At 38.0% G+C, this 68,944-nt stretch overlaps 2 protein-coding genes across 2 annotated transcripts in view; both read right to left on the bottom strand.

The window, feature by feature from the left end:
* The window catches only part of LOC108576220 (protein gooseberry-neuro-like), a 27,043-nt gene extending 23,394 nt beyond the window's left edge, over positions 1–3,649 (bottom strand). The window contains exon 1 of the mRNA XM_017939174.1: positions 3,598–3,649. Within this exon, the coding sequence (XP_017794663.1) occupies positions 3,598–3,649 (52 nt within the window). The remainder of the gene's footprint in view (positions 1–3,597) is intronic.
* Positions 3,650–27,238: 23,589 nt separating this feature from the next.
* On the bottom strand, positions 27,239–50,032 carry LOC108576221 (protein gooseberry-like). Its single transcript, XM_017939175.1, has 6 exons — positions 49,978–50,032; positions 38,261–38,574; positions 37,702–37,831; positions 32,615–32,786; positions 32,174–32,458; positions 27,239–27,500 (listed from the first exon to the last, which is right to left on the bottom strand). Exons 1-6 carry the CDS (start codon positions 50,030–50,032, stop codon positions 27,239–27,241), a joined length of 1,218 nt encoding a protein of 405 aa, XP_017794664.1.
* Between the last annotated feature and the right edge of the window lie 18,912 nt (positions 50,033–68,944).

Genomic DNA, 68,944 nt, shown 5'->3' with positions numbered 1-68,944 from the left:
CAGGAAGGAAGAAGTTCATAACCAGCCGGCTATTAAACTATCAAACACAAACGTTACCGTCTAACAGACGCTTGAAAATTCTATTACCTTGAGAAGATTAATAGATATAAAGAGCTAATCTATTTTGGTTCTTTGGCACACTTAACAGTGATCGTTTCGAGTTTCTCCGGGGTCAAAGAACAATTCAATCGGTAAAAAACACACGGATAAGATAATGACAAAAAAGAGAATCGGTGCATAGGGTTTTGCTAAAAAAAAAATAGCACATTTTCGAGGAGAATTGCGGTAAGCGAGAATTGGAATTAGGGGCGAAATTTGCTTTCAAAGGGCAAACGTGTACTGGGATAAAGAGAACACCGAAAATGAACCCAATCACCGTAAAATTGAAGAAATTACGTATGCGAGAGGCCGTTTTCGAAGTTAACGAAGCTCGAACTCCGATATCGTTAGCCGAATTAGCCACTCTCCCGAATGTGACGTTATTTTCATTATCACGCTCCATTATGTTGATTATAATTAGCACTGTTGCACCGGAACGGTGGGCCAAACGACGAAAGAGATACAGGGTGGAGTGAAAGACGTGATATAAGCCCGCAAGGCTGCTTCTTTATTCAAAAAAATTGTTCAAAAGCTTGTACAAATTCTTCCTTTGAACTGCAGAAGATTTACACTATATACTTCTTTGCGAAATATGACATTATCGCTATTTATCAACATAAGAAAGTGAGCAGAAGCAACAATTCGCAGGGAATCTTTAAATTCAATTTTCTCGAGAACTAAGCTTCTTATCAAAAATTGTTATTCTTTATTTTCCATTTATTTTTACAATTGTGCCAACTATCCTGCTTCACCCTATATATTAACCTTCTGCACTCGAAGTAGCAAATTAGAGCTTCGCTAAATTGATGAAATTTTGTAAAATTAATATAGAAATAAACAATTCAACATTTGATATATTTTTATGTCATACAAGACTTTGTAATACACTTCATTAGAGATTGGTCCTTTCGAACTATTTCACTGCTCAGATTTCTAACATATCGTGAACAAATTTATGAAGCCCCACAGACCTGCTGTTCTGGGAAATATCAATTTTAAGAGCACCTCCGTTAATTATTTACCAAATGGTAAATAGCGATGTCGCTTCTCAGTCGCCTCTCTCGAGTGCAAAGGGTTAACACCGTGATAATTCTGATTTAAGAAAAGTGTCATCTTCTGCGCCCGATCGTGTTCGTTTTCTGTGTCTCTTATGTCACGGAATGAAAGTTGAGAGCTTGTGCAAGGTATTGCGCAGAAGATGAGGTTTCAGAAGCCGACGCTGACGAGTTTACTCTATTCGCATTCACGTACATATGTACCCGCGAGTAGTGAAAAAAACTTGCTGGTAAAATGTTGTTACGTTGTTGTTGTGAAACCGGGTAGTTGTCAGAGCAAGAGGTATGCATTATAATTACGAGAGTGTCGGTGATGTGATTCATTGAAAGAATAAATAATGTTTCGGTGTGTAGCAGTTTTATTTTTCGTTTGAATTGTGGAAGATTTGAGATAGTGTTATCGATAATTTTTAATCAACTCTGAAAAACTGCGTTAACCTTTTTCGAAGAATTTCGAAGAGAATGTGGAATTTCTGAAGGTACAATTAATTGAAAATTAACGTCACGAGGAGTTCGTTCGATGATATAATACAAATGCTAATTAACGGCCAGAGAAATCGAATATTGAATATTTATCAAGTCGTAAGGGTAAAGCAATCATTGTAGACTTATCATCTTGTCGTGTAATGCAACAGTCGGAATGAATTTATCAAAATTACCATCTGCATAATGACATGAAAGTATCTTTATGTTCTCTGATTGAATACAGAAGTTACGCATGATTGGAACAAGTATTTGCATTGTTGCATATAAATTTCAATTAAATTCCTTTCACTGTCTTTGTTATTGAAGCTGGTTTTCACATTATTTGCGTTAAAGAACAAATGTTTTTTTTTTTGAAATATAGTTATGTACGGAGTGATGAAAAGCCGTACTTTTCGGTAAAATTATTTTACTTTACAAGATTGAATAATTAAATATTTACGTTTTTTAAAAAATTGTCAAGTTCGAAAGGATTTTACGAAATGTTCGGGAAAGATACTATTCAATTCGTTTATTTAACGTCCAGTTTATTCAAAATAGTAATATCATTGAGATTACACCGAAAAATTTAAGCCTTCTGTTTTACGTAAATTTACGTATTTTATGAAAAGTATTCGTCCTTTTGGCTAATCAGTAGCGTATGTAAATACACAGAGAAACGATGTAAGGAAGACAGTTGAAAATGATCTTCGTTGCTACGCATGCAGGAATTAGCATTCATCATATCTCACACAAGAAGTGATTTGTGATTTCGATGACGCGTAATTGAATATGGGTAAATAATTGTTTTTTCATTAATCATTATTTATTTTATCATTAATCATTGTTTATTTGTGAATAATTATCCAGCTAGCACTGGTTTGACACCAGTGTGATCTTTTATTACATTAACTATATCTCGTCTAATTTAATAATTAGTTAATTATGAATATGCTAATTAATAATCGTTACTTTACGCTGAATACTTTCTTTCACATTTGTTATCGATAGAATATGATTTAACGCGAGATATCGATTACTGTTAGTATACTTCGTTCGATTCTTTACTTATCCATATTTTTATCGTCATTTCCATTCGCAAATTTCGTGCTTTCAGAGGAGATGCGATTTTGGAAATCAATTGGTACGATTTAGGAGAGCGATTGCTTATTCCTATGTCTAACGAAGGCTTAGAACAGATTAATCTGTTCCTAGAGAAAGGTTAACTATGTAATAGTAGGTGTTTCAAGCATCAAGCTACGATATCTAATATTAACTTGTGGACAGATTAATTTCGGCAACACTCTCCCACGTTATGCATACATCTTGAAGATGATTATGATGTAGATGAGCGTGAAATTAAAAGAATTTACCACCAACGTTTTATTAATACACTTTTGCTACAGCACATTTCTAACGTATGACAAATCATCACGCTTACTAATCTATTCACTGGTTTAAGATGTTAGAATAAAATTACGATTCTAGCGTGATTTATGACGCGGAGAACCAAATGTTAGTCTTATTTCAAGAGGTTTCCTAAGAACATCACGTTGTGATCTTGCCACGCAATTTGTTTAAACTCCTACTATCCTTTCGCGATTTAAATATTTTAATTTAACGAGAGCACAGTTTTTGTCATTTCTTTCGAAATTTCCTTTTGGAAAACACATCAAGTTCTGAACGCGTGTCGCGTGTTAAGCGACTTTTCGATCATTTCTTCTCGATTTTTCCCAAAATTCAAACCTCGACGTTTTCTTTCCGAATTTTTACAATAATTTTTTTTTTCAACTTCAATTCAAAATCTCGTAAATTAAATTACGATTCGTACACAACTGACGGTAGAACCGATTTAGACACCAATATTTCAAACGAAATCGAAAAGTCACAAAGTCTGCTCCTTTCTAACCCACACACCACTAACAATTACTTCTGACATCCTGTCAATGACACTCACTTGGTCTAAAAAACGAGTACCAACCTTGAAACGGGTATCCTCCGAAGATGGGTCTCATTCCACTGGTGACGTCCATCCTTCGAGTTCGGCAACCCTGGCAGGGCAGAACGCGGCACGAGGTATCTTTCGTCACTTACTGGTTCCCTGTCTCGACGAAGACACCGCAACTATACGTTTTCACTAAGCGCGAATCTGTGCCGCTACCAGTTAAGCAGAAGCACGAGGCCGGCTCCGTTGGCCCGAGGCAAAACGACTGCTTGAACGAAGCGACGGTGTTGGAGAACGAGAAGGACACACCGGGGCGCATCGGCCTCTCGCGATGAGGGCACGTGTGCCAAGATGAAAGGAAACGACGAGCAACAAGCCAGACACGTCGACGAGAGGAGAAGTCAAGAAAGAGACAAAAAGAAGAAGAAGAAAGAAAAAAAGAAAGGAACGAACGAAAAGGGAAGAAAATGGCCGGAAAAACTGGCTCGGAAGGGAGAAGAAATGGTCGATGAGTAGAACGCCGGGAAAGAAAAGGAACAAGCAGCCAGCACGCGTGGTTTTCGTTGCAAGGGGTACCGGCGCAATAACGTGTTAGTTGAGCCACCGGTCCCCTCGTGTCCCTCCAACTATGCCTCGCCAAGCAATGGGTGGCTCTCTCTTTCTCTCTCCGATCCGGCTGCCCGGAAAAGGGGGACTAGTGGATTTGTTGGGACTAGCGGCCTTCCAAGCGGGGTCCGAACGGCTAGCCACGCCCTTGCCATTCGGTTGGCAAGCCGCTACTTTCTAGTGGGCGTTCTCTAACGTAGAAACGCCTACGAACGATCGTTTCGCTCTTCACTGGATGCTCAACCGCGGGTTTTTCCTTTTTGCACAGTCGAACGGGGACCCGAGCGCGTTTCCGCGACGCTGCAACGCTCGGGCTGGCCTCCAGGCAACGGAATGGAAATCAAGTTTAATTGAAGTAGGCATAAATAAGCGGTAGTTGGCGCCATGAAATATGCCGGTGATTTCGGGGTATATATGGTATAGGAAGGAAATGGATAAACGGTTCTCTTCAGTTTTCCCTTGTTCGTCGTTTAAGGTTTAAGCTTAATCGAGTGGGTGACTGTATTGTTTGCAATATTTTTGGAGGAAAATTTGTACGGGAAGAAAGGGAATGGATTAATGAAAAATATACTTTTAGAATGTTCTAATGACAAAACAAACTTCTGTCCAGGTCCCATTTCTTTACATAATTACAAGTGTCAGAACCAAAAATACGAAGTATCCTATAACTTATTGATAAATCTGTTAAATTAAACTTTTCACTTCTCCAACAAAATTGTTTTTCTAAAATATTGAAAATGATTCTATCCTTGAATTTTTCTATCGAGAAAATTTCTTCTTTCATTGTTCATAACAGCTACAAAAAATGAAATTCCTCGGTGAATAAAGTTTCAAATAGAAGTGCTTCAGCCAGTGAATTTCAATTTGAATCCTGTTGCGTTCGACGCTGTCCTGTGATTCCAGCAGGAGAGTCATTCCGGTTGCACAAAAACGAGGAATATTTACGGGCGCCACTGTCTGAGAGTAAAATCATAATGAACGTATGATGGACCGGTATAAATTTTTACGAAAGCCTTCCCTGCGAGAACAGACACTTTGCCTGTAAATCTTTCTGCACGGTAGCGAAACGGACTAGCAGCGGGAGGTCCTGAGGACTAGCAGCGGAATGAGCGAGTATATACAAGTAATGTCCTCGCCTTTAAGGACGAAGAATATTGTTGCACGTGGATGTTTTTAACTATTGTACCTTTCGTTCGATAGCAAACTCATGATAATCGCCTCATAGAAATGAACAAAACACGTTTCTTTCGAAATGGTGCATGCAAATGCAGCTAATTTTTGAAGAACGCTACATTCCGAAGTTGATTTCAAATTACAATTCGAGCTTACATTTTCACATCGCCGACAAACTTATCGAATTTTCATCTCGTCGATTAACATTCTCCTGGTCATCTTCGAAAACCTCGGTCTTTCCTTGGCGAAAAGATCGGAAAAGGTCGAGAAAGGAAGAAACATACCGAAACGGTAGTAAAAATGACTAAGGTAGATTTCGTTTGTTGGGTAAAAGGAGCGTTTAAAACGTGAATAAGTCACGGGGTTAGAGAAGCTTGTCAGCTGTGACAATAGAGAGCACAGAGGAACCCAACTATCGATCCAGCGAAATCGGCTAATCAATTTCTTCCGCGTTAGAGCGTGCCGGCTGGTCCACTCTTTGGTCTCGGGCCTCACGTGACCTTGCTAACTCCGATCTCCGGAGCCAGGACTTTCTCCTCCTGACGTCGAATAAGAGGTAGAGATCCTTCCTGCTCGGACTACTGGCACTCGACCACAATTCACGCCGAATTTACTGCTTCCTAGACAATGCAAAAGCACCTCCGCCACGGAAACATCGACCCCAGTTTTGTCTACGCAGTGTGGAAACTACACGGAACTAACAAGGCTTCACAACACCTATTTCTCCACACCGACAGCTTTTTTCTCCACGTTAAACAGGACAGGTGTCCAATGGCCGGGCCAGTTTCTATCTCCTCGCACAAGACAGTCCTGATTTTATCTACATCACGAATTGTTTCTTTCTCGGTTCTGGTGGACTGGTATTCGCTTGTTAATTTGTCACGACCTGGGGGTGAAAGGATTTTGTTTTTGTTGATGGTACGTTGTATTGGATGGTTTGTTGTTGGTCATGGGATTGTGTTAACCTATTGAGCGAGTGCATACGTAACGTTGTTTCTTGAAATGAAAGTTTAGATAAATAGATAAATAATTTCTACACGATTCTGCACATTTTTCCAGAAATTCTTCAGAATGTCGTTATTTTGGAATAATTTATTCGTTGAAAAAATTGTTCAGGTGCTTCAGGAAATGGTAATTTATTGGGAAAATCTAGCGAATAGGGGAGAATGGGGCAAAATTTCTGATTTTTTATCGTGGATTGTTCTCAATAATTTTTTTTTCAATTTATCATCCTAGTTCCTATCTGACCTTCCTCTTGGCTTCATTTATAATCTATCACACTGACTTGAATCACTTTCAAACACTGATTTGAATTCAGTTTTAGTCGAACCTACTTTCTCTCAACTTTTCCGACATTTGATGGATAACGTATAACTTACCACAGGTAATGAAAAATATTGTTTAACGTAACGTTAAATTGTTCTAACAAGTGTCGTAACTTTGCTATATAACACGTTACGTTATACAGTTTCGACTCAGCTTAAGGTCCTTCGCCGCCGCGGCAATCGCCAGTTCGAGGGCAGCGGTTAGTAGACAGGCGCGTTAAAAAATGTAGCGGCGGCATGCACACGCATCACACCTTTCTCAGCTGGTTTAACATAACAACGTGGAGGCCTGATCTGGCTGGTGGTACGTGCGAGACGACTAAGAAATCCCTCCGTACGCCCATTTTCGTCCGACGAGCGCGGTTCTGGAAACAATGTGTGTTGAAAATCGGTGTGGCCCTCGCCACAGGCGTCTTTGACAAGCAAACTGATGTCCGTGTATCACTCATCAAGATTTATCGAGACTTAGACTAATTGCCGCTTTTAATAGAAATTCGTGCGGCCATACAGAGGGCCTACTTAGCGGGTTCGATCCTTCCACGGTGCTTCTTTTTTCTGCTCCGCTCCGTTCCAAGTTAAACCGACCGATGGTGAGAAGAAAGCTGATTCAACGAACGATTATCACGGATAACGTGAGGGGAATTACGTGAAAAATTGGCCGGTGCGTCATTTAGGGAACGATGGTTCTTGTTTCGCAGGGTTTATTTGGTGATTAATATGAGGATCGGCTACGATAAGATGCTGTTGAGTAGTTTTCTCGGTATGGAAATTATCCAGTTAATCGGACATTATTTGGACTAATTTAAAGAGGAATTGGTGACAAGGAGTCGCTTTTGGAAAATTATTCCGAACGGAGGGATGCTTGAATTTTTGTTCAAGTAGATTTGTGTCTTTTTCGGTAATTTTGTTTGGAGAATAGCTTTTGAAATATTTCAAGAACTAGTTAAATTGTGAAAAATTAGGAAATAGGTTAGGTGTTTTTTATAAATGATATTCTTAACAAAGAATACTTAACGTATTCTTGCTACAACTTTTTATTTTTTTCTTATTTCCACCCACAGATCATATTGACAAACTTTGATCGTAAAGAACCGAGACACCCTGTATATAACGAAAGTTAAACCGCACTTTTGACAATATTTTATACTCATTCTTCACATTTATGTAAAAATAACTTTATATAATTTTCGTCCCTTTCCAAACCATTTCTCCTTTTGTGACGCATCTTACAGGAAGGATCTACAGAAAGAATACATTTCTTTTCTAATTGAAAACCGGACAAAGGGGTTGCCGGTCTGAATAGCGTTAGAAACAGCGTACCGTGTTCCATCTTTAGTCTTCGACCGCAGCTTTCTTAACCGCGGTCACCTCGTTAGACTTCCAAATAGCCTGAATATCTTCCTGATTGCTTTATTGACCGAATGAATGTGTCCTTTGCATAACTTTAGAACTGGGACACCGTCAGAAGTGGACCACCCTGTATTTTCTCAAATGCTGGAGAAAGAGCTGTTTCTCAATATTTCTCGACCGCGAGAATACCGTCAGAAAATTATACAAAATCCCCCTGTTTGCTGTGCTTCCACTCATTGTCCGCGTGCTCTCGTAAATTATCGGAGACCTATCTTTTCGAGAAATGCGTAACCACAAGTGGGTATTCATAGGCCGCGCCACTCAGAATAGGAAGATTCATGGGGAGCCGTTTTAAAGGTATTTGGAGTAAACAGAACTGTCGGATCAGGTGCGAGGATGGATTGAAGTCAGTTCTTGTCTGTACGATTCTTCGAAACAGTTTCTTAACGAGAGAATTTTCTTTTCACATTCAGACAAGATTAAGATTATTTGGGACAGTTTGAAAATAACTGATATCGTAACAGTACGATGATTAGAAATGATTCGACGTTTAATGGTATTATGGAAGAATGGAATTGGATTTAGATAAATATTTTACATGTAACAAAGTACCTACGTTGTTAAAAATTTTCAAAAATGAATTAAAATAATTAAAATATTTCAAAATAAATCCTCATCATTTTCAGTGTCCCTGAAATAAAGTAGACTATTTTATTTTCATAGTTACACGAACAATTTAAAATAAAATGGACTATTTACTATTTGCTCTTTGAAATTAATAGCTATGAATTAATATTCATCTTCATTCATAACACATCTACTCGCAACAATGAAATCTCCAACTACCTTCCCAAACTAAAAACGACGTCTTTAACAATTTGACAGACATTTCCTTTAAAATTATTCACACCGGGTGCGTGCGCCGAACAATTTCTACGACATTCCCAATCTGCGTACGGTTCTCGTACACAGATGCCAGCTCGATTCCATTTCCGAAAGGGCGTTTTTAGAGGAGAAACGGTCGTAAGCTATAATCCGTGGCGTCACATAATTTACATAAAATTAGCCGATAAGTTCTTGCTAGCAAGGTGGCCATATCCCAGACGCGCCGGCACCTTTGAAGGAATTAGTCTTATTGGGCACAAAATTGGAACAGAGGACCCCCTGACCTCGTGCGCGGGGCGCGCAGCCCGTAAGGCTCCATTAAGCTCCACCACTGGGCCCATAAGGTTCGCCTGGACCTCACTTTGTGTATATCGAGTTGAAATATGTTTGTAGCACCGCTTACTTCTGCAACATTTTCGCACCGCATAGTTCGCAATAAGCCCCCACACATGGAATACCAGCTCTCTCCTCTCATTTTGTCCTCTTTCTTCGCTTTTCTCACGTGTCTCTTCTCGTTCTTTTCCTTTGTTTCCTTTCTCTCTCCTCTTCTTTCTTTTTCCTTGAAAATGAAAAACTTATCGCGACTTCGACACCTTCTTTGGATTATCTGAATTAAACGTATTATTTTTTGAAGAGACACGATGCACCTGAAGTTTCGTTTGCAAAAATGATGTTCGCGTATGTATCAACGCATAAGATGGAAGTTGGTATTAAAAATTCTTCAGGCGCCATTGTTCAACGCGACTTTTCAACGTAGATTTTTCTGGATCGAAGAAGACGTAAGAACAAAGGTGCTTTATGCGAGATACCTTTTACAATAAAACGCGCGGCTATAGTGGCGAAGGTCGAAACGATGTTCAAAGTGACTCGTTCCTTTCGCGGTAGCCGTGCAGTGACCATAAATTCACGATACTCAATACGTATTCGGCCTGCAAGGAGTAAGATATGTGACGACCCTTGGCATCATATGCATTCTCTATTTACAAGATGGATTCTTCACACGTTTCGACCAAACCACCCGCGAATACGCGCTCTTTCGAGATTAATATCTAGTTGCCTTTCCTTTTCGTGACAGATATATGGGGTATATGTCACACGAAAGTACCAGAGACGTTGTGCTCATGAATTCCAGGTGCAAAAATAGATTGGTTTCTTTATATTTGTGTAAAATCTTACAGTGTACGTGCATCCGTAGAGTCTAGCGTATATTCAGGGGCACAAGTTGATTATTTTCGTAATTTTATTTCAGCAAATATTAAGAATTTTTGGTAACATTAGAACAAGGGGACTTTCTCTTAAAAAATGACGAATTTTTTCAATTTTTTGGGTACCTTGAATTTTTGAAAATGTATTCCTGAAAGGATTTTTTTAGATTCGAGAAACTGACGTCGTTTTGTTTATTCCATTCATGGACGTAACAAATGAAAAAGGAAGAAATTGCAATTCATTTTATCAGTTAACAATTTCTCTAGTTGAATTATCGTTCTAGTGTTAGGTACTTAGAGTGAAGTTCGTTCAATTGTCGAACGACGTATATGCGCGATTTCGCACGCGTTGAGCGGGCAAAGGGAGAGGCGCAAAAGATTGTAAAAAGAGTTAGAGAAGGAAACAGTAATCCGGCATATCGGCGTACACGCATGGCTATAAAAGTACTTCGGTAATGGATTCCAGCCGGCCGACAAAGGCTTTTATTTAAATAACTCGCGGCAGGCGAAACGACCCATTTGAAAATCCAGGGTCTCTTATTATTACTCTTGTCGTCAACAACGTATCGTTAATCGTTTGACGAAGTTACATCAATTTAAATATTGACAGCCGCTTTTATTAACCGACGCCTTTAACGTGTTAAGGTGCGATCATTTCTTCGCGAATGTTATTATCAGACAAACCTGTGATCGAGTGGATATACTCTTTTACCAACGTATCTAAAAAATATGCATAATGTTACTGTGCTCACTTAGAAAAGTTAAGAGAAGCTACAGTGATTTTTCACCACGATGATGCCAGACCACATAAGTATGACATAAACCGTGCAAAAAATATTCAGCGAATTAGGTTGAGAAATTTTGTCACACCCACCATATTCTCCAGACATTGCTCCATTAAATTGCAAAAAATTTGACAATATCGTCTCCATAAGAGATAACATTCAAAAATATTTTAATGAAAAACCGAAGAAGTTTCATAATGGTTTCGCCAAAAAGATGAAAAATTGAAAGGTATCTTCGAAATATCGGTCACGAACTTATTAGACGGCCTAACACATTTTTAATAACAATCTTCCACCCTAAGCGATACCACGAAAAAGTGGTAACAAAGGCTGGTGAGATGCAGAAAGATCGATTGATCGTAGGTCCGAGGAGCGGCAGCGTGTAAAGAAGCTCGGCGTCGGAAATCGAGCCGGTCGAAGGCAATTGAAAGGGTGTCGTATGCACCGAAACGAAGTAATCCGCTAAACGATCGTTGTCGGAGAGGAGGGTGCGTCGAATGGCCGGAGGAAGTTTAATGAAAGGCACGCGCACTCTGACGGTCTGGCGTGAGAATAAAATAATTAGCTTGGCTGCCCTCCGCGTCGCTAACCCTTCCTCTTCCTCTCTCTCTTTCCGTCGGCTAGTCGAGAAGGCGAAACAAGAGTTGTCGAGGAAGATGGAGCACGATGGAAGTGGCAAGGTGGATGGGGACGACCGCTCGGGCCAGGTGGGTCGTAAAGCCTTAGAATGATGCTCTAATAAATCCCACTGAAAAATTGCGAGGCCCCGGGCTCGCCGAGAACTTTCCTCTACCATCTTCCTTCCTTCCCTCTTCGTCTTGTCGTCTTCTTCTTCATCATCATCCTTGTCTTCGTCATCGTCTCCGTTCTTCTCCTGAACCTCTTCTCGCTCTTTTCCACCATCGAGATCCGCTGTTCTTCGACGAGGGTTGAAGCAACGCAGCCGAGAGCACGGTCTCCTTAGCCGTTCCGTTCCGTGTTCGTTCGTGACTTTAATGCCTTGGGAAGAAACGCGTTAGAGATGAGTTGTGCGAACTAAGACACGAACGGAGGTCGTCTAGCCCTTCGACGCATTAGTTTGAACACGAGCAGCCAGCTTGGCTGCCTTCGCCGAATTTTTACTGGTGACTTCGATGCCTCTCAGAATCTTCCAACTTTCCCGCTTTGTGTTTTTCCTTTTTGTGTTATGCGAGGGATGCTTCGTGCGGTATTCCGAATGACTCAGAATCTTTTTGCATTGTATACTTGTGATTGGCGTAAATTTTAAAACACAGTAGTTGTGTGAGACAGCTGTTAATAGAATATTGCGCGTATCACATACTTCAGGTAAAAAAGCAACGAGAAAAATTTCAAATGAGGTGATAATCACCGATTTTGATGAAACTTTGGTATATATTAGTTCTCGAAAAAATATTCGACACGTATTTTTTTATATCGACAATCGTCCACAGTGAAGTTGCAAAATTAGCTCAGTGATACTTTTTACCATAAATCAAACTTTCCTTTAAATCAACATTCTACCGTTCTAATCGACGGAAGCAAGCGTCAAATCGTTATTCGTAACGTATACCTACTCGCACCGGATTAAATAGATAAATAAATGTGAAAGAAAATCCTTCAACCAGGATTCGTGCCTTCCACATTTTTTTTTTTTCACGTAGGAAGTTGAAGTTCGAGGCTCGATCCTTTATGTACACGAGCCAAGTCGCGCTCTTTGATTGCGGACCGTGGAAAAAGTTAAAAAGGATCCTTCGATGCCGAGGCGAGTCCGGTGTTTCGTCACAGTCCGCTTGCTTCGTGAGCGCGGATTGGATTCGGCCCGGTGTCGCTTACTCGCGACTTCCTCCCATTTACCGATTATTCCCCGTGTCCTCCTGTCCTTGTGTATTTTCGTGCCTCTGTAGCCGGAGTTCACGTTCACGACTCTTCGTGATTTCTCTTGGCGACCCACCAGCTGCTTGAGACGGCCGTTGCGAATCCATAGAACCGAGAAAATCGGGGAACGCTCCTGAACGCTATCCTCCTCCGTCTACTCTACTCTTCCCTTCTGGGAGTTCCTCCACTCGTTGCAACGCAAAAGGATGATCGAGGACGGTTTCATCGAGCGGCCAGCCGGGAGGAAGTTCCAGCGATGACACAGAAATCTCGCGTGGACGGTTCACGAGGACTCCGGGGAGTTCGATGCCTCTGGGCGCGATGTTAGGATCGGGTTTGGAAACTTCTTTGCGGATGGAATTGACTGATTCGAGCTTACGGCTCTTTCAAACGCCACGACGTGCGATTCGAGTCTTCGTGGTTCATCGATGATCGATGTGTAATCCTTGCGATTGTTTGGAACGCAGTTCTTCTTTCGGTTTGATGCTGGTGATATTGGTAAAAGTGCTAGTTAGATGATTTTGTTATTTTTTGGTATTGGATTTACTGTATCGAAGATAATTATCGAAAGGTTTAAAAAGATACGTAAACACTTTGAAATAATACAAAAAATTAATTTTTGGAAAGGAGAATGCAAAAGATTATTTTGAATTGTTAGCATTTACTTGAGAAAGTAGGAGAAATTGTTTTCCTCACAATGTTGTTGAGATCTTCACAACACCTCTAGTAAAAATATACGTTGTTCCCTTTATAGGGGTTGTTTTCTGTTTCCTCTATAAGCACTCTAAATGCACTCGGAGCAAAAATTCATCCTAAAATAACACTTAACGAATTGTGGCAATACTCAAGTTTAAGTGCTACTCCAAACATATCTGACACTGAATAGCATAATTTGGAACGAAAATATCTTCGACACGTATAGAAACAAGGTGAAAAGTTCCAATTTATCATACTTATGATTCGTGTGATTTTTATAATTAGTTACCAATACATATTTTACGTCTATGTACATTAGTCCACTGATAAACCAGGCGTTTGAACATTTCGCAATTCTCCGAAAAGTCAAATTTCGAATGGAAATACATTTTGTGCAAACAACTGCATTTTACCTAAAAAAGAAATTTACTACTATAAAAAAATGTCATTATCTTCCCATGTCTACGATAAATCATACCTAATTATTATTCAATCACAAACAAGAAAAACCACGAGTTACTCTTCACCTCTTCCAGATATAGAAACAGCTATCCACAACACCTTTAACTCTATACCTTTCGTATTGCTTCTTGACTCGTAAATTCCACCTAAGCAAAGCTATCATTGAAGCCTCCGTAATGCTTCACGCTCGCATAATCCCCCGCAAAATTCTAAAATCGCTTTTCCGGATAAGAGCGGACCTGGAGGGAAATATTTTGTTCGAGGCTGGAAGGGGGTTATTCGTTTAAACGGAAAATCAAGGTGACATCCAGGCGAGAGACAGGCGGGAAAAGACGTTTGCGGAATAACGGAAGATTATACCAGCGATCCGTGGCTACGGCTTAACCACGAAGAAGAGATCACCGAGGCTGTGTTCACCAACCAGAGGACCCCCCAGTAAGATAATGCGTCCTCTCGCCCCGAGACTTAGCCTGGTCTTAGCCATTGGATAAGCCGCGAAGCTGACACTAACCCCGTTAACCGTTAGCTCCGTGGCTGCTGACTTTTTAAACCGTTGTTTATTTACGATCTAAGCGGCTCTCGCTGGAAATCCTCGATCTTGGTCCTTCGATGAACCGAGGTCACCGGTTAACCCTTCGCGTCCCAAGTCACATCTTCCATTTTTCTGCTGCAATCTCTGCGTATTCTTCGAGCATTCTACAATTCAACATTTTTATATTTTTTGCAACTATTAGGTTAGTGCATAGGAAAGTAATTTCCACACGATTTTATTATTGCAAATTTATAAAAATCGTTAGTCTTTAAATTCAAGTATTCTTTGACTACTGCTTTTACAGTGTCTTCATTTCGGAATAATTTATTTCTTAAAAGAATTTGTTTTACAACACTGTTTTCTTATATAGTGTACACGCAGCTTAACGTTTCCAAGAAATGTATCAATTAATATCAATCAATTTCAGTAAATAAACAAGATAGTAATCTAATGCTAATGAGATGCAAACGAAACTTTTCCATTACTCACGTTAAAGAATCTAGGACATCTAATCAGTCTTTCCTCGACAATCTCATTCTCTGTTCCCTGAAACAACGGTAATTATCTCCAGTAGTCACAGTCGTCTCTAATCGAAACGCGTAACCGCTACAATAATTACACAACAATAGACGTATCCGTGTACCGTAGAAGGAGTCAATAAAAGGCGACAAACGGCACGTTGAAGTGAATCAAACCGATTGATTTGCCTGACCAACTTAACGAACTACCCGTCGAATCTCCGTGTCCATGTCTATATCATCGTGGTAACCAAACGAGACTAATCCCGGCGGACCGTCTTAACTAGCTTAACTAAAGCAACAAACGCTCGATGTTACCGTGTCCACGTTTATCCACGGACCCTTCCACGCATTTTTTCCTCGCATATTCAACCATACAGCCTCCTTTTCTGTTCCGGTGCACACGCACACACTTCTCTATTTTCTCGCGGGTGCTGAATTGATCGACTCGAGCTTTCGACGAGCTTCGTTAGGGGCTGAAAAGTGTCCCGTGACTCGACCGAATTGCTTGTTCAACCCTCCTCGGCGGTACTGCACGCTTAAATCATGTCTTCTACCAGCCGTGTTCTCCACACAACCACGGATCTACGTTCAACCGAGGTAACAGCGACGAAAGAACGATCCTTTGACACGCTTTTTTACCAAACGTCGCTGGAACTTCCATGATTTCGTCACAGGTTGTTGCGTTTTCTGCCGTGTTTCTCGTTAGTTTCGAGTATCTTGGACTGAGAAGATTTGGTAGAATTTGGAACATAGTTAGTGAGAATGGAGGTTTATTAGTCTTAAGGAACAAAAAATTTCTGTTAAGATTGCCAACTTGTAGCGATTTTCTTTGCGGCGGATTTATCTCGCTCTTCGAGGCTTTTTCTTTGTTACCGTTCTATTTGCGGTGTATAAATGACAAGCTTAGAAAACGAAGACACCGAGTTCCACGGATCAATGTGATTTTTTATTTAAAAGCCTACGTATAGTCTCTAGAACGCTTACAAAGAAGCTTCAGGATAACATCCATAATTTTTAAGAATAGCTCTATTTTTCAGTTAACCTTCATCCTTTGCTTCGTCAACGTGCTTCGTAAACAGTTAAAAAATGAAAAAATTCCATCGAACAGTAAACAAATTTTTTTTTAAATTGTCACATTTAGAAGAGATTGAACCCTTTAATTGATACATCAGTGTTCCAACTCACCCCTCGAGTTGAACATCTCGAAATCTATCTGTTTACCTTGAAAATGAGAAAGCAGCCAGGACTGAAAATTATACCTCCGTATGATACCGACCTTTGTGTATGTATAATTTTGACAGGAATCGCGGATAATCTTTGCGAGTTTTCAGCGGAAAGAGCGTGAACGAGCGGGAATCCTTTTTCGAAAGGTTTGTAATCCCGAAGGCGCTGGTCCAGTATCCTTAAGCTCGACCCGCCCACTTGATGTTTTCACATGCTTCCACAGGGTGCCTTTTTCGGGCTGGATTCCGGTCCTTCCGACCTAGGAACGTCGAAATCCTCACCGCCAGAGGCAAATCTGCGGCGCGACAATATTTTCCAGGGGATTTCGCATGGCGCGATACTCCGAGGCGATCGCGTCTTTCGAAATCTGGCTTTGGTGTATTTGCCCGTTCACCGGAACAAGTTTGCAAAACTCAGGTTGACTTTTAAAGACCCGAGGACAAAACTGTCAGACGCGCCGCTGCGAAAGCTTCTTCACAATATTTTTCGAGTGTACAATGTGAATTCGGTGAAGTGTTTGGAGTTTCGATTGAAAACAGTCAATTTGTCATTAAGTTTTAAAATTATTTTTATAACATTTCAAAGGAAAGAATGAAACGACTTTCGTTACTGTTTTCCCGCGTTTTTCTACCAGCAAGTGATAAGAATTTTTTAATTCAGAATATATTTATAAGGTGAACTTGAAATATTTTCGTCCTATTTACAGTTTATTTTAAGGAAAATATCCTGTTTAATTGAAGTAAACATAAATCACGTTCGTGTTCAAACTAATTACCGTTTAAACGAGATGATTCAATCTGAAACAGGTACACACGTTTGTGTTTAAATAAAATTTATTAGGCAAACGTATTTAACTTAAGATTAGCTAACAGCAAACACGTGAATTAATCGACGGTTCCGCAACGGGAGTTCAAATTTGTCTTTCGAACAATAAGGAAAGCAGGGGAGAGACGTGTTTTCTTCGATTGAAAAAATTTCCTCGTGAGATGATCGCGGTAAGGATGATGCATCGTAGATGTGCGAAAAGCACGACGTTTCAGAATATAAAGATGCCCATAAAGTTCACAATTTAACGCTGAATTTCAAGGAAACCGTTAAACCCTCGGCTGGATTGGTCGGTTTATTTGACTGGGATTTCAAGGTTTAATAAAGTGACTGATAATTTCTCGCGATTACGCTCGGTAGTCCATCTTGCGAATTCGTCCGTGTACGTAATAAAGTCGGTAAGTGTTAACGGATATTGCTCGATAATGGGAATCGTAGGATCAAAAGAATTCCTTCAGCGAACGTAACCGCACCGTTTAATTAAGTTTCGTGAGCCAGCCAGCCACAGATAAAGCTTTTCATGGCTCACTAAATACCATTCAGGATATTACGATTTTGTGCAGCACCGCGCCTAAACGCACCGACCGCTTGCCGTGAATTCGAGAACTCCTTTGGGAATGCTTTCCTTTTTCACTTTACGCCTCTTTTTAGCGGTGGGACTGATTTAAAAGTCAGCTTTACGGTGACGAAGAAGCGCGTGTTGTGAAAAATATGGAATAAATGGTGAATTTGAGGAATTTAGGCATGAATTCTGATATTGCTCTTCGATGTGACTAATGCAGTAAGGAAGTGCGTACGCAATTTTCAAGTTTATATCGTCTCTTCCTTTTTTTTAAAGGAAGATTTGTGTATTTTATGTAGGAGTCGAGGAAAAAATGAGGGAACTAAGTGGATATAGAGGCCACGATTATGTTAATAAAATATATGAGAAAATGGAAGAGGATATTAAAAGTATAGGTTAGGAATACCAGAATAAAAGCAGATTGTGAGAAATGAGCTAAAATGAGAGCAAAATTTGCATATCCTCTCGTTTGCACTCTTATTAATATTTCACTTTTAAAACCTATTTATTTTTCTGTTGTGTAATACATTAATGCTCTACTTACGTAAAGTTCACACTCGTGTATTTAATTTTCAAAATATCTATCATTTGGTGAAATTGAGGGCGGAAGATGTAACGTACGAGACGATCATTATAATATCAAACGAATGACAGATTGAATCGTCGAAAGCGTCATGGAAGAGCTTCGGAGGGTTTAGTTTCGTTCCGACAAGCGAGCAAAATGGCCGGCGTGTGATGATTGCAGAGAAAGACGAGGGAACCGGAAAGTGTTTTGGGTAGAACTAAGTTCATAATGCGTGATGATATGCTTACTTAGAGCGGTGCTAGCTCTTCGTCCTCTACCACCGGTGGAGAATTTGATTAGGTCAATTATGTGGTGCCGATCGAATCTTCACGCGAAATTAGATTGGCCACGACGGATATTAGGACGTTGAGAAAACTTTTTATCTCGTACGAACTCTTCTAAACGTATTGTCACGTTATGGTACATTTACCTCCTTTATCTTGTTTACTAATGAATACTTGATTCTCTATAAAAACGATAAAAATCATATTATCGTTGGATTTTAGTGAATTATTGTAAGCAATGTATTTGCTATTCACAGTAAAGGTACAAGCATTAGATAAAATAATAAGGAGGAATTTGAATTAATTATATTAAAATAATGAACTCTCTGTAGTTAACAAATTGTTTAACAGAAGTGGCCGAAAGCGATTAGAAAAAATTGAAAATAATATTTCATATAATATCAGTATGATACTAAAATCATATTGCACAAGTTTAACGAATCATTACAATATTAACCCTTTGAGTGCTCCCTAAAATGTGGTAAAAAAGTGGAAGCTTCTTCTATGACTTAAATTACTTGTGAATAATATGGAAATGTTTTTATCCTTCCTTATATAATTTTCAATAATTTCAACGAACTATGAATACTCTCATTTCCTGATCTTCACAATGCTATATCCTATCTGAACCTCTTCCAAAGTAAATTTCAAGTATTCTCAGACGTACGGACTAAACACTCGAAGGGTTAAGCGGTAACAATTAAACGAACCGAGTGTCATTTCTTTTTACACACATGACATTAGTTCAATTTCACCCAAATCTACTTATTCCTGTAACTCTACAAAATCACACTCTTCAACATGTCCAAAGAATGTGCCAATCATTTCCAAGCTTCTCCTTATCGAAGCTCCAACAAATATGCACCAAGGTGCAGCATTTTGTTGGTACGTTTCAACGGACGCAGGAACGAGGGAGAGAGGTAGTAACGCGGCGAACGGCAAGAAAAGGGATTTTTCGGGTAGCGTTGTACGTTGTAACCAGGGTCTTGATGAATGAACCGAGCTTCATGCCACTCGGCCCGCACAGCAGCTGGCTGCGCCGCGCTGATTAGACGCGCATCACGCCGCGTTTGTGGATCTTTTGCCAGTGGATCCGCGCATATAGGTACCCGCTGCCCTAACCAGGACCCCCGTAGACCGACGTCGTTGTTCTGCCTGTCTCTGGATACCGATCCCGATGATCGGCGCCCGATTTTCCCCAATCAATTCTTCTTCCGCTGTTCACCGACAGCCGTATTTCAATTGTCCAGTTTCTCTCCACGTCTGTTCCCTGTTTAAACGATTCTTCAGCGTCCGATATTTTTGCTCCTCTGGATTCCGTGTCGAGTCACGTTGTTTCAGGATCTATGAAATGTTCTCTGAGATAAAAATTGGGGAAGGTGAAACTTCGGGTATGGAGTGCAAGCGAAATCCACCTTGCGTCGCAAAAATACATTTCAAAACGTTAATTTTAATATTTTAGATCTCTTCAGGGACACTGACACGTATGTGTATTACTTTTTATAAATTTCAATATTTGTGACGGAAGAAATATGAAAATGTAGCGATCGCTGCAAGAAAAACAGTTTCATTGCTATCGATTTAAAACGAATAAAATATATAACTACATAAAACAATCGTCCCTGAAGAGGTTCATATTATTTTACATTCTTTATAAGTATCTTACTGAAACCCAAAAATTTTATGCGATTACATTTTGCATTCACCGAAGAAATAATTATCGAAAATCTATCTCTTAACAGAAAGTCGAATGCAAATTATCCAAATCATCTGAATTACATTGCACAACGCGCAAACCTACACAATCTACTAATAAATCGTTTTGGAAAATTCGCGACGATACGAGCGAAGCATCCGAGGTATCCAGTGATCGAACGTCCAATGTGATATCGTTAAGCGTCGTTAAATTCGCAACACCACGCATTCTCATAGCCTCTCCCCATGGTCCCGGTGCAATGCTCGAAAGGTTCGTTCTCCCGGCTTGTCCTAGGCACGTTGCAATAGGCGAGAGCGTACGACAGCGAACTATGCATCCCCCACGCGAGATTTGCACGGCTTTCATTGGCTCAGTTAAGTTTGATTAATCTATTCGAGCGTGCCATTGTTCGAAGTATCGCGGCCCACCCCATTGGTCGGCCGGAGGATCAAATACGGGTTGCACGGGGAGCCACATTGCCATTAAGGGGAGCAGCAGCCATGGTATCTGCGTGAACTGGTTTTGTGTGTTTTTCGCTCTGCCCGTTTTATGCCCGCTTCCACGTTCGCTTAAGCCGACGATGATTTGTGCCCTGCCCCCTTTTCCTCTTCGTCGGGGACACCATTCCGGCCGATGTGCGATGCTTGTGTACGCTCCACAAGCGACAGTCCATCGACGGTGAATAATGGATCGATGGTTGTTGCTTGGGACCGAGTTTTCGCAGAGTCCACGCGTTCTGTGTGCGTTAATAACGATGCCGATGGTAGTCATCGAATGGCGTGCTTTTAGGGAGTTTCATTTCGTAGGAGAGAAGTTTATTTAGTTTTGGTTATTGGTAGAGTATAGTCGGTGGAACCGAAATGAAATTTTTTATCCCTAAATTTTTATTTTAACACCTTATCGAAGGGACCATTGCGCTGATTACATACACCCAATATGGGAAGTGAAAATGCATAGACATGTGCTGTAAAATCGTCCTTTTAATAAAAAAAACTGGTAATTTACTAAACTCGTGAGTATTATTTACATTTGTCAAAAATATGTAGTAGAAAGAATAAAGAAATAACACATTAATTAAATTTGCTAACATAATATCTAGTCTTCCATCGATAAGGTGTTAATAACATACGTAATTACAGTGCATTAAAAGAATTAATTTATTTCATAATTAACGTTACCATCGTTAATCTTTTAATTTTCTTTTCTGAAGCTTGTGAAAAATTAAACAAGTTTAAGAGTAAATATAAATAAATTCATTATTAACTCTTTTGTTATTTTAATTTAGTTCCATTAGTATAATTGTTACAAGATAAATATTACAGAAAATAGTGAATACCTTATTTTATTAATTTTTCAGAACAGTGTAATTTCAGGGCTTAATTTTCAAAAGTAAGTCGAAGTTGTTAAAATAGAACCTAAAAGGCTTTTACCGTTTGCGGTATTTTTACACCATTCGGCAAGAACATCCCTCGCAGGAAATTTCCGTAACTCCGCTCTGATGAACTATTATATGGATGATATGCGGTAAAACAATTGCACGAAAGGAACTGCGGCTGATAAACTTCATAGGCCACATAGTTTTATCGTACGCGTTTATCACCGTATAATATTTTATGGCCTGTGAGAAAAGTATAATTCTGGTTATTCCGCTACGTAGCCGAGAATGGAAAAATCATGTTAACGATAAGTATTCGACAATAATTAATAATCATTCGATAATGGGCAAACATTAATGCCGGTACCGGTGGAACTTTATTGATAATGAATTATTCATGGGAATTAACTAGTGTGCAAATTTACGAAGAAATTGCAATTAAATTGTATTCAATTTTTTAACCATAGAGTAAATTAATTTTTTACAATGAAACTTTTACTGTTTGGAAAATTTCGACGATATCGTAGAATAAAAAGTATCGCGACGAAATGGAAGCAAATCGTAGAACTCGTACAATTGTATATGTAGAGAATCGGCAATGGCGCCGCCCCTAGTTTTCTGTCGCGAGGGTGCTGTTTAAGCTTGGGAGGTCGTCACACCTATCAGCTTCGCCGTTACCGATGCATCTGTCCTGGTTACCACGATGGAAAATTCTCTGGAAGAAAATAAATAACGTTTCGTATGAAAATTATGGCCATTTTGAGAAGTTGCGATTGGAAAACGTGTTTCGTGCCTCATTGCAAAAAACCAAACGAAAAATGCCACTTTTAATTCATCCTATTTGTGATTTTAATCATTCTAATTTACTCTAAGTTAAAATTATGACTGCAAAAGTAGAACGAATTTAATATTTTTAATGAATAATTTCGTATAATGCAATGTTTTTAAAAGTTATGAAAATAGGTAAATAACCGAACGTTCAAATTACCAACTAATAATTACCGTAATTAAAGGATTAAGTAATTGTTATTCGGCGTTCGGCAGAATGGTCTGATTTTATCAAAAAACGTAAAAACTTGCGAACTATGGACACGTGTATGGACGCTCACGGATTCGAATTCAGGCTTCCTCAGACCCCACATATCGTTTTCATTCGAATTCTGATTCGCTATTCAATGATCCCCGCCCCACACTTCATCCCTTCTGGGCGCGGTGTGAGGTTACTTAGCCGGCGGCCCCTTTGTACCTCCACTGCTCTCGCTCCCTTTGGCAATCGTGCTTGACATTCTGTTGGCCAATCTGTTCTTTCCAAACTTTTTTACCTTGCCGTGTAATGTGGTAGGTCGGGAGCGGAGGAAAATCCTTGTTAGGGAGGATTTGTTTCAAATTGACCGTGATAGTTCGAAAATTGAAATCTGTGACCGTTCGTTTGTATTAGGACACACGTTACGTTGTAGAAAGTATTATATGATTTAAGTTAGATTTTTTCGCCAAAGTTAGTGTCACATATTAGAAAAAATTAAATAAGTTAATAACTTTATCACTTTTGTGTGTCAAATAAGTTTATATTAAACGTGTAATGGCAATTCAGTAAGTAGATTTTAGTAGATTTCCATCGGTTTCGAAAGATTTCAACAGATATTAGTAGAATAATAGCAAATTTTAATAAAACTCAGCAGGTTTCAATAGATTTCCACTCGGTTGCATAAAATTACAAAAATATTTTCAACTTTCGTCTTTGAGTTTCTTATACCTCACCATTAGTTGATTGCATTAATTCCGCATAAAAGTCTTCATAAAGTGAAGATAATCCTAACTTTCAAGCAAGTCAAACTACCGAAGTAAGGAGCCCGAAGTACATATAACCAAAACAAATTATTTAAGAAAAGGAAAGTAATACGAGAAAAGGGTCATAAACATTATAAAGCTGTTTACTTAAAAATTTTCCACATTATCTCCGTAAAATATTCACGAAACGTCGCGACTCGAGTTTAAAAACCGTTCTATTCATCGCGAAACAAAGGGAGCGGGACGTAAAGGAAAATTGTCGCACAGAGGGAAAGCATTGATAGGATTAACTTACAGTGTACAGGCGTATCGTTCCAGGTCAAAAGTCAAAAGAACCGAACGATAGTTGCGATACGTAATGGTTTGTGTCAAGGAGGCAGAAAGCGAGAGGCCGACCACCTACTTTGACGACACAATGGGCCACAAATGCGTGGCGACAGCAACAACAGATATACGGCAGGCTGATTGCTCGTTGTCACTAAGCGTCCGATTGTCGGCTCTCCTTCTCCTAAGAGAAGTCTCTCCGTTGCCGAAAGCCAGTGTCTCTACCGTTGGGGAGTTGATCAGAGTTTGTTTAAAGTAAGTCAACGGGAATCGGGACCAATTGAAAGCAAGTCGTTTTACTGGAATTTAATGGCCACGCCTTTTACCGTCGAATTACGGAGAAGAGAGAGTTTACCGAGTTTTAATATCTGTATTGGGTCAGATCGTAGATGAACAGCTTGATATGTCGGTGGAGTAATTAATGCCTTGTGTTCTAAATGTCTTAAAATTTTTTGTGTGACATCGGAACATTTTAATTGTTATTCGAGGCTTCCGGGTTAGAGGAGTGTCTAATGGCAATTAAATTTCGATGTTTTGTCAACATTGCAGGTACCTTTATCGGGATATTAAGGACACACTGATAATGTTTAATTGACCAATTAAAACTTCCGATTGGTAGCTAATGATCTGTAACATTAGCACAGTGTATTTATAAATCCAAATCTAAAATGTCTCTCCAGTTTATAATTAAAAATGATTAAAAATAGTAACCTCTTACTTCGTCTTAATTTTTGCAAATGTGAATATAATGTATTTTATATTTAACACAGACATAACAGTGCGATTAAAAATGAAGAGACCCTCAATAAATGAAATTTTCTGATCTAAATTTTGGCTATAACTCGTCTTCCCCAGTTGATAATTTTGTATGCATTTTCCAGAGCGACTAATAAGCGACGATGAGGTAAGTTCTATTTTTGGGATAATTTTTATCTTCTCACTGTGACGATTAACTTTTTTCTCTGCAACATGAAACGAAGAATCCTTAACACCATCTAAATATAAAATTGCGTTACGGTATTATTCATACTTACGCTCTGGAAATAATGAAATATTTCACAGTTTTATTAATACAGTGAAAAAGGGTAACGGAAGAAAATGGTGATATGCCTTTTAAACGTTCTTTTATTCCGCAACAATGAATTATACATCGGCAATTATTATAATCAATGAATTACAAGAATATTATGTGCATCGAATGAAATCGTAGGTATTTGTACGCAACAACCTCTAATTAACTGGCCATTTTATAAATCATCCAATCGACGAGGTAGCAAACGACAACTTTTTCCTCGGTAACCGAACAACCATGCTTCGTAATAATTTTTCAACGCCGCCAGTTTTTATAATCAGGCTCTTATCAAATAAGTTTGCATGTATATGTACAAACTTGCTTATCATGTAAATTCGATCAACTTCCTTTGACGAACAACGCTTTGATCATGTAGTTCCAACTAGCCCGCTGGGAAAAAAAAGAAGGCAATTCTAAGGCATTACATCAACACCGAGGCACTTTGTTTACAATAAACTCGTCTAATTACTAATTGTCATAACGTACGAATCTATCCCCCCCCGATTTCGGAGACTTCCAGTGAGCTGCTTGCTTAAACATCTACGTGAACTGGCTAGAGTATATTTAACGTAAACTACTCGGTTAGTGTTTCTGGTTAGACAAGGATTTATTAGTCGTAAAAATCGAGATGCTAGTGGATCATGCATGCGTGGATTAATTATATACATTTGTGTCGATTTTAGTAGGCACTTTCGTATTGTGTGATACATGTACGGTACGATAAGGTAAAGAAAAGTAGGTAAGAAGCTAATCTTGATAGATAACTAACCCTTTAACAGGAGATGACGAGTTAACTTGTCGTCGCGGAATGCTTCTCTAGCGTGCAAGACGAGTTATCTCGTCGTGGAACTTCGAAAATGACACACGTTAATTTGAACCTGATACATAATTTGTTCTTTTAAGATATAAAAGAACAAAGTCGTAATTCATTTGGCTTTTGGCAAGTTAGCTCCCCAGTTAAAAGTTTAAGTTTCTTTAATCTTCCGTTTTTCTTAAGATTTAATCTCCTTTTGTTGGATTTCGTACAAATTCAACGATGCTTGAACTGTTCGAAATGTCTATAAGTTATTCGTAGTGTTTATTCTTGTGTCGATGTGCATTCGAAGGTGTGATAAATCTGCAGGCACGTTTTATTATAAATTGCTGTATTAAAGTAGAACGTAGTAAATCACGTGAAATTGAATTTGCAAAAATTCACTTTGTTCGGTTGAAGAAACGGTTGTGATTTATAATTCAACATTAGCAATCGAGATAATCCAATTTTGTGTCTAATGTACGAGACCGAAGGCAAGATAAAGCTAGAAAATATGGAACTTTTGATGGAATGTCTAATTTGAAATGAATTCCTTCGAAAATATACCGACAATAAATGCATGTAATTTGATTTAATAGGATATTTTAGGTGTAATTAGAAACCGTATCTTACTTTATCGTTCTCCTTTTTCGTTCATTAAAGTGATATAAATCGTGGCGAATTAAGAGTGTTGCAATATACCGTTTATGATACGATCTTTACTTTTCAAGAATGTATTACACTTAGGAATTCAATTTATTACCGTAACAGGTTTCGTGTAGCAGTAGAAAGCTTTTTAAATTACGATTACAAAGTCTGTTTTCTATTACATAATGAACGTGTACCTTTTTTTTTTCTTTCACTAATAAACCTTGAGACTTTTTTGCAATTTTTTTTTTTTATCAAACATCTGTGTTTCAACATTTCGTAAAAATGGTTATTTTGAGTATTCTTTATTCTACTTTACCTCAGAATCTTTGAACATTTAACTTTAAGGCAGAGTTTCGTCTCTTGTCAAGCTTCTTTTATAGCGAATGTAATAAATTCGTTAACATCGATTATTCATGTACTAATGAATAAATACGTTACTTCTACATACATTTGACATTTTAGAGGCGTTCCTTACGAGGAACGAATAAAATTTCAAAGTCTTAAACGCAATTATGATAATTCAACGCTAATAGATAATATACATACATTTCATTTCTATAGAAAAGAAAAAAAGCAATGTATGCTCTCGTAATATATACAATCAAATAGTTACTTTTACGTTATATACATATTTGCAATGTGACAGCGCTGAAATTATAATTTAGAATGTTAAAAGAGACAGAGAGAGAAAGAAAGGGAGCACTTGAACTTCCCTTATCTTTTCTTAAATTAATCCAATAGAAATTAGGCCATCCTGAAAATTCCCGCGCTTTTAAGCGTTCTTTTAACAAAACTAAACTTCTCTGAAATTAAACATTTTTATTTAAGATAGTGTATTAAACTTTACGAAAAATGTTTAATTTCAATAAAGTTACGTTTATCTTCAAAATGAACGACCAAAGACCGCAAGAAATTTCACGATGATCCAATAAAATATTGCAATAACATTTAATATCCTTTGCATTAAATGTATTTTCTCATAGCATACTTTCTCACAAAGAAGGTATTTCTCCTGTGTTAGTTTCTCTTACTTTAACGTAAAAAATTTTCAGTTACTCCATTACTGTTTCCTTCTTTTCGCCATCTTAAACGTACTGTACGGTTCAGTGAACTCTGCCACAGACCTGGGACTCTATTCCGCCCAAATAGGGGTAGCCGCTCTTCGCCTCGCTAGGGCTGTGCGGTGTCACATGATGATTTATCCCTGTTGAGGCTGGTACTGCCGACGATGCGCCCTGAACCATGCAGGCGCTCATATTCGACGCTGTAGGGCTGACGCTACCGCTTAAACTGCCCAGGTTCAGGTTGCTGGAAGTTAAGTTAGAGGCGAGGTTGCTGCTGCCGTAGTGAGAGGCATTGAATAACCTGCAACAAAAAAATAACAGAGCTCTGCAACGAACGTTTCTTTCAGTCTGTTCGAGGGTAAAGAGAGGCGAAGTTAATCATCGTAATTACAGTCGTAGGACGACTTCTCGTACTTTCCGAAAGGAATATTCCCCGTGTTACTGTGAAGCTGTGTTTTTCGTAATATTGTTTGTTTAAAAATTGCATTACGAATGATTATTTACATTTCAGTGGATATTCTGGAAGGAGAGTTACGAGTGATTCTTTGATAAAAATAGTAGAAATCGTTATCGGTTGAATATAGAGCAGGATTTTGCACAAGCTCGAAACGAAAGTTCTTTACAGTAATATTGTTTGATTAAAAATTGCATTACCCAATGATTACTTAAATTTGAGTGGACATTCTGAAAGAAGAGTAACGAGAGCGTATTTGCTAAAAATGGTAGAAATGGAAAGTTGTTCGCAACAAATCTGGATTGCCCTCCGTTTTCTTATTAAGCAAAATATTCGTCCATCTCGTGTGGATTCATTGATCGCGTATTTAAAAACCGTCTCGATAAAGCCCGGACTAAGGCGAGATGGTCGCAAGGATCACCGGCGTAGAAAGCAACGAATTTATGCTCGTTTTACACCGAATGTAAAGCAGGTCGACGACGCGGCGGTTTCAGGCGAACGGGGGGCGACCGTATCAAACTATTAACGCGGAGCAGTTTCGCCAAGCGCGCATAACCTCTGGATGAAATTCTCTTTCCGTTTCGCGAATCTCAAAGTAACCGCCGCGCCGGCCAGTTCTCCCTCGTTTTGCCGTGCAATCAAAGCTTGCTGCTCGTTTGCAAGCCGATACCGGCCGCGCACAAGCTTCACACTCGCACACGTACGAGTACGAATCGTTTAGGGCGTGTCGAGGCTGCCAACAACCGATTTCAAAACGGAGTAGCGGCCCTTTTGACCGTTTCGGCACAGCAGCACGGTTAAGGACCCTAAAGCGTGCCGATGCTGGAACCATTTAATTCCTCTCTCTCTCTCTCTCTCTCTTTCTCTCAACTTCCTCCGTCTCTTATATCCTCTCGTGTTCACCTTTTCTCCATTTCTTTTTCGTTTCTTCGCCCCTTCGTCCTTTCTCGTCTTCTCTTAATTCCTCCTTCGAGACGACGCACCGAGGATTTATCGACTGTCCCCGTAGCCGGTTTACGAATCTATTTTCCCCTAGCCGACCACGGCCACAAATCACATTTATTTCTATGGAAGTGTTAATGAATTCCGGTGAACCCCCCGATAGAATGAATAATTTATAATTGACGCTTGCTAAAATTAAGGATGTTCGTTGCCGGCGGAGCAAGAAGCGAACGACTAGACAATCCTGTAGATTCGATTGGTTTGTATATAGAAGGTGTTTGCGAGTGAACGAATAACTGGATTTCTTGCTGATTGAACCGTAATGCGGTTTAGACGATTTCATTTGTTAACTGGGGAAGACGAGTTGACTCGTCGTTGGTTCGTCGATACTTAGAACACGATCATTTATTTATTCTGGGATTGGTAGAGTTTTAGGTGTGTCTTGGCGGTAACGATCAAAGGACGAAGATAACTAAAGAAAATTAAACTATTTATATTCTATATTTTATATACAAGGTTTGACATAAATCGGTCGCCATAATATTTTAGCTAATTCTGATACTTTAACAAAAGATATTTTTCAAACGAAAGTTTATGGGCGCAAAAGAAATCTTCGAAAGTATCTTTTCTCCACAAAAAATTCACGCCAACTTGTGACTTTTAAGTAGCACTGTATATTTTTCTTTCCACATTCGTTTATTCGTATTAAAAATTTATCGATGCAGAAGAAATTCTTGAAAATATTTTTTCTCCATAAAAAATTGAGATACATTTCCATATGCACAAACTCCTGAAAAAACCAATTCAGTAAACAAAAATTGATTTCGCATACCAAGAAAAGGAAGGAGCACGAAGATTGTTGCATACTAAACGCAAATGAAAGCCACAAAACTCGTGCATCACGAAAGCAACGACTGATAATATTAGTTGGAGGAATCGCATAGTGCATAATCTCGCTTGATAATATTTCTGCACGCGTGTAGTATGTACACGAGCTTCAGCGGACGATAAAATGAATGAAAAATGTTGGTGGTAATGTCCCGGGCCGAAGGAATTCGTAGAGGCAGCCGAACCGAGGTCGAATAGCTTCCGGGGTGAAGGAAAGGCCGCGAAGTCCTCCGGTTAAAGCTGGATCATCGGCGAAGATCAAGACCCGCGTTGGATTATTAGCCAGTAGCGTTTCATTACGGGGGCCGAAGAAGCAACATAATTGAGGACCACACAGAAAACGTGTCGGTGGGGTCTCGACCGCTTCACCTCTCTGAGCCAACAACTCTCTTTTCCTCCCTCCTCCTTTTTTCCCCCTCCCCGCTCACTCTCTACGGCAAAACCTTCATCTCACCTGTTCCTCCCATTACTTCGCTCCCTCTTTATTTCCACCGCTTTTCCGCACTCTTTCATCCGCTTCGCTTTTCGATCAATGTCTTATTTTTTTTTTTTTTTTTTTGCTTTATAGATACGAAGGATTTTAGTATGCTCTTTATTTCCACCGCTTTTCCGCACTCTTTTCAATTTTGTTATTTTCTTACTTTATAGATATAAGAGAATCTCGTGTTTTTAATTTTTATTTACCTTCTGTTCGTCACAGCAAGTTGATGAAATCTTTATAATTTCAGGATGCAGTGAAAAAGTTACTCATGAGACTTTTAAGGATTGTTCGATCATTCGAGGCTTCCGGGTTAGTCCAATGTTTATTAAATTTCGATGTTTTGTCAATATTGCAATTAGTCTCATCAGGGTAACAGCTGACCAATTAAGACACCCGATATGGCAGCTATTAATCAGAAATTATTAGCGTGTCTCTATTAGAGTATAGGCTCTGACGAAGCTAACTGCAACTTTGGCGAATTGCTGGAATTTATAATAATAACCATCGGACACAGTTATAACCCGGAAGCCTCGAATAACAATTCAAGGAGTTACTCGTTTAATATCTTTATGCATTTTGTTGGCCTCTTCTGTGGGCAGGGTTTCGCATAAATTGGAACGAAGGTGAAATTGGGTGATATTAAAAGAGACGTTAATGAAAGTGAAAAGAGCGAGGGCTGTGGAAGGTATCAGTTATTTTCTAATTAAATTCTATTCTGTAAAACACTAATACATTTCATTCCTTGCTATCGTTTTTTCTTATTTCATTCTCCTCTTTGCGTATTACTTTTCTGCATAATTATCGTAAAAACTAATTTCGTATAATATCTTCTAAATATGATAGCGAGATTGCAAAAGTGTATCGAACATTATGGAAATTATTATTTTTTCAAAATGAACGGCTTGAAACCGCGGGAATCTTCAGGATGACATAATATGTAAATAAGGGAATAAGTGATGAGATAAATATGATTGTAAATATTAAATTTGCCAAAACAGATGCAATACCTTCCGCTAGTTTGATTTTCCTCCCTCATTATCCTTTCTAGTTTTCAGAGTCCACTTATGGTTTGCCGCTACTCTTTCTTTTTCCATTTGTCCGTCTTTCTCCTAAGACTTTCATCGTTTGCGGTCAGCGTTGCAGCGAATTGGCCTCTGCACTCGGCGTGTAACAGCACGCTGCAGCAAGCGAACATTTCGCCAACCTATTATTACGCCACAATGGCTGAATTAATTGTTCGAAACACCCTGCGAGCACAGACTGCTCGCTCTTTCTTCTCACCGAGTATCTCCCAGATTTCTTTCCTTTTTTCTACTATGCTTTCCCCTCTGAGTGGTTCGCCCGCTTTAAACGTCCGGGATAATGTATCTCTACCCGGACAACGTGCACTTTGCTTCGACACTGGACCCTGCCTCGTGGGGGGTCCTTCTTCTTGTGCTTTCGACTTTGAACAAGTCGACATTTCCTTCGGTCACTCTTGTTTTTATAGCACGTAATATTGACTGGTTCATAGAATAATGTAATTTTATCATTTTTACGGAAGATCGTTTTCGTTTGCCTATCGGAAATACACTTTTTCTCTTTCTCTCTACGTATGTAAGTACATATTTTAATTTTGATACTTGGCGGTAATTATTTCAACACTTAAAATATGAAATTAGTCGTTTTTAACCATTCAGGTTTGTTACTTTAAAAAAGTGAATCGATATTGTTATGCTTCTTACAGCAGTGGCAGGTTGATGTGTATTGTTTAAAAAGACTATTCCAAATGTATCTGTTTTTCTTATGGTCTGAAAAATGTTTCAGAAAATTCCCTCTGTTTAGCAAGAATATAATTAAGGGTGATAGAGATTTGAGCCATTCATAAATATTAAACTTATTAAAATTTCTAATTTAAATAAAAAAGATCTTCAAATGTTTCGATATTTATCTGTCCAGTATGTCAGAATATGATTAACTTTGCAATTACTTAGAGAAATGTATTATGAAATGAATGCAAAAATTTACTTGAATTATTTGATAGACAGAGAATAGCTTTGGTCAACTTAAAGCAATAAGTATAAAATGAATGATATTTAAAAAAAAATATCTGTTATCAATTAGTGTCCTTTCTTCTAGTATTTTACTTATGAGGCATAATAGACCGATTATAATCTTCAGCGTTATTCCAACTATTCTAAAAAAACTTCTTTAGTAAATTATAACTTACCCATAGTTGTCAGCGGTCGGCCTTGGCCACTGTTGCTGAGCAGCATAGTAATTCTCGCTATAGTTGTAGTGTTGTGGATAACCAGCCGTGGTTGCTGCGGCCGCAGCTACCGATGCTTGGCCGTAGCTCTGATAACTTTCAGCACTGCTACCGTAGTGCTGTGTTTGAAAGGATTGCAAGCTCATTGTGTTGAAAGCGTTCAACTGTTGACTGTTCAGTTGCTTGCGAAGCCTGGCTCGTCTGTTGCTGAACCACACTTGCACGCGAGCTTCCGTCAGATTCGTTCTATAGCAACAATACGAAGGAAACCTCGCTTTTATTTCCGAAAATTCATATATTTTGGTTGCTCATGTTTTATGATAAAGTTATTTTTGTTGGTACAGATAATTATGCATATTTATGTTAAATGTACGTGTGCAAATAAGACGTATAATTAGTTACTTTTGAGCTAATTCTTCTCTGGTGTAAACATCTGGATACTGGGTTCGGTGAAAAGCTGCTTCAAGTTGTTCAAGTTGTTCGCCGGTAAATGTAGTCCTGCTTCGACGTTGCTTCCTCTTCAGGGCAATTCCTGGTTCGCTTTCTGTGTCTGAATCGTCGCCACTGCTACCGCCTGAAAGACGAACGTAACGAAATGCAAATAAGTGTGAGATAAATTGAAAAAAATTATTTCATCTCGAGTATTCATAAAAATTTTCTCGTACCACCCTAGCTAGAGAAGGTAATTAAGCGACGAGAATACAAACTAAATCATTTCTTTTTATTTCAATAATTTTGCACATAGAGGTTGGCACATACGAACACACTTTATCCCATTTTTAGGGAAATTTTCTATTCTAGCGAAAAGCCTGATTTGCATATATCACTGCCTATCGCTCGGCGATTCTCTCCCGCCGCCTAACGTGCGCATGGTAAAATTAATTACGGAAACCGGCCTTTTCTTCGGTGTGCCACGTGAAGAGAAGGAATTGGAAATTCCTCGGTACGCGCGAGCAAGGCGTCTTATCAGTGAAAGGAATCGACGGTAAGGTCCAAGAGATCCGAGAGATGTTACGGAGCACGCTTCTTAATAGCGGCAAGAAGGTCTTCCAGTCCAGCACGTGCTGCACGTCAGATACCGAAGATAGGAAGCGAGTCGTTCACGCCCACAGTTCACACGCCGGACTGGGCAACCTACCATTAAGACCCTCCTGATTACAGCCGTGCCAGCCGAACCTATACTAAACTAAAACACCGGAGAAATTAGGGTCCGCCGCGAAGAAATTAAGTTCTTTGACATGTCCCGTCCCACCCGAGCTAAACGAAAGCCACGAGATACACTTCCTTTCTGACCCAGCCTCTGGTCCATACCGGAAACTCTTTCGTCTCTCCAATCGACGTCGAGTTTTATGACAACGTAATTACGCGCCTATTTTAACGTGACCGTTTTTCGTTTCTTCGTGTTCTTTTCCTTAACGCGACTCGCAGATCGTTCCTCCTTCATCGTTTTCCGATACCTCTTGATTCTGTTAGATCACCTGACAGGCGTTGATTTTGGTCAAAAAAGCTTGAATTGCAAAAACGGTACCACATTTGAAATTTTCTAAATTAACCTCGAGTTGTGTATTAGGTAAAGAATTTTGTAGTTTAGGGTTTTCTTACGTAGATAAGAGGGATCTATGTTAATTTCAGTTTCGTCTTTGCTTTCGCCTTGATTCAATGTTTCACGCGTCGATTTCCTGAATTAAGTGGATCGATCGACGTGCAGGTACATCTAAATCAATAGCACCCGTGCGAACGTCAGCTAGAATTCATGAAGTTCAAGGCTGCGAAGTGCACAGCGGTTTCGTCGAGATTAAAGACCTCGCCGCAGCCGTAAATCCTTCTGACGGCTTGAACGGAACACCTTGGCCACTTCTCAAAGCCTTCACGCTTTCGACGGCTAGTCAACGCTCGCCAATATCGCGGTTTGTTTCAGCAAATAGTGAAAAATGTGTTTGATCGATCACCGTGTATCCCTGATTCACTTGTGAGTGAATTAACGTGTTCGATGGAATAAGAGTTTTCAATGTAATCGATTATTTCAGAAAACATATAACGGTATCAAAATGTGAAGAAGTTGTTCTTTTCTTTTTTGCAATTTTTATGTATTAGTGAAGCTTTGGAAAGGTGATTTATTAGTTGCAATAATTGAAAAATGTCATCTGTTGAAAGTGGAGAAAATAGAGTCACAAGTTCAAACAAAACTTATGCTTCTTATAACATTGCCTGTTTTATGCTTCTTGAAAAAGATTATCAACATTTTCAGGTGCTTTGCAATGGGGTTTTCAAGTATTCGCGTCCACACCTGTATTTTACATTTTATTCTTATGAAAGGAGATATACTGATTTGCAAGCTTTATAAACTTAAGTCACATTAACTGAATCTTCATATCTTATTTATCTAATTAATTCTTTTCAAACAATTCTTATCTGTTTCTTTTCGTTTCATTAAGTATCGACATGAATCTAATTTTCAATCACGCTTTGGTTACATAAAAACACATTTTTAAGAACTTGCTAATGGATCATTTTGACTCACGTGGTCCTTCAAATAGCCAAAATTGATTAAAGAAATTTAATACGTCTAACTAATTTACATATTGTGTGTAAGTAGAATTGTTTTTCTATAATTTTTCGTGGTCGTCAATGCAACATTAAATAACTAACTTAATAATAAATACACATGTTACTAGTTCCACAGATATGAAAGTACAATTGAATTGTAACATGTTTCTAAACGCAGCCGAAAGAAAGTCAAGAAAAAAAAAAGTCTTGTTAATATCACGAACTGTTCGCATCGGCAAAACAATGTTGTTACACAATGGACCCCGTGATGAATCACAAGAGTACACAGCAAGAGAGAGAACCGCAAAGAGTTAATCGTCCAAAACCATGTAAACAATTACTGTCGAGAAAGGTAGACAGTTATTATCATTATCCCTGACAGTTTCGCTTGACTACCACTTTAGATCAGCGAAACATCTAAATCAATAGAGCGGCCTGTTGTTCCTCGAAGAAAACGGCAGGCTGGCACTGGATGTTGGCGGTTTGTAAGATTAGAGGCAGCCGGATACGGTACACGGGAGACCACACGCCGCGTGTGTATATGCGCTCCACCTTTTCGTCTCTGCATCTTCCCTTTTTGCTCTACCTTTACCCTCTTAACCCTTTCATTGCTACGTATTGGCGCCTATAGGCGTTTCGAAAATTTTCTATCACTGTACTGCTGCTGCAGCCCTTTTGGCGCACTTTCATCTTAATTTAATACTAATTTTATCCTTTGCACAGTTCCATTTTAATTTAATACTTAATTTTATCCTTTACACGCGTCCATCTTAATTTGATAAATTAAATTTTAAAAGGATACAAATTTGACAGTCGCGGTTAAAAATTTGCAATTTTTCACATACTTTACGTATTTAAATTTGCCGCAGCGAAAGGGTTAAACTGGAGTTTTTGCGTTTATTTCTGTTTCTACTTTTTTTTTGTTGGACTAACACGTTCAATTTTAAGGAGAAATATTTTTTTAACCAGAAAAAGGAAAGGATAATTAAACAAAGAAATATTATTCTAATATTAAAAATGTTAAAATACTGGGCGCTAAAATTTCTCAGATTTATTCACTAGTTGATACAAGAAGAGTATGCAGCTAATATATTAAAACATTTGATTCGGTAATTAATGTACGATTACCATTCACTTAGTACTACTAGATAATAGTGTTCACAGCTACCGTTTCAAATCTTTTCTGATTATTAAAGTGATTATAGTTGGTTACGACCGTTAAATATAGAATGCTAAGTATGAAACGCGCAAATGATGCTATAAAACAGAGATATTAATTTTCGCACTAAACATTTTCCTTCCTTTTTCGATATTATTCCCTCGTTTCTTATTTATACGAATTCCTCTATCGACGAGAACCTGTGAAAACCAACGGCTGCGATTGAGGAGCTTTTCGCTTAGAAAATGACGAATTTTGCCATTTTTGGCGTTTTGCATTTTCGGGTAGCTTGAACCTTTCGAAATATATCTCTGAAGGGATTTTTTAAATTCGAGAAATTGAGTTTCAGTCTACCCACAAAACCTCGCGCAGGATAAACGAAGTTTCGAACACGAAACACGAAATACTTCTCGTTTAAAATTCCTTATACCTGCAGAACAGTAAGAAGAATCGATTTATGCGTACAGTAAACTAAATACCTAACTACACAGGATATTGTATATTAAAAAGAAAGTACCTATACCTACGTACAATTCTATCCTTCAGTTATATCGCTGTTATTTTCCTTCGAAGGAAATATGATCGTGGGAATATAAACTTCGCCGAATCATGCAACATTTCACTTAGAATATACTTATAACGCATTCTAGATTTCAAGAGCCAGCCTGTGCAACGCAACTTGACCGGACGACAAAATGAAGATTTGTGTGCGGCGCGGTGGAAACTGATCAACAGGTAGGCCATCCCAGGCGTTCTTACATCGGGCCGCAATTCCAGACGTACATCTAATCAAAACTAAATCTTCCCGCCAAGGTAATAAACTCAACACATCTACGCACCACGGGACGCCTAATATTTCTTCGCGAGCTTCACCGCCACCAATAAATAAAAAACAGAGGAACCCCCCTTTACGTCCGTCGCCGGTCGAACCTATGTTTCTGTTAATATCTTCCTGCCCTCGGAACTATTCAGTCTTCAAATAGCTAAAATTTCGTTCATTTTCTTCTTTTATGAGAGATTTTATTTTATTCTTTTTGCGTTAACGTACGTGTAGAAAAATATGACTTATCGTATGGCAAAATTATGTTGAAGCATTCTTGCGTTACTTTTCTTCCATTTGTATTGTGTTAAAATATTTTTTGTGTTATTTTATTTCCGAATGGAATTTAGAGAAATTTATTAGTTTTTTAGGAAAACTTCATTTTTCTTCTTGAAATCATGCATTTTTTAATTACACAGTATATAGTTGGTAATAAAAGAGAAAAAATGGCCGATGAATTATATTTCCACGAATGATCCATATATTAACAATAAATCTAAATCTAAATTGGTTTTTTCGAAATCTGAGATCGAATTCAAATCTACAAAAGACATTGAACATTGTCGACAAGAGGGAAGAAACATTCCTGTGCACAGTAGTATTGTCATAAGCAAGCAGCCGCAAATCACGATCTTTCCTCTTACAGTAAAAAATCCTGCTAATATGTATGCGGCACTTATCATTACGGTCACCTTAACTCAATTAACGTAGCTGCATGCTGTAATTACGCTTATCGCTCGATTACCTCAAGCATTTCATTACGCTAGCGGAATAGTGTATATGGTGCTAAAACGAGGACGCTGTTTGCGAATTTTGCACGTATCACTTTCGAAAATTTGTGAGAAATCTCTTTGCTTCAATTACAAAATTGCGATAAGAGATCTTGGAATTAAAACGTTATTTGGAGTAAAGAAAACATTCTAGGTATTCTAGAATTAAAATTTTATAAGGTGGTAAACTTACCGAGTATTCCATCGATGGAATGATTTCTTCGAGGATCATCTCCAGGACGAGTTTGATTCGTAGGGCCGCGAAGAAGCCTCGAAATGCTGGAAACTGAGGGCGCGGAAGCTTTGTCGCAAATACCATCCTGCTGGCAGAACCACATTGGACTAGTTAGCATACTAATGCAACAATCACATTTTACTTTCTTACTATTACTACTTTCACTGTGCAATTTTATTATTTAACCGAAAATTTAAAATTCATATAAAGGTATCTCGAAAATTTGTTGAACAATAATACGTTTTAAACTGTTGCATAAATCATGCATCTTGATATACAAATTTATCATTGACAAGGGAAGTTTGGTAACCCGAAAATTCAGGAAAATTTGAGACTTTGCAGGAGTGTAGTTCAAGTGACGCTAATTACGAAACTATTTTCTGTTTCCAGGGGTGAAAACACCCCTTCTAAAAAATTACGAGTTTTCATATTATCGTGAATATTTGAGAAACCGTGCAAGATATGAAAAAGAAGTTAAATTCAGATTAATAATGCCATACAGACGTTATCAACAGACCTTTATCAGTTTCTCGCGAATTTCCCAGCTGAATATTCCGGGATTTTGTCTCTTCATATCCTCGATTCTTGCTTCGACTTCGGGTGTGGCGACTCGTGGTTTGCTGCCACCGATTACACCTGGCCTAATCGATCCTGTTTCTTGATATCGATTCAAGATTTTTGATACACAACCATGCGAAACCCTTAGCTGTCTCGAGATTACGCATGGTCTAACGCCAGCTGCCGCCATTTCTACAATTTTTAAGCGAATGTGATTTGGTAGTGGACGTCCATTAATAAAAACACCTCCGAGTTGATTCACGCGGCCTTGTCCTGAAAGGAAAAATAAATATATTCTTTATGTGAGATGAACGTGATATAAAAAAAATTTGGTCGATTCATTTTAAATTAGTTACAGAAGAACGATCGCGAGATAGATTGTTAATTTCTTCGAAACGATAATGACGTTTTTCTACTGTAATAATTAAAACATTTGATCTCTGAAATCACGATTTGAGAACGAAATTTACTTGAAAATAATTTTACGCAAACACAGAAGGCTCAGAACGGCTTCAAACTTAATAGTAACAAAAACAATCAAATAAGCCTGGACAGATCAGAAAATCCAGTGGCACGCGAGGTACAGTTCAACTGCTGCTAATTACCTGTAATCAGCGTTCCCTTTAATTATCGTAATTATAATCACGAAGTCAAGCAAACATCTTTGCACGAACGGATAACTAAATGTTGGTGAAAAAGAGGCCGAGAAGAAGCGGTGGCCCTTTGACGAGGCTTGGAAGAGAAGGGAGGAGCTCCAGAAGAAGGAAAGAAGTGAAATAAGATGCTGTTGCCAATTTCGTGGCCTTTTACGAGGTCCACTATGAGACTTTGCGCGAAGTAGAGAACTGCAAAAAGGACGTGTCGTGTGTCATGGTTCTGGTTTTGCATGTAGTGGTTAAACTCGAGTCAGGATTTAGTTGGATGAAGTTCCTTCGTTCAAGTCTCTTCTCTTGAAAATACACGCAGAGATGGAGTTCGTTTTTCAGAATCTTCTCGTTTAAAAATTTACCTAAAGTGCAAAGTGGTCGCAATAATTACGGTGATATTGTATTTTCGCGCATTTATATAAGATGTTATATATTCTATTTTATTTCATTTCGACACTGACAACTTCGAGGGTTGTTGGCCCATAAAAATATGTGTCAAATATTTTTTCGAGAACTACATCACACGTAAATTTCATCAAAATCACCGAGTGACACTTGAAGGTGCTCCCTTGTGAATGGCGAGAGTTACATGTCTCTAATTTGCATATTTTGCACAACCTATCCTTCTCTTCTCTCCAATGATTGGTTCTCCCTTCTAGATTTCTACATCTTGCACTTTTCATAACGTGTTATATTTTACGTTTGCAAAAGATGGAAAGACATTCGTGCACACGCAGATTCGCGATCTTCTACGTTACATCGGATGTTTGTATTGGCTAGGTAAGGAGATTTGAATGCCTGGTAATGTGTATGGTGCAAGCAGCATGGCGGTGGCGTGGAGGGAAAAGCGATTTATCCAGTATGTGTAATGTAAAAATGATTTGATTGAAGTGAGACTTCAGTGTTAGAAATGATTACTATGACAGTTGTAGGTATGTTTAATTTCATCGAGATTATCCAGACTTAATTAGATAAATAAGAAGTACTAATAGAGTTTAATAAAATAATAGGAACAAAGTTGAAAATTTTATTCGATACGAAAAATAATAACGAAATCACGATAAAAATGATAATAATAAAGTTTCTAATGTTGTAAATTCATCAAGTGCTATCCAGTGATATATTACTAAGATGGATACGGTGATCAATTATGGTATTGCGTTACTGCTCTGATTGCACCTACATCATCATGTGTAACACAGACTCTATTTTAGCATTATTACGCGAAGGATTACGCTACTGTACAATATTAACCACGACAATTCTTTCACCAATACGTCAAAATTTTGAAACAAGTAATACCTGTCGGATACTACAAAAATTATTTAAAATGTCATATGAGATACGTATTAAAAGAGGAACAAATTTTAATAATATAAAAACCCAATTCATCCTGCGATAAAAGAGATAACAAACGAAGATTATTATAACGGGTGGATGTAGCGGCATGCGTAAATCACTTACACTTCTGTCGCACTCAATTAATTTCTCTTACGGTCCAAAGATTTTCTACCTATAATCACCGCGAATTTGCATTAAAACGAGAAAAAGAGTGTCGTTGAACAGCAAAAGGTTCATGGCAAACTACCGCGATATACCTAAGGTTTACGACGCACAAGAGTAATTGGATGCGATAAAGAACCATTGTTTCCAATGCATTGCTCTCGTAGTTATTCTCGTAAGTCTTCCCGAATACGAGGTCTCGTTTCTTTTAGAATAGTGTTGGACGAAATATCAAACTCTACCTTGTTCAAATCCACGAATACGTCAGCACCGTTTATCTTTTCGATTCGATGGCAAAAAATTTAAAAAGTACGTTTCAACATTTTCTCGATATTCTACTCTTCGATTCGAAAATGGCTACTTATGTTCATTGTCGTTACAACTTTAATATAATCTTATCTCACACGCGAAAGTTATTATAACATCGTCAAGATTCTAAAAAAAATGATTCATTCCAGAATCTCTAAGTTGAACATATGTGTATTTTTCCCAATACATGACGTTAACTTTGAAATCATGCAATACTTTGTACACCAACGTAACGGGTGTCCCGGTATTTCACGAAAATATTAAAATTCGACGATTTAATTAAACGATAACTTCGACGTCCCCGATACAAGAAAGTCCGTAATACGTTCTAATGGCAGAGCACAAATAAGGAACGGGGCTAACAACTCGCTAAAAATTGATAATTATCGCGACGAAGTAATGAACCTGTCGTTACAAGAACCCCCGGTAACACCTGCTACGAAAACTTCTGCTAATTACCACGGCATAATTCAAAAAGGAGCACCCCACCAGCGGTCCTCCGGCTGTTTCTGGTGCCGCCAAAGTAGTCCCGTTTCGTCATTCATCAAGTCCGCGAGATTTACATCCCCCCACCCCGTGGGATCCGGATGGCCCATAAGGACATATCCACAAGCACGTGTAACGCACACACCGCACACTTAGGCGGGATCGTCGCGTACGTACGGCCGTCGGACACCACTCATGACGTCAGTGAGGCCGCGGGGCCCGACGGGATTACAGGCAAGATCAAAAGGCGCCGACCGCCGCCGCTGACTCCATCTCTTTCCCACTTTCTCCCTCTCACTCTACCCTTAGCTCCTTGTTGCTTTCCGTTTCTCTCAGCGGGCGCAAAGAGAGTCGCGAGATATCCAGAACAGGATGGCCCATTTCCCGTCGTGGCCGTCCCTGTGGGGCCCCGACTCACGCGACAATACGTGAAATTCCGCATAACTGACCCCCGTGCGCGCTCCGTTACGAAACAACCATTCGACGAAAGCTGCGAACCGATGTGGATTAACTTGTGACCGGTGAAACGTTAGGGATACCGTGAAACTGATAGTGGAGTCTAAGCGTTGCGGGTGTAGTGACCAGATGTGTACTAATTTATACAATATAGGATTGATTTAAATTTGATATCGAGCGTTGGACCGATTTTCTTTCATCTCTATCGACACTTGATGGACAGTAACTTGCTGCGTAACGAGAAAAATCTTATTTACAGAATATTCTTTTTCTTTTTGTAACAAGTTTTGTGACTTTCATGACTACGCTTTCAATTTCTGTTTAACCCTTATCTCAATAGCCACAATTGTCGTCTACTTTATCGTCCAATTTTCTGATAAGAAAATTCTAAACTTGAAGCAAACAGATAAAAAATGTACCTTTTACCGGGAGACCAAATATTTTAAGTGAGAAAATGTGCAAAAGTACCCGGGTACCCAAATAAGGGTTAATTATATTAATTTCAGAGTTATGCCATTTTATTTTTAAGGTCTCCCCTATTTATTTAATACCGTATAAACATATAAGACTACATCGATCTACTGAATCGTGGTATGCAATTCGTGAAAAACTTTTCTGCTCGGTGCTAATTAGCGAAAATCGTGTACAGTGGCGATGGGAACAAGCGGGAAGTAAAATTCTCATTTGTTGCGTCGAGCCTAAGAATTCGTAGGTGTGCGTTGCATATGCATCTTTAATAACTCGCGAGGTTTTCGTACACCATTCATTACTTGCGCTCAAGCAACTTTTATGGACTTGAACAATCGTACAACTTGAATCACGGATCTGAATGTTCAACACTCGACCGTGCGAACAGAGCTTTTAGCTCTGCTCCTATTCTCTTCCGCGTCGTACGCGTTTTATTCGAGCGATCAGCTTCATCTCCATAATACTTCCGCGGAATTTGATACTTGTCGATACTTAAGATCGACGAAAGAATGTAGCAATCGGGAAAACAGTTGTTACGAGGACTGTTGGAAAATGATTCTCATAATTCTTGCAGATTAAAATGGTACAATGATACAAATATGCATACGAAAAGAGGAATCTTTATTGCAGAGGTGATTACGATACCTTTTTATTCAATCGCTTATTAACCATTTGGAAGAAACTTATTCTACAATGTGAATGAACTTTTTAGAATTAGGATTTGTATTCAGTATACCTAAATTAATATGAAAGGAGGTCAGTTTATGGAAATGAATATCAATGGAAATTTTTAGGAAAATTAAATTAGTTTATTGCGAAATAATTAGGAAAACTGTCGTTCAGAATATTTTTTTTTCTAAATTTCAAGGTACAAACGATAAAATTACTCGAGAGAATTTCTCCAAAAATGTTCGATGTTCGTTAACATGCTTGAAAAACTTTGTATCTCGTATCAAGAGTAAGACCACCCTGTAGCAAAGATAAAAGAGAGCCGATCTGCTCGAAATGATCGAGAAAATAGTTTTCAGCATGAATTATTGATAACAGATAATTGATTGTGGGCGATCACGCTAATATCCATGATCGTGCCGATATGACGCGATGGGGGCTTCCCCGATTTGAATACACTCGACGCAACTCGCATGATTAAAATTTACCCTCAGGCTAACGGCTTCCAAGAGTGCTGGCATGTGTTAAATACCATTTGACTAGGAAATTCTCTAATAAGTGTTTGACTTGCCAAATTTATATGTACAAAAGTGATTTATCAGATCTCTTTTTTCTTGGTTATTAAATATCATTTTCTTATAAAGCTGAAGTTTGCAAATTTTAATTTTCTCTTCTTAACCTATTATCACCGATATATTTATTACATTTTTCACGCATTCCATGATCACGTAAAGATTTATCTCTTTCCAATCTGTCGTTAATATTTTTTATAATATTGGGTCTCTGGAAAATTCGTGGCCAAAGGATTTAGGAACATCGGTAGATGTTTAAGACAGTGTTTTCCAGCATTTAGCTTATTATGTTTTATCATTGTATTTTCACATTTTTCAGTGAAATCACGCAATGTCTGGGGTCGTTGAACTTGTCCCATTACAGTCTGTAATTCTACAGAAAAAGATATACCCTGTGCCACTTATCATAATCCAACTGACCTTCAAATAGCCTAAACTAGGTGAATTTACACCTACACGTTTTAGTGCCTTCTTCATCTCCTTCAATCTTCCAAAGGCAAGTATTCCAATTTGGTGCACTTTTCAAAATATAATCATTTGCGGATTAAAAAATTTAAGATAAAATTGTTCAAAACAATACACACTTACTGACAAAAATTAAAAAATTTTTAAATTAACTGGTTTGTTACCGAGTGGTCTAAAATTCAAGTAAGTTCAACTTATTCAGAAATGACCACACTCCCATTGGTCAACGATTTAATATTAGATACCTCAAACGAACAGTAAAAGTTAGTGGTGGAAGTGTGTTTGTATGGGACTGTTTCTCGCGTAACGGTCCTGGTCCGTTAATGCAAGTAAAAGAAACTATGGATAGATTTGTGTATTGCAATATCTTGCAAAATCATATGCTGCCATTTGCTGAAGGAAAAATCTGTACAGAGTGGTTATTTCAACATGACAATGACCCTAAACGTTCTTCTAAATTAGTTAAGATATTTCTCACGGAACAGAACGTTGATGTAATCGAATGGCCGAGTCAGTTCCTAGATTTAAACCTAATAGAACATTTGTAAAATTACGTTCAATTGGAACCACTTGTGCTGCAAACCTCTAAAAATTTTTCTATTACCTTCTCTTCCAAAATAGTTTCTCAATATTTCTCCGAACAAATAAATCACAGCAGATCAATGAAAATACTGTACCCGCTTAAGAGTGTCGGTGGATCCAAAGGTACCTGTGCATTTGAGAGTAAAACTATCACAAGTTTCTCTCGAGAGTCAAGTTTATCAGTGAGCACAGTATCGAGAGTGTTGGCGAAGATCTGGACACGCTATTTCATAGTACTCTCAAAAGTAACTATCTTAACCTTTCAGGTACAATTTTTTCAAAGTTAAAAAAAATGATCTAATTTTTTACGTAGTTACTTTTCATTCACGTTAAATCGATAGCAATTAAACTGCTTCCCTTGCAGATTACGTTTTTCACATTTCCCCTATCAAAAATATCGGAATTTTCGGAAAAAACAAAACGTACAAATTGTCCCTGAAGATCTAAAAAAAAAAAAAGAAGAACTCTCAGATGGACAGGTACCCTTAGGCCGGCAACATCTCTCGTTCGAAGCTATTTTTCATAGCGAGCCTCGCACCAAAACAAACCGCTCGTTAACCGTTCTGGCCTTCGCCAGATCAAGAATCAATGATCAACTCCGTTTTGTTTCGAATGGCATTCGTAATCGTATGATAAATGACGAATTGCGCAAACAATCGGCTCGGACGTGTCTCGATGGCGAGGCTGGCGGCCGGATGAAAAGCCAAAGGGAAACAGCCCGGTTCGTGAGGAGGAAGAGGTGGTCGCGTGTACCTGAGTGGGAGTATCCGCATGTACCGAAGGGGATGCATGTACTTAACGTTCGGTGTGAGTTCCGAGTTGCGAAGGCTTCAATCAACGTGCCGTCGCCCGGGGCCTATCCGATATCAGACATTAGGTACCCACGGCTCCAGCTACGTGTTTTAACTCTTTCACGTTCCGACGCCCACGAGCATGGCCTGACTTGCCACAGAGTCGAACTTTTCTCGCTTGAGAACGCGTTCTCGAACAAACGACCACGATGTTTAACCCCTCGACGACATCCTCCGTGTTCACCACCGGCTGTGACTTTTTTTTTAGCGACATTCGCGCGGCAATAAGACGGTTTCGCGTGTTTTTGTTTTCGTTTCAACCACGTTAGGTAGCGAGCTCGTCAATATAGGCACATTTCATGCATAAACGTGGATTTCATGTAAATCGTCGTACTGTGACGTCAGTTGTATAATAAACTAGCGTTCTAAAGATTGTGTTCTTTTAGTATTTTCTGGGTAAGCAGATAGCTTTGATTAATAATTCGCCACATTTTATGTGTGGATTTTGAGACGCATATTCGTTCATAAGTATTAGGACACTTGTCGAATGCGAAGCAAACCTAAACAGTGGTTAAAAAATTATTAAGATCCTGAAAAACAGGATTCAGTCCAGAATCTCGTAATATGTAGCTTAGATTAATTTAGTCACCTTATGCATAAACGTGGATTTCCATTAAATCATCATATTATAATGTCTGTGACGTGAGACTTCGGTACAGCAGTTGTACAGTGAATTAGTGTTCTAAAGATTATGTATTTTATTTTTTAAGTATTTTCTAGATAAACAAATGATTTAAATTAATTTAGACAGGAAATCATTCGGACTCTACAACAATCATTCACACTTTACAGAGCCCTTAATATTATCGATCGAACGTAAATAATCATCATATCCTGTAATACAATACTTCGTGATAAATAGCAGATGAGTTGTTAAAATATACTTGGTTGTATCGCTTTTAAACTAAGTTACTCGACAGTATATTTCAAATAGCGGCTGCATGATTTGCTAAACGGAACCACTTACGCGTATGTACAGTCTTTCGATCACAGCGTTATCCTTCGAATGGAACAATGCTCATGCATATTACAATGTGATCTTGAAATGATCATAAAGTTAAGAATTTGAAAGTCAATATATACCAGCAAAAGAAGAGAAAAAAAAAAACAGCACATTAGCACGACAACATAACTTCTTACCATAGTATCTTTAACTACTTTGGACTTAAGTGTTATAGACATGTTTCACTATTGATAGAGGTATAATTATTGAGCGCATTTTATTTACCAGCTAAAAGAAAAAAAATTGATATTTAAGGAAGATGTTAGTTTAGTTTGCGTAGAAATTGTGGAAGTCAAGGGAACGTATTGATATTATAGATGCACCGTCGAAATAAATACATATGCTAATTATACTTTTTTGTAGAAGATCAGATTTGTTTATTCTTATCAAAAATTTTGGGTGCTTTTTGTAAATTTGTGGATTTGAATCCTGGATATCGTCTTCGTTTGTCGAGAGACAAAGAATTAGAGTGAAATACGAAATATGTCGTATATTTAAAAATAAACTACTTACATATTAAACAATTTATAAATACACTGACTTATTAATGATACTTAGTTGTAGAAATATAGTTGATTAGTAGCGTTTTTTCTTCTTCAAATTTCTGGTTGATTATGTCGGTGCAATGAGTAACAGCAGTGGTTCAACAGATTTTTGCAGCATCAACCACTGAATTGTCTCTTTAATTGAGAAATACCTGTGTTTATCAGACATCGCATATTTTTGAGAAAAAATTCAAACGATCCACGTATGATATGACGCGTAATTATTCACTTTAGGGCCGCGAGATATTTTCAAGCTTTTTCAAACATCGAATTCAAAGATTTGCGTATACTTTTAAGCTAATTTCATAAAAATTGAACGTAACAGAGAAATTTTAATTTCAAAAGTACATTCATCGTATGAAAATCTAGAGGTTTTTGTTATCGTACGAATTCTAATTACAAAATTGGGTGCTTCGTGCATATTATAACGAAACAAAAATTGCTCAAGTGTAATTATAGGATACTTATTAGACAAAAGAAACGGAGAAGCGTTTAATAACTGAAAAAAGTGTCATTACTACCTGAGAAAGATCTCATCTGCATCCTTTAATATTTATCGGACAAAGCAAAAGAACGGAATACGTACTTTCTTGTTCTCGTCGTTGTAAAGGTACACAGACAGAAACCGCAGATTTCAATTATAATTGTAATTAATTCTTGCTTTCGCAAACTGGAATTAAACGGTTTGCTTAACGCAAAGATGAAATTGCATTCGAAGAAGGTCACTGAAGTAATGGAGGGAGGAAAAAAAAACGAAGTGTTTAACACGCGGAGGATAATTCACTCAAAACGCGTCGTAAAACCATTAATATCGACTGTAAAAGTTCGTTTTATTCTTTGTAAAACAGACTCCGAATGGAGATCAACGTCGAAGTACAAAACGCCAATGTTACTCCCGTTTTGTTGTTTGCAATTTGTTTTCCTCGTCGCTCGAATAACCAGTTGTTTACAGTGATCCATAAAAATGATTCGGTTTGGCTATTTATGTGGAGGAGAATTTGCAAAATCACGAATTATTGTAAAAATAGAGAGATAAAGAAGTAAAATTGATGCCTGGAATACGAAAATTCATTAAAATGTGCTTGAAATAACGTGGAAAATTATAGCAATGCAAAAGTAAATAATTTCGGTAGATAAAAGTTAAATAAAAATAAAGTACAAGTGCAAGAAGAATAAAATAATATTATTCTTGATTAATTGATGAATTAAATTGTGAATTCATATATTTTTAAGTAATTCGTTCTTCAAATATTAGTAGAACTCTTAAATGATCATTGTCATGTGAAAACACTATTTAATTAATCTTAATTAGATCATTGAAGACTCAAAAAACAGTTCTGATTGGAATATTATAATATAACATAATAGTGATTTGATCATTATTCTGTTAGATACAATTGTATTTCATTCATGAATATTAATGATGAGTTTGAAATTCCTTTAATAAGTATGTGTAAATTACAATATGAAAAGTTAAATCGTTGCATCACATTGGTTATGCGTTTAGGATGGTTAATTGCATTTATATTTTTATATACATAATTCTAGAAACTTATAGGTACAGTGTTGTAATATTAATTAGCATAAAATTAATGGAAAAGTAAACAGGATGGTATATCAATTCTAAAATTTATACAGAGACTTCTGCTTTGCAAACTGTTTTTTATTAGGCAAAATTAAAAGGAATGTAGTTTTGTTTACTTATAAAATGACACTTTTACTTTTTATGTCTCAGGAAATTAACTAAGAAATTACAATGTCAATGAAATACAACTTCAGCATTGAATCAGATGTTACATGAAATTGCAATTGATATAGTGTGTTATATAGTGTTTTTAGCATTTCTTGTTGTTATTATGTTATCAAATGAATAAAAAATTGAGAGAACATCTCAGAAACGACGAGTAGAAACGAATAAGTCGAAAAATAGACATTTCTGGTGTTTGACACATTGATATACACTATTTTATATTAAACTGAGCAGCTTGGTGCCTTTGAAACTGTTCAACGCTTGAAAATCGTCAGATTTCACGAGGCGTCGCTTGGTCTTCCTGTACCTATAACTTTTCTGTGACTTTTTCAATTGGTTTTATCGAGTTGATTTTTCCAAGAAAATTAATAACACAGCTAAACCATTATTTAACAAATATTTAACATCATAAGTGCAATACAGTGCACAGAAATAATTGTAACACATGAAGAAAGTAGAAACAAGTAAAACAACATTTTCAAAATATAATTTTTGCACCTGATAATTGTAAAATGTTTGATGACTTCAAAATCAAGTTTTAGCAATGTAAATAAGGATTTCTTGGAAGCTTGTATAAAAATTTTCAAGCAGGTGTTACTAATTTAAATCAAAATTTTGTAGAATTGAAAGTGAGTGATGCCGAACAAAAAATTATTCTATTTATTCTTGGCGTAAAATTTGATAAAATGTTGTAAAATACTTTTGCTAATGTGTACTACGGTGAAATAAGTAGAAATCTTGGCATTTTCATTGACGTCGGACAATCTTCAGCCAGGTGAGTTCAGCGACGCTGTATTTCAATCGAAGATGACACCGCAAAATCATCATAAACATACTTGTAAAACTTGCTTTTCATCCAATTATCAATCTTACACAGGAAATAAAACTAACACTAATCGATTGCAAACTATTCTATTGAAAGTAACACGCGAAGTAAGGAAACTTCGATATTGCACAGCATCAAGAAATTATGCGCGTATTATACAATACAATAAATTACTCAATCTCGTAACACACTGTAACAAACCTCAGATCACAAGTTTCGCTGTTTAATTAAACTACCACACGTACTTACAAACACCTAAACAATTCTCCCAATTTACTTCAAATCCCCTTCAACTTCGATCCAACCCAATACTCTAAAATTTATCAATTTTCCAACTCTGTCTCTATTTAATCCCACTAAAGGCAAAGCTACAAAACACTTCACGCTACATTTTCACAGCAAAACAATCAGCTCCCTGCACAACACTTCCCAAATTGACATTGAAATTCGCCAACCGCCAATTTCCACCAGAAACCACGTTCCAAATCTCTCTCCAGTCTCTCCCTAAAACCGTCTCAACATCTAAACGACATGATACACCTACCTTGAAAAGGGTATCCAGTGAAATACGGTGCCATGTTGAGAGTGCTGACTGCCATCTAGTAAATCGTCGTCGTCCTTGACGATCCTCGATCACCAAGCCACCACAAAACGAAAGACGTAGAGAACCAGCAAAGTAATTACAACTGATCAATCACTGCACACGAATCGACCGTTTCATGAAACACACGTTAGACGACAAACGAACGTCGAGATGACCTCGAGAAAGAAGAAAAGAACCGGAGACTGTGAGATGGTGAGATCAGAAACGAGGTGTCTTCTGACAGCGAACGACGGAAAACCGAACGTGGGGAAGCTTTTTACCCGGATTGCAACTTGAAACGATCGTGAGACCTGTTCGCTTCGGGGTCTCGGTTCGAACTGTTCGGCTGCCGATTCGGACAGAGGTTGGTAGAGCAAGGGAGGCTGAGAAAAAGAAAGGTAAAGAAAGGCTGGTAAGACCGAGGGCGAAGAAGGCTCCGCCTTCGTTCCGGGGCCCTGTCGAGGAGGGAACTTCTGGGTCCAAAAGCACCTTGATGGCTCTAGTCGAGCGGTGCATTGGTCATCTCTAAGGTGACCCCCTCGAGGTGGAGGTGGTCTTTTCCATGACTCCGCCCGGGCTTCTCCTTTCCTTCGGCGAGCGCAGGCCTGTCTGGCCTCTGGCTTCCTCTACACACGCGTTTCCTCTCCGCTCCTTTGATGTCCGACCGGCGGAGGACCGACCGATCGGTAGCTAAACGAAATATTGTAACGACGTTTGATCGATTACTCCTTCCACGATCGTAACCGCGATGATATTTCTTCTTCGGGATCAGTCGTTATACTTCGCTCTTATCGACGCGCCGCGGGTTTTCATCGCACCGGCAACTTTCCCGCGCATTTCGACCGCGTTTTGTATTCACGTTACGCTGCGCAGTTCGTTAATGGAGCAATTTTATCGCTTCGCGTTTCGCTTGAAATGGAAACGACGAGGTGGGATTATGATTTTGCTTGCGCGGAGTTGCGAGATTGAATTGGCTTGTTAAAAGGATTACTTGGTTTTTTTAGGGGGGAAATGCAAACTTTGGGTAGATTTATTTGGTTCCTTTTGATCTGTGATAGTATATTCCTTTTAGAAGAAGAAAAAGCTCGTAGGTATAAAATACAAGTTATTGTTTCTGTGTAAAGCTTTTTTCAAGTAAAAAGTGGAGTCAGTTCTTTTTATCACTGATACAGTATACAAAACTCAATATATTTAAACTGAAAACTGTTTATCCAATGCTCGAACAAGGTTTTTAATCATTCTAATTATTTTAAAATTCTTTTCTTAGGATTATTTCTTGTATACATTGTTACACTACCAGGAACCAAATAATTAATTCTACTCTAATATTGTTTCATATTTTTACGTTGCACTCATTTCTTATATATTTTCATTCATGTTCCTCGATATTCTAGATTGTGTCGATTTAAATGCAAATTATTTGTCTCTCCTCTTTCCCGATCAGTTATAAAATTCATTGATATTGTCTTTGTTACATAAAATCGCAATTTTTCAATCTACTGATAGAATACTGCACGAATTAACTGAAAAACGAATCACTTCCACTTCCATTTAGTTGGCTGAAGCTTCGGATTCCTCAACATCGAGGATATTTATCACGAAACCCGACAATATAATCCTGATAAAAGCTGCATCGCGTGATCCGATCAATGAGATCGTATAAAGTTCAGAAATGTCTGTTTCACACACACTCACCTTTGCATCCGTGATTTTAATCGCGTCGTTAATTGAAATTAATTACGTTTACCGAGTAATCGTGCGTTTAATTGAATCGCGGAATCCGGACGATCGATTGTTCGTCGTTTTGTCGATCGAATTTAACCCAAAATTTCTCGCCTTTCTTCGTATCTATCTTCAAAGAAATTCATCAGTAATTCTTCATTTTTCTTCTTCTAAATTTTGTCAAATTGTACGGTGCATAGTAGGCATTTTAGGAATACTTGAATATGAAATTCTAATTAAGCACAATCGAAGAATTGATTTTTGCAACGCGTCGACAAGACATGCTACGATCTTTCAGTGAATCATTTTCACGAGCCAATTGTCTATAAAACGAGAAACTAAATATCACAACGATCGATAAAGAAATAAAGATTGTACGTTCTAAAATATTCTATAGTAACCTATTTAAGATACTTTAAGTACGTTCTAAAGTCAAATGAATTTTTTGCTGCAACATTTTATGTTGGTTGTATTCAATGTCGGAATACAAAATTTACATTTTCAAGATTAATTGAGAAAACAACGATATAGATATAGCGTTTCGTTAGTATTTTGATGCAACAGGTGTTCTGCTTGAAATTAATTGCGCGAAAATTATTTTAATCCCTTAATTGTTAACTTTACTTGTGCATTTTAAGTTGGACTTGTTTCTTCGTATCTTGCACATTTTATTTTGCACAATTTCTCGGTGCAAGATGAAATAACGCACGATTACGACGTAACTCTTTACCGCAGAGATTTAAATAGCTCCACGTTTCGCTCGACGAAATGTATTTTTATTAAGGAACTTTTTGCACTTCTTTTTGCAGATCTTCATTAAATTCTTATTAACTCGTGGTTGCCTCTATGAAATACGAATGTGTGTCTGGTTCAAACGAATACGCTATACCTACAATTTATTACATTTTTATTACAGAACATTTAAAAAGTGACCCACGGACTGAACTTTTTTTCACAGTTTCTTGCAACTCTTTGATCTGATACAAAGGCTAGTACAAATTTGAAAGGATCACGTGACATATTTGAACTCGTCAACGATCAATCTTCTTCATCCTTCCTTTTAGCATTAAATGCTTCGAGGTGATTCCCCGCTGCGACAAAGGCATCTTCTCTGATTCGCGTGCAATCACCTTGGAGATTAGCCGAAAAGCAAGCTGGAATCGTCCAGACGAGCGTCATAATCCAACACAATAGACCCCACCAACCACGTTAACACGAGAACCTTCTGCCCAGCTATTTTACAACTTTATTTTCATTCGAGTCTTCATTAATATTGTCCTGCTAATAGCGTATCAATACACGTGACGTGACAATAGCTCGATTTAACGCTCGATTATTTATCGGCCGCGAGATCAATTAGCGAAGTAAGACTAAATATAATTAAATTAGAGAGAAGTTTGCAAGTTATTTCGTCACGACTTTGAAACAGGATAAGAAAGAAACGAAGCTAATTGTGTGGAAAAGAAACTTCGGGAAAAAGGAAATAAGACTGTATTCGATATTTCAGGCCTATTCAATATGAAATGTTAAAATATATCAAAGTGAAATTAATTTTAAGCGGTCAACGTCTGAACAGAATAAAAAAGAAACAAAGCTAACAGCGTGGAAAATAAATTTCGAAAGAGGAAACAAAACTGTATTCGATATTTCAATATTTAATATAAAAGTGAAATTAATTTTAAGCGGTTAATCTTTCAACAGAATAAAAAAGAAGCAAAGCTAATAGTGTGGAAAATAAACTTGAAAAAAAAAAAAAGGAAACAAAATTAAATATTTCAGTATTTAATATGAAATGCTAAAATATATAAAAGTGAAACTAATTTTATTCGGTTAATGTTTGAGCAGAATGAAAAAGAAACAAAGCTAATAGTGTGTGAAATAAACTTTGAAAAAAGAGAAGAAAATGAAATATTTCAGTAATTAATAGAAGATGTTAAAATAAATATATGAAAGTGAAACTAATTTCAAGCGGTTAATGTTTGTTCGTGACATTCACAGTAATTGTGTCCGTTTAGAAGTGAAGCAATATTTTGCCATCGTTATACATATACACAGCTGGTTTTATCGAGGATTTAATGAGGCGGGTGGTGATCTGCAGTTTAAGTATCGTAATTATAGAATCTACAGCATAAAATTACCCCAACACAGGTTGAAGAATTAAACGAATGTCGAAACGCTATTTAATACCTGCCTCTATAGTGACGTAAAAATGTAACCAAGTGCAATATGCATTAATATTCAATAGTAATAAAAATCTATAGTTACATTCGTGACAAAAATTTATTATCCTCGAACACTAATGTATTAATATCAAGCAGTTTTTGTTCATTAAGAAATTTCTTACATAATTTTGCATTCGAAGTATCCACGAAGAATACTTCTGCACCTGTGGAACATTTGTTCAATTAGCATTACTATTATTCGTGAAGACGAAGTTGATTTTATTAATATTTTTATAAATTTGGAATAACGAAACTTAATTGATCTTTGGTAAAAGTGTGGAAATTATTTTTTCTAAAGTTTGAAAAATGTAACGATAGTGAAATAAAAATTTAGACTCGTGACTCTGTCTGCAGTTAAAAGGTTAAATTACGAGATTCGAAGCTGATTAATTTCGTAACGACTGTTTAGTGTCCTAATTATTTGAAATTTACGAATCGACGACGTTCTCTTGCAATCTCTAAGGAACTTGAACTGTTAACCAAAGTAGGTACACTAAAAATTTTAAGAACTTTGTTCTCATAGTTTTCGTATCTACTTCGAAACTTCCTCTGAAATCAAGCAAACGCGAATAATTTGAAACATCGCGAAGGTATAATGCAATTCTCGATTGGTATGAAAATATTTGATTACATTATTGAAATTCTACTAGATCACAATTAATTACTCGCCGCACCGTCAGCATCCTTGCTCCACGCTCGAGCGTTCCCTGAATTCATCTCGCCAGGGGATTTAATCCTTCGCATCTATCGCCTGTTTACAGGGAGCACAGGATACACACCGGAGGGGTAGCACGTGTCGTGATTGTAGTTTATGGGGAGCTGATTGCAGGAGCGTGGGACGGTTACAAGATTGTGGATGGTCTGAGTCGGCGAGAGGACCCGTCGCCATTCACCGGCGCGCACTTACGTATCCAGCCTCGTGTCAGTGTTTCGTTTCGTAATCATTAAGATATGCATTATCCCTCTAATGACGAGCACCAGTGTGCAACAGCGTGTCCGATCGTCGACTCTGCGCGCTTCGTTCTTGCTTCTCTTCGAGAGGGTACATAAATTTCACGTAAAATGCCTGTACACGAGGCCTCCTTCAGTCTCGGCTCTGATTAAAGTGAAATCGTGCTGCATCCGTCCTTCAGATTAATTGGTTCGGCACCTCCCTTCATTTTTAGCCTCTCTCACGTTCGTTACGCTTCCTGTTCCAACTCCGACTGTTTTCATGCTTTTCCCGGTAATTACGAATGGATCTGTTGGACTTTTGGAGAAATTTTCGGGCTTTCATCTTTTGTTCTGAAGTATTTTTCGGTGTAATCTACGGTTTCGATGATAGTTCAGGTTTCAGTCTTAGGTAACTCACTCTGAAGACTTTGAACTAATTTTTAACCCCTTAATGCTCACATTTTTGTCAACTTGATGTGCCACAAATGATCAATTTTATTATTTTTTTTCATTATTTCCTTCGTGTATGGAAATAAGTTTCCCGTTATTTGTAATAGTGTAACTCACGTTGGCGTCGTAATAGAAAGGATAACGCGATATGGAAAATGAAAGAAAATAATTAAACGATGAGTTGAATTTTCGAATTTTTCTAAAATTTGCCAAAATCGATATCAGTGTTTGTACGAAAATTTAAATATAAATTATAGTAACATTTTCGAAGTGAAAATCTAATAACTGTGGTTCATAACTGTTGCAGAGGGTTTTCGAATAAAATTCTGCGACGATAAAACGATCTCCAACTCTCGCGAGATTACAAATTACAAGAGATCTTGGAAACTTCTGACAGCCGCTATCGAGACAAAAACAGCAATTTAGTCGGATGCGTAGCGATTGGAATGGAACTCTCAGGAGCAAGTTCCATCACCGGTGAACAGAGATCTTTCAATTTCGAAGCTTGGTCCCAGGAGCAACTTCTGAGGTCTGCCTTGAGTTCTCGTAAAGAAGTAATTCGGAACCTGACAAGATTTCCAGGCACCTGCAGTTCGAATGATCAATCGGTCTGCCGGGAATCATTCACCGAAACTTCCCAAAGAAAGTGTCTAGAATTCGTATTTTGCGGATCCGTGTTAAACAGAACATGTTCAAAGAAAGGTGCACACTAAAATATTTAGCGAACGTCTCAAGTACATCTTCAAATACAGCTTTATTTGTTTATGCAGTTGTAAGTGATTGTATTTTATCGTCAAAATTATGTACAAAATCTTCTGGTAGAATGAAAATTTTTCGTTGCTCTTCTTTTAGCAAAGCAATTAATTCTTACAAATTTTAGAGAAGTTATAATAGCAAATGGAGTATCAAACTAACTTTAACATCTTTGATAGTTTTTCATAAGTTTTGAATTAACAATTTTACCTTATTTTGTAATTTTATCTTTCCATAAAATTTGTATTATTATATTATGACGAACCTAACATTTCTTTTTTACCGAAACGCTGGAATTCATAGAAGTCGCAGTAATACACGATCCGTACCTTTCCGAAAAATCCTGGTTTTCTTATAATTAATCGTCGTTGAAATCACGCCCATCAGGTTCTCGCGAGCAAATTGTTGGGAACTATGGCCGCGCCGGTAGGAGGGTAAACTGTCTCCACTATGTGACACCGAGAGACTTGTCAAAATACGTCAATGCATGAGTAATAGTGTTGGTTCTGTCTCTTTTCAGGGTTTGGTCCCGGAGAAAGGGGACGACCGAGTCGTGCCTCGACGCGAGAAAAGGGGTGAGTGGACAACAATTAGGTGGATCACCATCCTTCGGGAATATATCCACCAGCAGCAGCAAGATTCCTCCGGGTTCCAGATATTTCAATAAAGAACCATGTCTCTGGAGGATATAACAATATCGACGACAAACGAGCACCGATGTTAAAGGCTTCGACTTATACGAATGTTGCCGTGTTTTCTTGTGTACCAATATAAGTATGGCAAGAATTGTCGTTTACTATGAGTAGACTGTGGATTTTGATGTATTTATGGAAAATAAGTTTAGTGAATAAAACAATTGCCTAACTAGCTTCGTGAAAATATGAATTTGCATAAAAATCCGCAGCCTAGTTACGAGTAAATAAAATAAAATTTCGATACTTCGATGAAGTTAACTGCAACGTTGACGAAGCATCAAAATGTAATTACCATTGGATACGACGGAATCACTCCACCCTTCCTTTTCCCAAACCCAAAATTCTACCGTAAAACCGTAAATTCTTTGTAATGTAAAATTCTTATTTTTGCGATTGTCTTTCATTTTGTAAAAATTTAAAGCGAGCTGTTGTTTAACGAAAATATTGCTTCAATAAACTACACTTTTATTCTGTAATTACAATTTTATTCTTAAAGTTCCTACTTTACCCCAGTCTCTCCTATATTACTATCCCAAACCGGAACTCGTCTTCCATCTCGACGATTACAACGAAGCTTAACGCGTCTGTCGAAGAGGACTCATCCGTTGAACGGTGACACAGAGTTGATGGCGAGTGTGAGCGTGGTTCTGACAGAGCAAAAGATTTAACAAGACGGTCGGGAGAGCCGGGTGGATCGTTGGGATGACTTGTTCCGCGATCCGTCCCTCCTCTTTCTCTTCATCATCGCGGCCGGCTAATATGTCAATCGTTAAAGTGGTTTTCGTCGATACCATAGCATCCACCTCTCTCTCCCTCTTTGCGTCCAGTGAGCGAGTGAGTAAGTACACCTCCGTTCATAAGTCACGGGACACCTACTAAGCTTTACGTTTGAATTAACACAAATTTCGCAACCGTGGTTAAAAAATTACCGTCACTCGCCCACGTTACGTATTAAAATCTGCCGCAGCGAAAGGGTTAAATATAATTGTTATCAAACGTAGCAACCTCGAAATGGGACAGTTTCGAGTCTCTCCTGAAATTCCACTTGGGAACATTTCAAACCGAAATCCGTCTGTTACGCGATAATAGCTGGATGTCCCTCTTTCCTGTGGCAATCGGCACTCGACTCTGTCCAAAACTACCCTCAAACCATCTCCTCTTCTACCTGTTGAAAATTTCACGTGCTTGTATACTGGCGATGAACGATTCGTCTTCTTGTCCTTAAAACGGTGTCCCGTGACTTATGAAGAGAGGTGTACATAAGCGTGGCTCGATAATACGCGGCCATTTTCATTTACCGACTACTACGAGGTTCGCGTATAGGCAAAACGCAGAGAGAATCGTAAGTACATTGGCAGCCTGAGAACTGGCAAGTAAGTACTGTACAATACATAGGCGTATTTGCGGGAGGGAAGGGAGAAATAGAGAGAGAGAGAGAAGGGAGCAGTTGTCAGAAAAGCACCGGCCATTACGAGTGTTACAACGGCGGTTCGCGCGGCGCGTCAAAGAGCGCTCATTAAATGCTGGCAATTAACTGCGGGCCAAGCTCTCGAAGGCTCTCGGCAAAGCTTCGCCTCGGCTCTTTCCATTCTACTCTGTCCCGTTGGTCCGTCGAGGGGCTCTCTCTCGCTCTCGCGCTTTCCATACCGGGGGCCCTCGCGGCTGTAAAAGCGAGCCAACTCTGAAAGACTTAGGCCCACACGCTTTAATGGGGCCCCATTCGCCAACAAGAACGATCGGCATGCGACCCATCTATCACACCGCGACGTTTGCATCTTGACGCGCGCCACCAATGAAATCTTCGATGCACGGCTGGAAATCGGGTTTTCGATCCACCACTTGTTTACACTTTGCGTCACGATTCTTCCAATAGATTTCGAATACTTTAACCATTTCGCTGTTCTCGTCGGTGAAATGTAGAGCCTGAGCGGAGCGTGACGCTTATGCACTAACTATTTTATTCTATTAGGTCGTAAGTTCGTGTCGAGAGCGAAAAATATTTGAATGAAAGTCGAGGGAAATTCTACAGCGACGATACAGTGATCTTGTCGAAAAAGAAGAGGAAAAATTGTGAAATGAGAAATTTGAAAATATTGATCTAAATCATAAAATTCGACACGAACTCATTAGATGACCTAATACTTACGAATTTATACCTAATTTCATCAAATCTGCATTAGAAATATTCTCATTCGTTCAATTCAGCTCTCCCCAAGATTAACTCCCAAGTATAATACAAAAACTACTGCAATTTTTTCGTCGCATTTTATAAATCCGTATCAATACCTGTCCGCTAGTAATTTAAAAGCAACTCGTTCACCGAGAGTAACACTGTGAATGGCCGCGCGAGAGTAGCGGAGTGTAAACAGGGAAGGTCATCTTCCAGTTTCCCTTCCCTTTTTGTCGGTGACATTTACACCTCCAAGTCGACGTTCAATTCCACTCGAATCGCAGCCGCAACAATAGAGTGCGGCGTACAGGGAGTAAAAGCATTTGCTGTGACCGCATCACCATTTTTCCCTCGGAGCACAGTACGAGCTACAAAAGCGCCGCCATTTTGATTTACCGGCAGCAATTGTCAATGGGCTGGTTTGTCGAGGAACTGTGTCCCCGCTGAAAGGTTTCGATAGGGAAAACGTTTCTTCCTTCTTTTTGCCTGCGTGTGGTCCAGTATCCTGCGAAACAGCTCGTCAAGTCATCTTGATCAATGAACATCGTGTGAATCGATGGATGAAAAAATTGGTCTAAGAGAGGGTATTTAGCTCGGAACTATTAGTTTTGCAGAGAAGCACTTGTAACGTATTGTAACGCACTTGCTATAATTATTATTGTTGAGGGGTTATATTGAATGAATAACTCGTGTGCAGTAAGGTAAATAATTATATTTTAAAAGATGTTCAGAGAGATGTAGACAAGACGGGCGCACAATTATAACTGCTTACAAAACGTGACAGTGTGCACTGGGGTGTTCGCAGGCATCCCCAAACCATATTTATCGGACGTGTCATAAACCTACCAATATTCTAGGATGTCGATTTTCCACGCAGTACTCATGAAACATTTTGCTTCAACAATTATACTGTATTTTTAGAAGCATTTATTATAATTATTGTACTGTATTTTTGGAAGCTCTTGTTATAATTATTATACTGTATTTTTGGAACCTCTTGTTATGATTATTATACTGTATTTTTGGAAGCACTTCTTATAATTATTATACTGTACTTTTAGAAGCACTTATTGTAATTATTATACTGTGTTTTTGGAAGCACTTCTTATAATTATTATACTGTACTTTTAGAAGCACTTATTGTAATTATTATACTGTGTTTTAGACGTTACTGTGAGAATTTCAGGTAAAAGAGGGTGAAAGATGTGAAATGGACTTGTTCAGAACGGATAGCGATGTAAAACTAATGTAAAAGGACGGTGTAATAATTTGTGGTTGTATTTTCTTAGTAAGATAATATTTACATAACTGCAATATTGTTTCAATTAAAAAACTGCAATAATTCTAACAAATTGAGATCTATCGAAGTTTCACGAATAAAAAAAGGAAAGTATTTCCGCTGACTGAACGAAAGCACATAAAAACAAATGTTCTTCCGTGACAAAACAAGATGGACGAAGCAGAAAGGAACAATGGGCTCGCGCGAATTAAAGTGTCGATAAATTTTGCGAGGAAAGATCGATGCTGTCTATTAAATCATTCTAAACCCGATTACCGAGCAAGATTTCTCTATATGAAGGTTATGGGTACGTTGCTCGATCACGGGACCGGAAATCGTTATATAGTCTACCACCGTTCTTTCTTGTGTTCGAAAAGGGAATATCGAGTATGAAAAAAATAGGAAGTCGTAGATCGGTGCGTAAAACGAATCGCGAAATCGCCGCAACCGACAGGAAAAGAAGGATTTTACGGTGATTTCGATAGGAATCGATGTGCAGAGTGTGAATCGCGTGTGATCGATGTTACATTCGGGGGAAAATACTATTTCATACAACGAAATTTCGCTAATAAAATTATTCCAACGAGTTTTATCGGAGTAAGAAATAATCTTGGGTCATTTTGCGAGTTACCGCGTTTTTAAGTCAGGAAATTTTGAAAAAACGTAACTCCATTGGAATAGAAAATTTTTGTATAAGATAATTTTCATAACGATCGACACACTTTTACCAACGAATTACGAGTATTAATTTCGCTTATATAGAAATTCGAATCACGGAGAGAAAGAAAGGCGAAAATAAATCTCCATGACCCTGTGTCGCATATGGCGGCAGCGAATGTGTTGATCATTCTATAATTCCACATTTATTCTTATTTTGTTCTTTCAGCTTCGTAGCAATTTACGAAAATTCAAACGCTACTGCTATCTACTGGTAGAATTCGATATTAATGAAGATCAATTTTTGGACTTTTTGAGAAGGATATCATAATTAAAACTCCCGAAATTTAACCTCATTACGACCATATGATATCCTGTCATATACCTTGCTTGCAATTTCATAGTTACGTTTGGTTCTAATACCAACTACTACTGATGTAAACTTATCGTATGCTGAATCGGTAACGTTGAACGCGATACGAGAATGGTAAGGGCACCCTGAGCCCTCCTGCCGTGGACAAACAGATGCATTAGGTGTTATGTCTGTCTTGTATCTCGGCTGTGATTCTAAGTCATTGAAAATTCATAATTTTTATTATGTCCTTTTTATTTTGGTTTCATTTCAATGTGTTGAAGGGAATGTGAATGATTAATGTAGAATTTTTCGGTTAATTTGTGTGCTTAATTTTTGTATAATTCCTATTGGAAGATGCTGATATACCATCGGTAGTCGTGCATACCTCGAACGATAACGCGTCGAGGTATTTAACAATACAGAAATGCACAACACAAGGAAAGGAATAGCGGCAGCCAAGGATAGCATTAGAGAAATGAGTTAGACAAGGAAAGAAACATCGTGAAACAAGGATAACAATAGTACCGTGAGTTAGACAAGAAAAGGAATAGTGGTAGACAAGGATAGCAATAGTAGCGTGTGATAGACAAGGAAAGAAATAGCGGTAGATAAGGATAGCAACAGTACCGCGTGTTAGACAAGGAAAGGAATAACAGCAGACAAGGATAGCAATAGTATCGTGTGTTAGACAAGGAAAGGAATAGGGGTAGATAAGGATAGCAATAGTATCGTGTGTTAGACAAGGAAAGGAATAGCGGTAGATAAGGATAGCAACAGTACCGCGTGTTAGACAAGGAAAGGAACAACAGCAGACAAGGATAGCAATATTACCGTGTGTTAGACAAGGAAAGCAATAGGGATAGACAAGGACAGAAGAAAGGTTGGGGGGAGACTAACGCCATCTCGCGTTTGGATTCGCGAAGTAACGACTTGTTACTCGGATAACAGAATATAAACAGAGGTATCAGACAAGGAAAGCACTAGTGTGCGACAAGGACAGAGAGAGAACGCTTCCTATTGGCTGAGGGCACCCAAGCTCGACCAACCACGGGCTAAACCAAGTAGGTCTGTGAAAAATCATTAATAACTCATTAATTACGATGATTCTGTGAACTTTTAGAATTGAAGAATGAAGAGTGAACCTTCAGCAACTTTCCCATATAGTTTTCAATGCTCTAAACCCTTTCAATAATTAGTTATTAACAATTTTAGTACGTGATGTCGGGAACGATACCGCATACCGTCAAGTATCTTTGCGGTTTTTTAATAATTTCGTAGCTTTCTACTAAATTCGTATGCAAATAACTATACACGTCTGAAAGGCAACACCTTCAGCTACATTCTTCTATAAGTTTCATTAACATATTCAGTTTAGTTTAGGAGTTATTAAGCATTACAGGGGACAGTTTCCTATCTGTCGTACTCGAGCATAGTCAACTGTTATAAACAATTGCTAATATCTATGAATCTATCTAAGAATTGTGAACTTTTAGTGTTGAAGAATGAAGAGTGGACCTTAAGCAACTTTCTCATATATTTGTTAATGGTCTAACACCTTCCAATAATTAGTTATTAACAATTTTAGTACGTGATGTCGGGAACGATACCGCATGCTGTCAAGTGCCTTTCCGGTTTTTCAATAATTTCGTAGCTTTCTACTAAATTCGTATACAAATAACTATACGCACCTAAAAGGCAACACCTTTAGCTAAATTCTTCTATAAGTTTCATTAACATATTCGGTTTAATTTAGAAGTTATTAAAGATTATAGGGTACAGTCTCCTGTTCGTCGTACTCGTATATAGTGAACGGTTATAAACAATTGCTAATATCTAATAAACCATACAACCTAGAGCAACCAAACTAATTGTAGAATACAGATAATAGTCCATTCTGCATTCTACATACTTAGAAGTGTATAATTTATCACGCACTTCCGTTGAAATAACGAAAATGTGTTATGGTTGAACGCGTCGAGCTTCATACTCACCTAAATAATATTTAATAACTATCAAACCACAAGAGGTATGTTAATAAAAATTATATAAGAACGTAGCTAAAGGAGCTCTCTTTCGAACGAATACAGTTAGTTGTACGAAAGGTTTGCAGAAAGCTATGAAATTACTGAAAAACCGTAAAAGTATTACAACCGTTTACACCCATCGCATTCAAACATAATATATTTTCGTTATTTCAACGGAAATGCGTTATACACTATGTATTTTCAAGCATGTAAAATGTAGAATGGACCTTTATCTGCATTCTGCAATTAGTTTGGTAGCCATAAGTTGTGTGGTTTATAAGATATTAACAATTGTTTATAGCAATTCACTATATACGAGAACGACGAATAGGAGACTGTCCCATATAATGTTTGATAACTCGTAAACTAAACCGAATATGTTAATGAAACTTATAGAAGAATGTAGTTAAAGATGTTGCCTTCCAGTCGCGTATAGTTATTTGCCTACGAATTTAGTACAAAGCTACGAAATTATTCAAAAAACCGGAAAGGCACTTGACAGCATGCGGTATCGTTCCCGACATCACGTACTAGAATTGTTAATAACTAATTATTGAAGAGGTCTAGCGCACTAAAAACTATATGTGAAAGTTTCTAAAGATCGACCCTTCATTCTTCATAAACCGAATATGTTAATGAAACTTATAGAAGAATTTAGCTAAAGGTGTTGCCTTTTAGGTGCGTATAGTTATTTGCATACGAATTTAGTAGAAAGCTACGAAATTATTGAAAAACTGCAAAGATACTTGACGGTATGCGGTATCCTTCCCGACATCACGTACTGAAATTGTTAATAACTAATTATTGGAAGGTGCTAGACCATTAAGAAATATATGAGAAAGTTGCTTAAGGTCCACTCTTCATTCTTCAACACTAAAAGTTCACAATTCTTAGATAGATTCATAGATATTAGCAATTGTTTATAACAGTTGACTATGCTCGAGTACGACGGATAGGAAACTGTCCCCTGAAATGTTTAATAACTCCTAAACTAAACAGAATATGTTAATGAAACTTATAGAAGAATGTAGCTGAAGGTGTTGCCTTTCAGACGTGTATAGTTATTTGCATACGAATTTAGTAGAAAGCTACGAAATTATTAAAAAACCGCAAAGATACTTGACGGTATGCGGTATCGTTCCCGACATCACGTACTAAAATTGTTAATAACTAATTATTGAAAGGGTTTAGAGCATTAAAAACTATATGGGAAAGTTGCTGAAGGTTCACTCTTCATTCTTCAATTCTAAAAGTTCACAGAATCATCGTAATTAATGAGTTATTAATGATTTTTCACAGACCTACTTGGTTTAGCCCGTAGTTGGTCGAGCTTGGGTGCCCTCAGCCAATAGGAAACGTTCTCTCTCTGTCCTTGTCGCACACTAGTGCTTTCCTTGTCTGATACCTCTGTTTATATTCTGTTATCCGAGTAACAAGTCGTTACTTCGCGAATCCAAACGCGAGATGGCGTTGGTCTCCCCCCAACCTATCTTCTGTCCTTGTCTATCCCTATTGCTTTCCTTGTCTGACACACGGTAATATTGCTATCCTTGTCTGCCGCTGTTCCTTTCCTTGTCTTACACGCGGTACTGTTGCTATCCTTGTCTACCGTTATTCCTTTCCTTTTCTAACACACGGTACTATTGCTATCCTTGGCTACCGCTATTTCTTTCCTTGTCTAACCCACGATACTATTCCTATCCTTGTGTAGCCGTATTTCTTTCCTTGTCTAACTCATTTCTCTAGTGCTATCCTTATCTACCGTTATCCGTTTTCTTATCTCTCTTTGTTAACGTTATCCTAGTGATCCCTATTACATTTAATTGATACTCAATTGTTAATCACTTTAACGTTACTAATAATATAAATAGTAAAGTAAAGATTTTAGTTTATTTCAAAGCACTTTAATTATAGAATAATTACTGTTTCTTGTCAAATAACAATTTAGATAGTTGCTTATAATTATTGAAAGTCTTACATATAACTGTTGCATGCTTTCACTTAATAAAACCGCTTAATTTGTTAATTTCGCATTAAATTAACCATTACGTTCAGTGGATCAGTAAGAAATTGTTTATAATTTTAATTAAAACTTAGAAAAATTGGTAGTACGATATATTGGTACAAATTGGTATATTGTAACCTTATGTAAAATACATTTTGTACACTTATTTTACAACAAACAATTAATACTTTCGTAAATAATTGCATTTCCTCATTTCTCCCGACGTTAGAAGTCCTTCCCTTCATTCCTGTGGTCGCCTGAGAGTTCCACCTGCAATACACACAAAGGGAACATAAATTTTTCAATTTTCAATCAAAGTTACAAACAATTTCTACCTAATCTACCGCATGCAATCGTTAACTCAATGCTAAATTAACAAATTAAGCTGTTTTATTAACTTAAATCATGCAAGAAATTCATTTAACAATTCCAATAATTACAAACCACCATCTAAATCCTTATTTAACAAGAACCCTAATCATTCTTCAATTAAACTGCTCGAAAATAAAACAAGACCTCTGATAAATTAACACGACAATTATTGCCATAGCACCTACCATTGTCAGCCTACATTCTACACTCTACAATCTCTCATCAACCTACCGATACTTCTTTCACAAAAATTTCACGAAAAATACAAACACTTAACGTTGAATAATTACAAGAATCCTTTTAGTCGTTTCACTTGTTCAATTAGAAACTACCGTACTGCCAACAATACCAAACTGTCGACGCAAACAATTTTCAGAAAGATCTGAAAAGGAGGGGCAAAAAGAAAAAAATCGAGAGAATCCTCAGTTTTTCCTTTGGTTACAATTATTTATTTTCCATTGTCCTCTTCGGCTCCAATACATGTGATACTTGATATATAATGATTCAATAATGTTCATTAAATACGAAGTACGAAACCTATCTACGCTAAATTCGTCTACGCTCGATACCTTTCGTCACATATCGTCGTTACAAATGAAACGTTTTGTTAATACATTATCATAGGTAGGTAAGCGTTTTTCTCTCTCTTTCAACACACTCTCCCTCTCCCTCTCTCTCTCTCTCTCTCTCTCAATCGTCAGATATCACTCGCATAAATCCTAGGCGCCAGAAAGCGAACCTACCACGGATAAAATGAACCTCCCTCCGTCATTCTACAAAAAGGATTCGCAATAGAAGTCTCGTCGTCGTGGCTGTTACTCTCCGACCGCTCATCTCCCTTCTTTGTTCTTCTTTTCTTTATTACAAATGAACAATCACTCAACGTGGAAAGGATAAAAACATCGATGGGAAGACCGTATAGATTACGATTGAACGCTTATATCAAATGAAATTACACAAGCTTTCGTGTGTCTCTGTGTGTGTGTATGTATGTAAGTATGTACGTTTGGTCGGCCCTGAACGATCACGCTTGCCCAATTAAGTTGGGTGAACGATCGAAACGAACGTGGGATGAAAATTTGAACAGCCGAACGAAGAAGAAAAGGACGAAATAGCGACAGAATTCGAGGTAGGCTTTCGAACGACGCGTCGAGTGAGATAGCTGAGCGAGCTGCTTCGTTTAGCTCGACATTCACGACGAACGTTTCCGGGTTTTCATTGACAGAAGTATGTTTTCTGAGTTTCGTGGCTTAAACGCTAATTGTTGTGAATTTTGAAGATAGGCGAGGATACCGATCGTTGGAATGCTTAGTGGAGATGTGATTGTGGACTGCGCGAAGGGGTGTTGAAAAATGGTGGAGAAATGGTGAATCTATTGGGTGTACCATTTGGTTGTTGAAAGATTGGACATACAGGGAGTGATAAGTATTAGAAATTTCTAAGTGGATAATGTAAAGGAATTACTGTGGGCGAGTTTCATTTGTAAAATAAGAATACAAAATTTAGATGGCGAGGATACTCGATCGTTAGGAGTGTAATGAGTTAGATGACGAGATTACTCGTTCCATAGTGAGTTTAACGACACAGATCGCCAGGATACTAATTTTTTAACGAGTTTAATGAGTTAGATGACGAGGATACTCAGTTATTAATGAGTTTAACGAGTCAGATGGCGAGGATACTCGTTTATTAATGAGTTTAATGAGTCAGATGGCGAGGATACTCGTTAGTTAAATTTCCACGATTAAAATAAGAGTACAAAATTTAGATGACGAGGATACTCGATCATTATGAGTTCAATGAGTTAGACGACGAGGATACTTGTTCAATAGTGAGTTTAACGAGCCACATGGCGAGGATACTCGTTTATTAACGATGTTAACGAGTCAGATGACGAGGATACTCGTTTATTAACGATGTTAACGAGTCAGATGACGAGGATACTCGTTCATTGATGATTTTAATGAGTCAAATGGCGAGGATACTCATTCGATAGTGAGTTTAATGTGCCGCATAGCGAGGATACTAATTTATTAATGATTTTAACGAGTCCGATGGCGGGGATACTCGTTCATTGACGAGTTTAACGAGTCAGATGGCGAGGATACTCGTTCGTTAAATTTCCATTACTAAAATAAGAATGGAAAATTTAGATGGTAAGGATACTCGTTCGTTGATGAGTTAGATGGTGAGAATACTCGTTTATTAATGAGTTCAACGAGTCAGATGGCGAGGATACTAATGTAATAACGAGTTCAACGAGTCAGATAGCGAGGATACTCATTCGTTAATGAGTTAGACGACCAGGATACTCATTCGTCAAATTTCCACGACTAAAACAAAAATGCAAAAATTTCGATTCCAACGATACCCGTTCCTAACTCAATCACGAATTCTGCTTAGCCCAAATATGTCTTCAACGTCCCTGTTAACACTATATCTTTAAGAGCACGTGTGACTAACGAACCTAGCGAACGAGTTTCACGATATTCTACCACCCCTGTCCTCGTTCGTTCTATAATATTATTACGAGCGGTCTCTCTATCCATCGTCTATCACCTCTCAACGATCGTAAAATTCAGATCACCGATATCAGACTGCACAGAGGCATTCGTCCGCGAGACATAGACTAGGACACTTTGGTTAAACATGTACGCACGTTCGAATATTACAGGAGAGAATCTATCTCCGTGGAGAAAATCGTCTCGAAACGAAAACTCGTCTTTCCCTCTCGAAATGGAAGATCGATTCTCACGACCGCAACGGTGGAAAAACAACGACGTGTCCTCTTCGACTCCGCAATTTTCCCATTTCCGACACGCCCGACCCCGTTCGTTTTGTCGTGGATTGTCATACAAGTGTTTACTTTCAATTTTTTTTTTTTTTTTTTCTGCAAATCTCGTATTGTTCTTTTGTTTTCTTCGTTTTGTCGAGAGCGAGAAAACGGTATCGACGAAAAATCAAAGCACGAAGAAACACGCTGGGAACGATAATTTGCCGAAAATCCTCGAAACGACTTCAAAGATCGCGTGCACGTACATTTACCGACAAGAGTTAAGAAACGCAGAAGCTGAGGAGCGGATTAATTAGACCGTTACTTTGATTTAATATTAATGGATATCCAGAAATAACTGGTTCGTTAACGTTGAAACATCCTGCTGGCAAGGCAAACTTAGCTACCTCTTTGAACTCGCGCCGGCGTGAGATGAAAACAGTCATAATTAATCATCCTAAGGTTGCTCCGCTATCTCCAATATTCGTACAAATATCGAAAAATGGTTTCGCAAACGT

This window comes from Habropoda laboriosa, unplaced genomic scaffold (genome assembly GCF_001263275.1).
Source record: "Habropoda laboriosa isolate 0110345459 unplaced genomic scaffold, ASM126327v1 scaffold212, whole genome shotgun sequence".
In the NCBI taxonomy this organism is placed as follows: domain Eukaryota; kingdom Metazoa; phylum Arthropoda; class Insecta; order Hymenoptera; family Apidae; genus Habropoda; species Habropoda laboriosa.
The sequence above is the reverse complement of the archived record's forward strand: the minus strand, read 5'-3'. Positions and strand labels throughout refer to the sequence as shown.

Excerpts from the sequence above, each read along its gene's own strand:
- LOC108576221 (XM_017939175.1), bottom strand. The coding sequence starts at position 50,032 with ATGGCAGTCAGCACTCTCAACATGGCACCGTATTTCACTGGATACCCT. Across the intron at positions 38,575-49,977 it reads CACTGGATACCCTTTTCAAG|GACAAGGCCGCGTGAATCAA; the intron begins GTAGGTGTATCA and ends TTTTCCTTTCAG. Across the intron at positions 32,459-32,614 it reads AGAGAAGAATTAGCTCAAAA|AACGAATCTGACGGAAGCTC; the intron begins GTAACTAATTAT and ends TTGTTGCTATAG.